Source organism: Papio anubis, chromosome 5, assembly GCF_008728515.1.
Source record: "Papio anubis isolate 15944 chromosome 5, Panubis1.0, whole genome shotgun sequence".
Taxonomy (NCBI): Eukaryota; Metazoa; Chordata; class Mammalia; order Primates; family Cercopithecidae; genus Papio; species Papio anubis.
This window is the reverse complement of record NC_044980.1, coordinates 145,469,485-145,541,573: the sequence shown is the minus strand read 5'-3', so window position 1 is coordinate 145,541,573 and position 72,089 is coordinate 145,469,485. Positions and strand designations below refer to the sequence as shown.

The 72,089-nt window shown below is 37.4% G+C and overlaps 1 long non-coding RNA gene across 1 annotated transcript; it reads right to left on the bottom strand.

The window, feature by feature from the left end:
* Positions 1-48,063: 48,063 nt before the first annotated feature.
* On the bottom strand, positions 48,064-58,042 carry LOC103885512. Its single transcript, XR_648631.4, has 3 exons — positions 57,013-58,042; positions 50,945-51,058; positions 48,064-49,065 (listed from the first exon to the last, which is right to left on the bottom strand). It is a non-coding gene; the product is annotated as an uncharacterized LOC103885512 (long non-coding RNA).
* Positions 58,043-72,089: the final 14,047 nt, after the last annotated feature.

Here is a 72,089-nt window from a genome sequence, read left to right as displayed (position 1 = left end):
CATTATTGTATCTATAGGGAAGGCAAGATGAACACTTGTTTCTTTTACTTTGTCAGTTTCTAAACTAGTAAATTTTGTTTCCTATCTTCTGCTGATCGATATGTTTTTCTCACATGGCATTATTTTATTATAAACTTATAAATGTATATATATTTCAAGCCGTTGCAATTATCCTTATTGAATAATGTCCCCTCATATTCTTAGTTGGACCTATTCAAGTTGGCCCCTAAGTCTTTTTCCCATGACACCCATGGGAACTGATAACTTCTTTGATTTCTGAAATGGCAATACATTTTAGAGTCCTCTTGTACATTTTCTATCCCAAATCTAGAATCTACCATTTTTCCAAAGAACCCTGGTTTATTTTAATTAGGTATTTGTATTTAGAGTCCAGAATGTAGACAATAGGGGTGCTCATTGCTACCAGGGTTTTTCAGTGGTTGAAGCTGGGAAATAACCAAAGAAAGAAAGAGGGAAAGAAGAAAAGAAAGAAAGAGAAACAAAACGTACTTCTTGAATATAAACTGTCATATCCAAGTCAAATTTAGGATTACATGACTTTAACTTCTTTGACTTTATATTTATGCTTCATTTCTCTTATGCTGAAATTCTTGATTCCTAATAATGCTATTTGCTCCAATCTATGTTTATAATTGTATCAGAAGTAATAGTGTTTTCATTAACAATAATATGACAATTGAAATCTGCTGAGACGTCTTTACACTTTCCTTTGTCCTTAGGATATATCCCCAGAAGGATGTACTGCCAAATTACTGTGCTTCAAAATCACTCAAAATAAGTCTTCTTTGTGTGGTTATGCCATCAGTTGGATATATGCTTGAATTCATTTATGTCTTTTTGTCCTTGATTTGGGGAATTTTTAAAAAAATTTTGTTTTATAATCTTATAAAACACATACATGATGTGTAAACAGGCCTGGTGTGACTAAGAATTGGCATCTTGTCCTGTTGCTTAGGATATGTCTGAATGCAGTGAGTACAGTGGGGCAGCAGATACATGGGATGGATAGGCCTGCACCCAGAGTCCCCTGTGTGCTGCCAGAGCAGGAGCCATACTTGTCCAGATGTGTATGATCTGTGACGTCAGAATCATTTCCTCTGAAGGGCAAAGTACTACCCATATTGATCAGGAGTCTTTCAATTATGTCAAGCAGAAACTTAATTTCCATGTTTAAAAAAAAAAAAGTAGAAAATGAAAGCAAAAACAAAAAACTAAGAAAAAGAAGCCAAAAGCAAAACTAGAACAAAAAGTAGTTCATTAAATTTTGAAACTTGCTTCTCTCACACTCCCATTTGTAGACTTAAATCATAAAGTCAAGGATCCCAGAATGGTGTCCTAGAAATTCTCTTCCTGTTATTGTTTTTCTGCACTCCCCACTCCATCCAGACTCACCCTCCACAAAAATTGTATTCCTCCTCTCCCCTAAATTAGACTCTTCTCATGCCACAGCAAAGAAAGAATAAGAGAAATTCTGAGTCAGACTTTTGTTCAAATTCTGGCTTTACCACTTAAGAGTTTATCTCTAGAAAATGTATATAACCTCTGTGCCTCAGTTTCCTTATCTGTAAAATTGAGATCATTTCTAAAAGCTGCTTTACAGGATTTATGTGGGGATTAAATGAGATAATGAACATAAAGCACTTAGTTATAGGGTATTCCGCATAGAATCCAATTAATATTGGTTTTTTCTATGAACATGGTTGTTTTTGTCTCTGTGTTAAAGGATTAAAATTGATGCAAACCAATTTTTTTGTTCATATTTTTTGTTATATTCTTCCTTGAGAATTGGAGAAACTTTGTGCCCTGTAATTTTTTGTCAGTTCTACTCGTCAACCAAGCCTTGGCTAAAGATAGCTCTCTAAACTTAGACTTCTTAAAAGAGAAAAAGGGAGAAGAGCTTTCTCTAATCTGAGCTAGTGTGGCTCTGTATTTTGAGCTGTCCATACAGGCCAAGAATCAGGACCGAGTGGTTTCTTCTTCCTGACTCGGGAAGGAGCTATGTGGATTTCAGGGGAAGTGAGATAATAACATGGAAAATGTGGTGAACTCCGAGCCCTTAACTTACATCCCAGCATTATCCACTCCATGTCCTGGGCGATGTTATGAAATTTACTTCCCTTTTCTGTGCCCAAGTCTATCTATTTGTAAAATTAGGTCATTCAAAGAGATCTGAAAGTCTTTCCAGCTTTGGAAGCATGTGGTTCTATATTAATTTAACTTCTCTTCTTGATATATTTCGTGTAATCAGTTCTGACACTTCTATGACCTATGTCTCCTGCCCGATGAAAAGCTATTCTTCCTTCCAATGAAATGACATAATCTGTGGAGTATGTAGATTTTTCTGCTTTCTTATAGGCTACCAAAAGCCTAATGTTAATTTTCAAAGAAAATAGTACCAACCCTCATTAGTTTGAGTTTTCCGATATGGTAATATTCTTCCCCATAGCCTAATTATATACATTCTATTCTTTTACATTGCTCTGAGTTCAGATAATATCACTTGTTTTAAATCACCCTAATATATTTGTTGTTATTACTATGACACACTTTATAAGTTATAAATATTATTTCTGTGTTTCAATTGCTTCATGACCATTTGGAGGAAAACGATCCCTCTCCTACCTATTTTGTTATGATAAGAGAGGGAGTAATAGATATAAAAATGTAAGAGATAATATAATTTTAGCTTAACTTTTAGTTATTAGTATCAAAAGAATGAAATATAACTCCAAGGGGATAATAATTATGAAATAGGTATCTAACACTGAGATAAAACGTTATCTAAAATCTATTATTTCAGCCTTGTCCATAGATTCTGATTTGGGGACTGTTTTGATCTGAATGGTAATCAACATGTTCTGCTCCTCAGAATAAGAAGTTGTTTCACTGTATCAAATACATTGCAGGATTCTATTCTTACGGCTTTTTGACAACAGGGATATGGGATTTTCCAGGTGACATGAAAAAATTCTAAATGATTTTTCAAATGTTCTTATGAGCCCTTGAATGGGCAAAGAAAGTGTTATCTAACAGCCCAGCCCTGGGTGAAACAGGAAAGTACATGAAGATTATTTAATAGTGTTATTTCCTCAGCTTGATTCTATTGATCAATTCTGTTAGTGATTTGGACAGAACATGCTGGACATGTTTTCAGATAATGCTAGACGCATTGTAGAAAAGTAGCTAAGACTATGGGCTTTGAGTAATATAGACCTGGGTTGTAGTTCCAGCTCCACTCACTAGCTATAGGACTTTTCCTTTCTTCCTGGCAAAATTGGGTCAAAGTTGGAAGGCTATGGGAAGATAGGCTTCCACTCATGACAAGGAGGTACTTTCTAGCAAAAAAGAAAAAAATATGTGTTCTTCAGCAGCATTAATGGTGTCTAGAACCAAGGAGAAAATTGTGAAAATCAAAAGCTATGTTTTTAAGTCTGATTGCTAAGCTCTAATTTGAATTTATCATTTACTGTTGTGATAATGGCAATAGACAGTAGTTGATAGATGGTAATAATGAGAGTGATGATCCTGCTCCACTCAGTGCCTAGTAGGTCACATGTGGAGACTGTGTTCCCTTCTGGTATACCACTTTGAGAGGGTTTCAGAAAAGTTTCTGGATTTTAAAGGAGACTTGAGACCAGGCAGGGGAGGCATTTGGAAGCCACATCCAGTGAAGATTGAATCAAGGAAATGGAGCTGTTTCATCAGATGAAAAGATTGCAGGAGTATTGAGAACATATCTTCAGTTATCTGTCAGGTACATGAGCAGTACAGCTTTTGTGAAGGTCCTGACAATATACTCAGAACCAGGGTTTAAAGCTCCAAAGAAGCTAGCTTCTGCCTAACATAAAAATAAACCACAGAGCCAGGACTTTGGCATTAAATTGGCTTGGGTTGGAGTTCTGGCTTGTCCACTTACTGTATTATCATTGCAAAATTAAATAATTCAAACTTAAAATAACTTAAAGCTGCTGGAACTTTAAATTATCCTGAGCCTTGAGAGGAATGTGGCTATGTGATCTGAGTCACCGAGCCTGCAGCTGCAACTTCTGCCTTTTTTGTTCCTGTAGATAATTAGGAAGACTAAATGCCAGAGATAAAACCCCCTCAGATCACCATCCCTCCTCACAGAGTAATAAAGTAAGCTTCCTTGGAATATAGCAATCTGTAACCAGTTAGTCGCTGTGGGTGTGTGCACTGGTCTTATATGGAAAATGTAATCCTGCTGGAATTTCACTGTCTCTGCCTATAAAATGGAAACTAACTTCCCAACTTTGGAAAAGTTGACCTGATTCAGGTGGAGTTGGTGCTTTCCTGGGTTACCAGTCTCAAGCTTTGTGCTCAGATAAACTCTATACTTAATCATATTTTCTGAATCTAATTATTTAAGACTGACTTCGTGTTCAAGTTACTTTACTGAACTGAGCCTCAGTGATACCATTTGTGAAGTACAGATAATATTAGATCCTCCTTTATAGGGCATTCATAAGGATTAAAGTGAGATAATTCATACAGATAACACAGTCTCTAGCATGTGCTCAATAACTACAAGTTATGGTTGTTATTCTTGTTAACATTAGTAATAGTTAAGACAGAATATAATGAAGTTGAGCTGTTAGAAAGGAAAATAATAAGGCAATCACTGAACATCATCAAAAGAGAGAGGACAAAGCTTTCGGAGGAGACTTTAACATAGTGGGGTAGTTGTTGGAATTCATGATCCTATGATTTGAGAAATGCCTTTCTAACACTTTCTAATGTATCTGTGCTACATTCCACTGGTGCCTCATATTTCCCTAGCCTCTTCTGTCCTGGGCAGCCCCCAGCCCCATGCTCCACTTATGCATCTGCTGGACCAGATTTAGCAGGCTTCCCACCATGTAATTATCAGCAACTGCTCAAGCAGTAACATGTCTAACTTTTTAATAAACTACTTCATGCTGTATTACCAATGACTAATTATAGAGCCTTTGATTATAATCTCCTCAGCATCATGGTCTCTGACACTTTTGTTTACAGTTGATTGGCCAGAGCTTATAATAGTAGCGGAAACTGAATACATGATAGATAGACGAATGGCTGCATAAAGAAGCAAACAAAATGATAGAATTTCATATGTGGAAGGATCTCAGCAATCACCATATTTAATATTCCATTCAATGCCTAAATATGTAATATCTCTGCTGTGTGGCTATTTAGCCTCTGCTTGATAACCTCCTACAGTTGGGAGATCATCGCCTCTTCAGGCATCCCATATTTTTCTTGGATAAGTCTACTGACGTGGACTTGCAAAGTTAAATCACTTGTGGGATTGAGTTGTATCTCTCACCTAATAAGTTAATGTATTGTCCCTTCTAGCAGTATTTGAGTTTTAACAGGTGACTTCTGGAAGTACATTCTTTAAATAAAAGTAATTATATTTTGAGGGCAGAATTTCAGGCATTAGGGCTGGCAGAGAGAAAATATGCTAATTTCATGCTTTGCAAATTCAAGATCCTATTGTTATGTAGTTGTGGGGGATACAGGATGACAGATGTTTACAGAATTTCCATGTTTCCCTAAGAACTAGATTTTGCACATCAGTAAGTATGCAGGAGACAAGGTGTAAACTCTGATACAACTAAATACATAGTAGTTACACTTCCTGAATATAAAGAAGGTCATACAAAACTACATTTCTTTTAGTTTTAAGAAATGCTATAGAAGTGAATTATTGTTTTTTAAAACTCAACAGCTCTTTTAAGTTAAATGTAGAGAACTGTGAAGTCAATTTATTTGAATTAAACATTAAAAAGGGTATTATTCTAAGCAGCAATTAAGACTTAAATGTCATAATTTGATTTCTCCCTGGAAAGCATTTGTTTGCCATCCTATGACTGAGCTGTTAAATTGGCCACATCTGGAGACAAACCAAAGACAATGCTATATCAAGCCTCACTTTCAGAGGGTACATCTGCTTCTTGAGAAAAATTTTAAAAAGACAACCAAAGAAATCAAAGAACCACAACAAATATGTGAGAGTGGGTGATAAACTCGTTACCATGGAGAGCTGTTGGATTAATTTCCGTCTCACCAGTGTGTCCCTGTCATATTATTAATATATAGGTAAAGAGTTACAAGGAGAGAAATACCATCTCAGGCCAAAGCTCCTAGCAGTTTCTGGACGTGTGATCAGCCTGTTGTGATCCTGTTCCTCTGACAGCTGTCACTGGCAATCATAAGGCTGAGCCCAGAAGCCATGTTTATATGATGGGATCCTTACTTGGTTGAAGTATTTGAAGTCAGTTTCTATAAATTTGAAGCAAAAGAACACTAACTTAAAAGGTCTAAATATTAATGCCATTATCTTGGTTTCTCAGCTGTTAATGATGAAATTTTCAGAAAATTCAGAACAAGGAGTCCTCCTTTAATAATTCTGCACTAGATGATGAAGAGGGCACAGAGAAAATGTTATAATATTGTTTTTATCTTCTTATTCTTTCATCACTGCTTTCTACCTCAATACTACATCCACACCAGGCTTTTCTAGGGAAAATGAAACTTCATGGCCATGTCTCTTTAAGATAAAAACAATTCTGGATGAACATTGTGCTTCTAGTGATCTCATTTCAGTCTTTACTAAAATGGTAATGTTCCTGTTAACAAATGGCTACCTCCATTTCTTTTAAATGGTAGTGCAATTCCTCTTTTAATTAGATGGCAGCTTCTCTTTAGCATAGGAGGAGTGAATTGTATTAATTTTATGTTATTAGTAAAATTAATAATTCATTGATTAATTCTCTATCTCTTTCTAGAATGAGAATAAAAGCAAGAATGAGATTCCCTGAGTCAGGAAAGTCTGAGAAGATTTAATTTATCATAAAGCTTCCTGGCAGGACCACAAGGTTACAGAAACAAAAATGAATAAATGAATTAGGGTGAAAGTGTGGATTTCATAAAGACTACCCACAATTACTTCATAATGGGCTATTCTTTCATTTGCTATATTCTCTGCTTTGCCAGACTCAAGTTGAGCTGAGGTTATATTTGTTACTAAAACTTTGTATAAAAGGTATTCACTTAGATTTCTCAAAACTCTTTTTCCCAAATACACACACACACACACACACACACACACACACACACAGAGACAGAGAGAGAGCGAGAGAGAGAGAGAGAGAGAGAGAGATGAATGATGTGTGACCATTCATATCTATTTACTTTCAGATTAAAATTTTGTACATCATTTTAAATGTGTAGTTGAGCTATTTTGGAAATTAAACTTTAGGACATTATGTTTTTCATTATAGTTAGAGCGTTTGAAAATGCCTTGGAATTAGAAAATGTCCTTCGCATTCTGCAAGTGGTAGATAACAATATCATTAAGCTAGAACCAGGACTTCAGGTTTCTGGTCTTACATGTAAGGATCTTAGAAGTCCCCACCACACCCTATCACCAAGCAAAAAGATAAACAGAGCTGGGCACAGTGGTGTGTGGCTATGGGTCCAGCTACTTGGGAAGCTGAGGCAGGGGAATCACTTGAGCCCAGGGGTTTAAGGCCAGTCTGAGCAACATAGTAAGACCCTGTCTTTAAACAGACACACAGACACACATACATACACACACACACACAAACTGGAGAGTCAATAACTCTTTTTAACTTCATAAGAAAGGTGAGGTCACAGGACAAACTTTTGCTCCCAGAATTGAAAAAGTCAAACAGGCAGATACGGAGAATGACAATTTAGAGCAGAAACTTCCATGACAACCAATGCCAGTGTAGATAAACCTACCCTGTAATTGACGAATTGCTGGAAATTAAGTGTGGACAAGTTTGAGATTTAAAAACTCCAGGGGACTCAGTCATGGGGAAGGGGACACTCTTGTTAGTTTTACCTCCAGGAGCTCTATCAGGTTCTCACAGTAAAAATGAAAGAAAAATCCCCTCCTATGTGGACAGGGGATAGGGTGGGGAGTAACCATTTAAAAATACACAAGTGTGTTCTCCTCTTCTTAACCAGACCTGCCCTCTGGAGAAAAAAATTTACCAGAGACTAAACTGCAGGGGTTTTATCAGAGCCTAAACTACCTGGGAAAAAGAAAATGCCCAACTCCAGCTCCCTTCAACCTTTCACATAGGGGAAGGGAAATGCACAACTTCAGCCCTCTAACTATTTTGTCCCACTTAAGAGGATAGGGGAAGGCTGAAAAACAATAGTGAAGCTCACAGCCCAGGAGCACAGGCTCACCAAAAGGGTGAGACCTGAATCACGGAACCACAGAACACTTCCACTTCCCTTACACATTATACCACACCACTAAAAAACCATATGCTGAAGTTTCTTTCATTGTGTTTAGATTTCAACAAAATCTTTACAGGGCCAAAAGCCAGTGTGAAGGGTCTGAACAAGTATCAGGACCAGAGTCTGAAATTATCAGAATGGGAATTTAAAACCACTATGATTAATATACTAAGGGCTTTAATGAAAAAAGTAGACAACATGCAAGAACAGATGGATATGCAAAAGAGATGAAAATACTAAGAAAAAATCAAAAATTATGTTAGGATCAAAAACACTGTAACGTAAACGAATAATCTATGATAGATTCATTAGTAGAATGGACATAGCTAAGGAGAGAATTTGCTGAACTTAATTACATGAAAGTAGAAACTTCTAAAACTGAAACACAAAGAGAAAAAAGACTGAAACAAACAAAACACCAGAATATCCAAGAACTGTGAGACAACTATAAAAGGCATAATTTATGAGTAATGGGAATATCAGAAGGAGAAAAAAAAGAGAGAAAGGATCAGAAACAATAGTTGAAAAAATAGTGACTGATAATTTTCCCCAAACTAATGTCAGACACTAAACCATGTATCCAGACACTAAACCATATATCCAGGAAGCACCAAGAACATAAAACAGGCTAAATACTCAAAAAAATGAAGCCTAACCATATTATACTCATACTTCAAAAAATCAAAGATAAAGGAAAAATATTGAAAGAAGTGAGAAGGGTAGAAAACACCTTACCTATAGAGGGCCATAGATAAGAATTACATCTCACTTTGCCTCAGAAACCATGCAAGTAAGAAGAGGGTGGAGTGAAATATTTAAAGCATTAAGGGGAAAACAAACCACCATCCTAGAATTCTGTACCCTACAAAATTATCCTTGACAAATAAAGGAAAAATACTTTTCCTGACAAGCAAAGATTGAGGAAATCTGTGCCAGTAGACTTGCCTTCAAGAAATGATAAAATATTCAAAGAGAAGAAAAATGATAGGGATAAGAAACTGTGATCCACATAAAGAAAGGAAGGTTATCAGAATGAGTAAGTGAACACAAAAAACTTTTAGTTTTCTTATTCTCACTTGATATAACAATTTCTTCAAAATAATGACAACAATCCATTTGATTATGTATGCTTATGCATGTGTATATGCTTATGTACTCCCATGTGTAAATAAAATGAATGGCAACAATGTTAAAAAGATGAAAATTGAGAATTATTAGGAATATTATAAGGTTCCTGCACTATTCATAAAGTGGTATAGTGTTAATTGAAAGTGGACTCGGGTTAGTTAAATGAATAGTGCAAACTCTGGGGCAACCACTAAAAGAGGTACAAAAACAAGTTTAAATGATATGCTAAAAAAGGGGAGAAAATGATATATAAAATGCTCAACTGAAACCACAGAAGGCAAGAAATGTGTAGAAGACAAAATTAGGAACAAGAATAAGGGCAAGAAATAGAAAACATTAACATATATGTTAGAGCCTAATTCAACTATATCAATTATCACTTTAAACATCATTTAAAAGGGGTTGTTAGAATAGATCAAAAAACAAGACCCCAACTATTTGTTCTCTACAAGAAACTTATCTTAAATGTAAGGACATATATAGATTAAATATACAGGGATGAAGGAAGACATATAATGCTAATACTAATAAAAAAAAAATGAGAGTAGCTACATCAATTTCAGACAGCCAAATTCAGTGCAAGAAAAGTTAGTAAGGCTAAAGGAGGAGATTATATAATGGTAAAGGGGTTAATGCTCTAATAAAACATACCAATCGTCAGTGTGTATGTGCCTACAATAAAGCATCAAAATGTGTGATGCAAAAGATTGATGTAACTGTGAGGAGATGTAAATGAATATACTATTAGAGTTGGGGATGTTTATTCAATCAGAAATGGACAGATCTAGCAGGGAGAAAGTATATAGCTGAATTCAACAGCACCATTTATCAACTAGATATAATTGACATCTATAGACTACTTCATCCAACAAAAGCTGATTATACATTCTTCTCAAACTCTTATATAACGTTCCCTAAGACACAAGACAAGCCACATTCTGGATCATAAAACACACTTAACAAATTTAAAATAATAATAGAAATCATATAATGTCTGTTCTCTGACTACAATTGAAGTAAACTAGAAATCACTAACTAAATTTTAGATAGAAAATTCCAAAATGCTTGAAGATTAAACATTACATTTGCACATAATACATGAGTTAAAGAAATCTTAAAAAATAAAAAATATATTGAATAAAATGGAAATAAAAATTTTCTGCCATTCTGTAGGTTGCCTGTTCACTCCAATGATAGTTTCTTTCACTGTGCGGAAGCTCTTTTAATTAGATCCCATTTGTCAAGTTTGGCTTTTGTTGAAGTTGCTTTTGGTGTTTTCGTCATGAAGTTTTTGTCCATCCCTATGTCCTGAATGGCATTGCATAGGTTATCTTCTAGGATTTTTATGGTTTTGGGTTTTAAATTTAAGTCTTTAATCCATCTTGAGTTAATTTTTGTATAAGGTGTAAGGAAGGGGTCCGGTTTCTGTTTTCTGCATATGGCTAGCCAGTTTTTCCAGCACTATTTATTGAATAGGAGATCCTTTCCCCATTGATTGTTTTTGTCAGGTTTGTCAAAGATCAGATGGTTGTAGATGTGTGGTGTTATTTCTGAGGTCTCTGTTCTGTTCCCTTGATCTATATGTCTGTTTGGGTACCAGTAGAATGCTCTTTTGTTTACCATAGCCGTGTAGTATACTTTGAAGTCAGGTAGCATGATGCTTCCAGCTTTATTCTTTTTACTTAGTATTGTCTTGTCTATAAGGGGTCGTCTTTGATTCCATATGAAACTTAAAGTAGCTTTTCTAACTCTGTGAAGTAGTTTGATTGGAATGGCATTGAATCTATAACTTTGGGCAGTATGTCCATTTTCATGATACTGATTTTTCCTATCCAAGAGAACGGAATGTTTTTTCATTTGTTTATGTCATCTCTTACTTCCTTGAGCAGTAGTTTGTAGTTCTCCTTGAAGTGGTCCTCACATCCCTTGTTAGTTGTATTTTTAGGTATTTTGTTCTGTTTGTAACAATTGTGAATAGGAGTTCATTCATGATTTGGCTCTCTGCTTATCTATTGTTGGTGTAAAGGAATGCTTGTGATCTTTGTACATTGATTTTGTATCCTGAGACTTTGTTTAAGTTGCTTATCTAGAACCAGAAATACCGTTTGACCCAGCAATCCTGTTACTAGGTATATGCCCAAAGGAATATACATCATTTTACCTTAAAGACACATGCACACGTATGTTTATTGCAGCACTATTTACACTAGCAAAGTCATGGAACCAACCCAAATGCCCATCAATGATAGACTGGATGAAGAAAATGTGATATATATACACTATGGAATACTACGCAGTCATAAGCAGAAATGAGCTCATGTCCTTTGCAGGGATATGGATGAAGCTAGAAGCCACCATCCTCAGCAAACTAACATAGGAACAAAACCTAAACCCTTCATGTTCTCACTCATAAGTGGGAGATGAACAATGAGAACACATGGACACAAAGAGGGGAACAACACACACCAGGGCTTGTTGCGGGGTGGGGTGAGAGGGGCAGGAACTTAAAAGATGGGTCAATAGGAGCCGCAAACCACAATGGCACAGGTATACCTACGTAACAAACCTGTACATTCTGCACCGGTATCCCAGAACTTAAAGTAAAATAAAAAAAGAAAGAAAAGAAAGATGTAACATAAATAATCCAAGGTTATGATTTAGAAAACTAGAAACAGAGGAAACTAAATCCAAAGTCAGCAGAAGAAAAGAAACAGTGAAAACTAGAACACAACTTAAAAATTGAAAGCAGGATATCAATAGAGAAAAATTAACAAAATCAAAAGTTCGTTCTTGAAAAGATAAAAACAAATGATATACTTCTAACTAGACCAACTAAGAAAAAGAGAAGCCATAAATTACCAACATCAGAAATAAAAGAGGGTATCATGGCTCATGCCAGTAATCCCAGCAGTTTGGGAGGCTGAGGTGGGAGGATTGCTTGAAGCCAGGAGTTCAAAACCAGCCTGGGCAACTTAGTGAGACTCTGTCTCTACAAAAATAAAAAAAATTAAGTGAAGCATGGTGGCATGCACCTGTAGTCCTGCTATTCAGGAATCTGAGGTAGGAGGATCACTTGAGCCTAGGAGTTTGAGGCTGCAGTAAGCTATGACTGTACCACTGCACTGCAGCCTGGGTAACAGCAAAATTCTAACCAAGAAAAAGCGAGATATCACTACTGAATCCATGGACATTAAGAGCATATGTAATAAAGGAATATTATGAAAAACTCTACACCCCAAAATTTGAAAACATAGATGAAATTGACAAGAAATTGACCAATTCCTTGAAAGCAACCTGCCAAAATTCACATAAGAAGAAATAGACAATCTGAACAGGCCTATACCTATTAAAGAAATGGAATCAATAATTAATAACCTTTTAAAACAGAAAGCACCAGGTCCAGAACAGTTTACTGGTGAATTCTATCAAGCATTTAAGAAAGAAATTATACCAATTTTCTACAATTTGTTCCATAAGTTAGAAGCAGAGGGAGTACTTTGTAACTTATCTTATGAGGCCAACATTACCCTGACACCAAAGTCAGACAAAGATATTACAAGAGAAGTATAGACCAATATCTTTCATGAACAGAGATTATAAAAAAAACCTTGACAAACTACTAGAAAATCAAATCCAGCAATGTATGAAAAAATTATGCACCATCATCAAGCAAGATTTATTTCAGATATGAAAGACTGGTTCAACATTGAAAATTAATGTAATCCACCATATCAACAGGCTGACAAAGAAAAATCACATGATTATATCAGTACATGCAGAGAAAGCATTTAACAAAATGCAATGGCTATTCATCATGAAAACTCTCAGCAAAATAGGAATAAAGAGTAATTTTATCCACTTGACAAAGAACATCTACAAAAAGCCTTCAGTTATCATAGTTAATGGTTAGAAATTTGAATTTTTCCTGCTAAGATTAAGAACAAAACTAGAATATCCTTTCTTACCACTGCTTTTCAAAAGCATATTGAATATCCTAGTTAATGCAATAAAACAAAAAAAAAATAAAACATATGCAGATCAAGAAGGAAAAAATAAAATTGTCTTTGTAAATGGCCTGACCATCTATATGAACAATCCAAAATACTCCTGAAACTAATAATTATAGCAAGTTTGTACAGGACATAAGTTAATACACAAAAATCAATCACTTTTTTATATAAAGTAAAAAAGTTGATCTTTAAAAATACATTGACATTTATATTGGCATCCTGAGAAATGAAATACTTAGGTGTAAATCTAACAAAATATGCACAAAAGTTATATAAGGAAAATTACAAGACTCTGATAAAAGATATCAAAGAACAAACTAAATGAAGAGATCTTCCTTATTCATGAATAGGAAGAGTCGATCTTATTAAGATGTCAATTCTTCCCAACTTCATCTACAAATTCAATGCAATCCCAATCAAAATCCCAAAAAATTGTTCTGTGGATATTGACAAGCTGATTCTAAAGTTTAGGAGAGAGACAAAAGACTCAGGATAATGAATTCAATGTTTAGAGAGAACAAAGTTGGAGGCCTGACACAACCTGACTTCATGACTTACTATAAAGCTACAGTAATCAAAACAGTATAGTATTGACAAAAGAATAAAGAGATCAATGGAACAGAATAGAGGTCCCAGAAATAAATCCACAAAAGTACAGTCAACTGATCTTTTACAAAGAAACAAAGGAAATACAATGGAACAAAGACAGTCTTTTCAACAAGTGGTGCTGAAATGACTAAACATCTACATACAAAAAAAAAAAAAAAGAATATAGACACATACCTTACACCTTTAACAAAAATTAATTTAAAGTGGATTATAGGCCTAAATGCAAAATGCAAAATCATAAAACTCCTGGAAGATCACATAGAAGAAAACCTACGTTACCTTGGTTATAACAGTAACTTTTTAGATACAATACCAAAGGCATGATTTACGAAAGAACTGATAAGTTGAACTTTGATAAAATTAAAAACATTTGCTCTGAGAAAATGTCAAGTGAATGAGAAGACAAGTCATAGACTGGGAGAAAATATTTGCAAAAGATATATCTAATAAGAGTATTATCCAAAATATTTTTTAAAAACACCTGAGGCTGGGCGCGGTGGCTCAAGCCTGTAATCCCAGCACTTTGGGAGGCCGAGACGGGCGGATCACGAGGTCAGGAGATCAAGACCATCCTGGCGAACACGGGAAACCCCGTCTCTACTAAAAAAAAAAAAAACAAACTAGCTGGGCGAGGTGGCGGGCGCCTGTAGTCCCAGCTACTCGGGAGGCTGAGGCAGGAGAATGGCGGGAACCCGGGAGGCGGAGCTTGCAGTGAGCTGAGATCCGGCCACTGCACTCCAGCCTGGGCGACTGAGCGAGACTCCGTCTCAAAAAAAAAAAAAAACACTTGAAAATTGGCAATTAAAAAAGGCAACTTGATGGGCAAAAGACCTGAACAGATATCTCACCAAAGATATTGAGGTGACAAGTAAGCATATGAAAAGGTATTCAACATCATATATCATTGGGAAATTGTAAATTAAAACAATGATGAGATACCACCATACAACTATTAGAATGGCTAAATCCAGAACACTGACAACATCACATGCCGCTGAGGATGTGGAGCAGCAGAACTTCTCATTCATTGCTGGTTGGAATGCAAAAAGGAACAGCAACTTTGAAAGAGAACCTGGCAGTTTTTCACAAAAGTGAACATCCCATACCATATGGTTCAGCAGTCATACTATCTGGTATTGACCCAAATTTTTTATTAATAATTACCAAAACTTGGAAGCAATCAATATGCCTTTCATAGCTGAATGGTTATACAAACTGTGGTATCCATACAATGTAATATTACACTGTTTTAAAAAAATAAGCTATATAAAGAACTGTAGGAAACTTAAATGCATGTTAGGTAATGAAAGAAGCCAATCAGAAAAGGTTACATACTGTATGATTTCAACTAAATAACAGTCTGGAAAAAAGGCATAACTGTGTACTTAATAAAGATATCAGTAGCTGTATCAGTTGTTAGAAAGAGGGATGAATAGGCAGAACACAGAGCATTTTTAGGGTGGTGAAGCTATTCTGTATGGTGCTCTGATGGTAAATATGTCATTGTACATTTGTCCAAACAATAGAATCTATAACACCAAGAGTGAACCCTAATGTAAACTACAGACTTTAGTTGACAGTGATGTGGCAATGTAGATTCATTGGTTTTAATGAATATACCACTCTGGTGCAGGATATTGATAATGGGAGAGTTTGTGCATATGACGGGACAGGGGTTTATGGAGACCCTACTTCCCATTCAACTTTGTTGCAAACCTGAAGCTGCTTTAACAAATAAAGCTTATTGACTAAAGAAAAACTGGAATTCCAACAGGTATAAAATTCAAGGTAGCAGCTGGCTTTTGTAGTTTTGGTATAATGCAAAGCAATGCTTTTGTTAATGTTATGCATAAATAAAATAAGACCACTTATATCTTTCAAGTTAATGTTATATTAATTTGAATTTCTGTAAATAGAGGCAAAATATCTTGCCCAAATCTTCCTTCACTTTCACTGAAGTCTTCTCAACTATTTCTGTAAATCCTTATGGAGCCTCAAGAGAAGTTGTACATCATAGTGGTTAAAAGCTTGGCCTTAGGGTTTCAGCTCTGCTATTTACCATGTGGCTTTGGACAAGCAATGAAACCTCGGAGAGTTCCTGTATCCTCTTCAGTAAAATAAAGGAAATCATAGGACTTACTCCTAAGCTTGCTGTAAACATTTAGGAGGTGATGCACATCAAATGTTTATGCAGTGCTTGGCACATATGAATATGTTCAACCCACAATAACTCTTATTCTAACCCTTAGTGTTCTCACTTAGCCTGTTGAAACAAACATTTCCTCCTGTCCTGCTCAGAATACCTAGCCCAAAGTCAGACTATCACGCATTATTGCTACAGGAAAGATTTTAACTGATGGTCACTCAAATTCATGGCGTATTTCCTCAACAACAAGTATCTTTCCTAATCTCTCTTGACCTCATTCTATGCGAGTTTCATTCCCACTATTTTACAAAAAAATTATCAAGTTCACCAGTGACTTCCACCACCATGTTGCTAAATTCAGTGGTTAATTCCTGGTCCTCATCTGATTTGACCTGTCAGTAGCATTGAACACAGTTGATCATATCTTCCCTTCTTTAAATTTGATTTACAGGGCATTAGGTATTCCTTCAATCTCACTGGCTTCCTCTACTTACTTGTTAGTTACCTTTGCTTGCTCCTTTCTCTTCTTTCTGATCGTGATGCTTTAGGGTTCAGTTTTTAATTCCATTACCGAATATAATGCTCCAGGCTTCCGTTCTTGCTTCCCTTCTCCCTTACCTTACTTTCTCTGTGACTACATTCAGTCCCATGGCTTCTCATACCATCTCTATGCTAGTAATCCCAAGTTTTTCCCCCCAGCACAGAATTCTTTTCTGAACTCCAGATTTGTATGTCCATCTGCCTTTAATCCAAAACCAAATTTCTGATCGTTCACATTTTTTCCCTATCTTTTTCACTTCAGTTAATGGGAGTCCATCCTGCCAAGTGTTCAGGACAAAAATCTTGGGGTAGTCTTTCCCCACTTTTCTTGTACTCTATTTTTCATCTATCAGGAAATCTCTCTTCAAAATGTATCCACAATGAGATCAGTTCTTACCATCTCACTGATACCACCCTGATGTGAGCCACTTGGATCTCTACAATAGCCTCCTGACTGGTCAACTTATTTCTATCTCTGGTCTACTTACAGTTCACTCAATGCAGGAGCCAGAGTGGGTCTTTTAAAATGTAATTCAGATCATGTTCCTCCTCTGCTCAAAACCCTCCAGTACCTCTAGTTTCCATGTCATTTGGAATAAAAAGCAAATTTCCTGTAAGGAACTATGAGTCACAGTATGATACCCCTACCTCCCAATTTCCTCCTCCATTGTTATCCCTTTCACCACTTTGTTCACTGTGCTTCAGCCCTCCTAGTCTTCTTGCTGTCTTTAAACATCCCAGTCATGCTCTTGCCTTGGGGCATTTCCCTGCAAGTTCTCCATCCTGTAATATTTTCCCACCAGATGTTAACATTGTTACATCTCTTATTTCCCGTAATAGTTTGCTTATGTCACAACCTCAACAATAACTACTCTGACCTCCTATTTATTCACAATACTATACTCTATGCATCATATTCTTTATTCTCTCTTCCTTTTGCTTTTATCCATGACATGTTTTTAACGTATTATGTACTTATTTATTAGATTTATTATTTGTCCCTCTCCCAAGCCATACATACACTGGAATGTAAATTCAATGAGGGCAGAGAGTTTTGTCCTTTTTGTTCACCAATTTATTGCGAGCATAAAAAACAGTGCTTGTCACATAATGCTAAAAACAATTAGCTGATTAAGTAATTGATCAAGAATCTACTACTGAATGTAAACTTAGTATGTTGAGCACTGATGAGTCATTGAAGATATTTTTTTCATATATTTTATGTGCACTCACTAAATAAACTTTTAATATGTAGTTAGTGTTAACAAAAGAGCACCTGTATTGAGCATTTATGTGCCAAAGAATTCATGAATGTATCAGGCCTCGTTCTGCAGGAGCTCAGGATCAGGGTGGAGGAGCATTGAGGAATAAGCAGGCACTTATTTCACAGTGGGCAGTGCTAGGAGGAAGGTTTAAGGAAAACACTTCATCTAAACAACACAGAAGGCGGATTGAGATGGATTCAAGCATAGGAAAGACAGCCATGAAAATTCAGTGTTGAGGCCTTGGAAGAAGTTCAGTGTGTTTGGAGCCTAGAGTTCAAATTCCAGAGCAGTGTGGGGAAGGTGGGAGCAGACAGGCAGAGGTCAGGATGACGAAGGTCTTATAAAGAACATTAAAGAGTTTGGACTTTAAAATATGTGCCTTCTGTGACAATTTGTTGCCCATGTGTTATCCACTTAAATGAATGCCACAGACTAATCCTTGCCACAATTGCAGTAATGTAGCACAACATTGCTGGTATTCTGCTAAAATGTGGTGGGAGGGAGTTACTGTCTCTTCCCTATCCCCCAACTTATCAAAGGCACATGTACAATCTGGTGTCAACATGTGTTATAATGATCCCCAAAGAGAGCCTCCTTGTGTTCCACATTTCAGAACAGTTTGCATTTGAGATTGTTTCCTTTTTTTCTTTTTGAAGACCCACCCCACCCCTGCCATTTTATGCTCATATTGTCCTGATACTCATGTTGTCTACAATCCAAATTGTCATTCATTACTCTCCCCCACAACTCCCTACCAGGCTTTGCTACACAAATTTTGCTGTTTCTATATATCTCTCATTTTCTAATTAGTCGTATTCCCTTTCTGTCCTTAAAGCAGCACTTTATTTTGAGTTTTGTTTTAAAAGCCATGGAAAACCAGTAGTTCTTCCATTTGTATATTTCTTACTCAGACCCGTAGCATTCTCTGTAATAAACATGAATGTAACTAGCAAACTTTAGACAGAGATGGAGCATAGTAAGTGGGGGAATGATAGATAAGGCATTTTACAGTTTATTGAAATGTAAGTGATAGCACCTTATTAAAAAAATTAAATTGCATTTTAATACATTGTCTTTTTTAGAAAGCTTTGCAAGAATTTTTATCTCAAAACAAAGAAAAGTCAATGGTTAAAACTGAAGAAATCCAAATAGTACAAGTTAGATAGATTGTTGGCTACTTGGGAAGATGGGGTAGGAAAACACTTTCTTGCAAGATAACACAGTTCTTGTGCTCACATGGAAGGCATGAGAAAAAAACAAGATGAGAGTTGCTTTTATGGTTCAGAGGACCAGAAACAAATAAGAGTTAACATTTGATCTTCTCAGCAAGATGAAGATGCGTGTTAAAGAGAAATACATTGTTTTCAAGCATGGCAGGGAGTTTTAAAGATGCCCAGAAATAGAACTGTTCTGATTAGCATTTCCAGAGAATTGAGCAAATTCAGATTCAGGAAACACTTATTATGGACAAACTGTGCACAAAGCGTAGCATGAAACACTTTCACAAATATTTTATTTTCGTAACAGCTCTGTAAGCTAGGCATTTGGTCAGCTAACCTTCCTACTTCTTTCCTTTCTGTCTTTCCAACATCTGTAGTTCACCTCTTAGGTACTAAGCCGTGATCACTGATGGAATCATAAAGCATCATGCCTGCCCTCAAGGGGCTCACAGTTTATTAAAAGGGACAGATTGTGGTGGTGGTATAGGAGCACTTCCTACATGCTTGGAATAACAAACTCGTATATTTGGGAAGCCTGTGGCAGATGAGGAGCCACATTTGGCCCATTCTTCCAGAATGTCTTCTGTTTCTATGGATTTTCCTACTTGCACTCATTTTAATTCTCATCCCGACGTTTTCCTAACAGCCTCCATGAAGCTCCTTTTAAAAATTCAAAATGCTCAGTTTTTTGTTTCTTCTCTACTCACGATTCCTAAAAGAATTGATGAGGGGTAGTGCTAAAGAGTATTGAGTGTTCGCAAAGAAATATCTGGGTTTCTCAAATCATGATGTGTTCTCACAGCTTTCTGAGCATTTTAGTGTTCAGAGCCAAGTATCCCAGAAGTTTGTATGCTCCTGACACTGTGGCTTTCCCCCCCCCCCCCCCCCCCCCCCCCCCCCCCCCCCACTGAGGCTGTCTGAAAAAACAGGGCTTATCCGGAAAATGCAAGCTTCCCTTATTACTTCAAGGCCAGAGATGTCTCTTTCCTCTGCAGTTTGCTATTACTTACCACTTATTAGTTCTTGTCATTATTTCCTATGTCTTATCACTTCTTATTAGTTGGCTCAGGTGATTGAGTCTTCTGAGCCATCATTTAACATTAATATCGACATAAACAGGTCATACTAAAACTAAGCCATATTTGTGAAAAGTCTCATACAGGCACATGCTTCCACAAAAAGCTACAGAGTTCCAACAGCAGCAGCAACCACAATAGTAATGACATCTACAACTCTCCACCCAAATCAGCCTCTTCTATTCCTGGGAGAAACATGAAAAATAAATAACTATTCTCAGGGTAAAAGAAAAGTTTGGGGAAAGAGAGAGAAGAGAAAAAAAGACAAGGGGAAAAACTAAGTGAATAGGAAAACAGGTCTTCAGCTCCTACGATGAGTCTGTGTTCTGGTCTGCCGGGTCTTGTGAGGCAGGAACTCCCTTTTACAGCTTTCCTGGATACTGATGAACATTTCCTAGGTCAGGAATAATGTGACCTGGACTGAGTCTGCTTTCTATTGCATGACGATCTCACTCCTGACACCATCAGTAAACTTCTTTCTCACTCAGCTAAACCTACCTCCCTGGCTTACAGGAGAAAAATCGTCTTTTAAGGTAGTGATACAATAATTAAGGCAGGAGGCAGAGAAATTCCAGGCAGACAAGGGCAGGTCCCTGGCAAAACCCCACCTTCAAGCCGAAAAGCCTGAAACTGCCACCCAAAGTAGAAACTTATATCCCTGTTTTCCTGCTCAAATGTTGCCTTTTCCTAACCCACCCATGGCCCTGCCCTGCCTCATTCTATACCTATAAAAACCCCAGACTCAGCCAGTAGATGAGACTACAGCTAGACATCGGAGAGAAGAGGTTTGACTTCAGAGGGACAGCTTGATGACATAACTTTGGAGAAGAATCTGGGCAGCGATGGCTGGACTTCAGGGGAAGATTACCTACCCGCCCCGTCTCCTTTTTAGTTCCTTTTCCCACTGAGAGCCACTTTAATCGGCAATAAAATCCTCCACATTTACCATCCTTCAATTCACTCACGTGACCTCATTTTTCCTGGATGCTGGACAACAGTCCGGGAGCCATGAGTGCAGATACCAAAGGCTGTCACATTGCCCCTTTGCCCTCGCTGACGGAGGGCAGCCACCTCACATAAAAAGGCAAAGGGCCCACTGAGCTGTTAACATGTAAGCTGTTTGCAGATGACAGAGCTAAAAGAGTACTGTAACACGCCCTCTGGGGCTTCAGGAGTCACAGGTACCCCTGCCTGAATGCTGCCATGGGGCCTGCAGGAAGCTCACTCCTGCTGACACTAAAGTATCCAGCGGGTTCCTGCACCCACTCACCTGCATGTTGCCTCCCACTAGTGGTGGAATTCAAGGTGTCAAGTGAGTGGAGTTCGATCCCGCCGGTGCCAAAGATGCTGGCTGGTTCCAGCATTTATTTGCTCCAGTTCTCATACTTGTTTGCTCTCACACTCCCTCCCATGAGGAGTTGAGAGTAGCAGGCTGAGTAAATGAGGCACCCTGTCATGAGTCCCACAAAGGGGTCAGGGAAATATCCTGCTTCAGTAGTAGCTGAGGCTAATATTTGACTCTGTTTAATTCTGTTTTTATCAGTTATCTTGAACCGCATATCCTAAAACAGCTGGGGTGATGATGAGTCCCATGCTTTCCATTCTCCTCTACGTTCTGTATTTATTCCTTAGCATAGACTGAGACATATGATTACCAAATGTTTATTTGTGATGCAGAAGCCCTGGGATCCCACCCCTCATTATTCATCTTCTACAGTGAAGTCACAACATCTAGATATTTATCACATGGGAAAACCTGATACTGCATTCTCATTTGTAAGGTTTGAATCTTCTACCACCTTCAGACCTCATTTCAGCAAACATATCTATAATATACATGATATAAAATCATAAATCCTGACATTGCAAGCCATAACATTTTAGAATTTGCCATCTTCCTAGAGATTTGATGGCTACCTTAAAGGTAAACTGATTTGGATATTCAGGGAGCCATACAGACTTACCTTATTTTATTCTTTATACTTGCTCAGAGTTGTTTCCCTGTACTTATACATAAGAATTACTGTATGAGGTTTGTTATATAAGATATGTACTCTGTTCTATGGGTGACTTAAATAATCTTCAAGAGATTTTTAAATGTAATTTTTTCATCCTGATTGAGATCCAAACCTTCTGTGAAATGCAGGTTCACTATAGAACCTACACATTTCCACCCCATGCCTTCACTCTGGCTACCATAGGTGAGGTATACCCTCCTTCCACTCAAATCAAATACTATTCAGTCTCTAAGCCCAAACTCAAAGCTCTCTTTGCCATGAAACATTTTGGTCCTCCTCATCCAAAGCATCATCTCTCTTCTGTTAGTCCCCCACCATCTGAGCTGGCATCTCTCTCATTCTATCTTGCCTCAACTGATAGCAGTTGTAGGCATGCCTGGATTTTCCACTGGACTAGAAAACTCCTTGAGAACTCTGGGAAATTGTGATCCTCTTTACTTTCCTTGGTATGACCAACACTGAGCTATGCTTTAATAACTATTTATTGAGTTAAAGAAATAAGCAGATATATACTTGGAAATACGAAAATACCCTAGACCTTCCAAGCTCAGTCTATTTCTATTTAAACAATCTGTGGGGATCAGTCCAGAGACTCCTGATTTGTTAATTTATTACGTAGGAAGATAGTTTTCTTAGTGGGATAGGCTTGAGGTTCTTTTTCTAAATAGTCTTTATGCAGCAATTGTCTGTGAAATTGACACCAGGCAATTATAAATATAATGGGGACAAACATGATAATGATAAAATCACTTTATAGACATCAGAGATCTGCATTCTAGTTTCAGCTCTAACAGTAATATGCTATGTGACCTGACTGAGTTCCTTCTAGTTTCTGAGTTGTAGCTGCCTTAGGTATAAAATGAAAAGAATATGCCCTTGTTTTTCTTATGTTTCCAATGAAGTACCTCCTAAATCAGTGACTCTCAATGCAGGTTTCACATTGGAATGACTAGAGAGTTTTAATTTAAATAAAATAAAAAGAAAAACCAGATGCTCAGGTTCTTAGTCTTAAGAGATTTTGATTCCAACATGTTTGAAGTAGGGGCTGGGATTCATGTGCAGAAGAACACCATAATTTAAACAGCACCCCAGGTTATTATAATGTGCATCCAAATGTCCTATTTGAAGAGAGAGTGAATATATACTCTCGTAAGATATGGGGGCACAGTTGGAAGTAGTCCAGTATTTAAAAAACTCAATTTCTTTGGAGTGTCACAATATATCTTTAAAGTAGTCTCAAATTTTATTTTATTGAAAAATATATCTGTTATTGTTTTATCCCTATTTTTCCAATTATTGTATAGAATTGCTTTTCTAGAATGATGTGCACTGTTTTCTTGTAGCATTATATTCTCTGGTGCACCACTGGAGATATACATTCCAGACTAAGAAACATGGGGCTGGAAAATCCCTGATATCATTTCCAAACCAAACACCTATTCAGCAATGTTTGGAACTAGATACATATTGCCCAACTTTAAATGTGTGGTTTCCACTCTGGATCTCGCATACAAAAATGACACTTGCATTGCTAATGCCTACACAGTGAAATGAGGCGTTGAGAATTTTTTTAAATTAGTGTCTAATTAACTCTGAGCTACTGGCAGATAAAATAATGTTGATTTTATTACATTGGGTATCATACTTTAAAAAGCTAACTCTATAGAAGTAGGAAATTTTATGAAAGCATTGGCAGCTGTGATGGAATTCAAAAGTATGTTCACAATCTCTTCCCAACTCCCACCAGCCCTCTCTTGAAGAATGGTCTGCCTTTCCAGACTGATTCTCAAAGTTTTGTTAATATAGAAGCAAGTGAATAGGCTAAGAAAAAATAAATCCAAAAAGGAGTAAGTGGAGAGGAAAGGTTTAATAAAATATGTTAGGTTCAGTGACATGAGGTACAGAATAAAAGAACAAAATCCACACAGGCTCTGAAAGCATTGAGTGAAATAGTGCATAGAAGAGACTTAGGTAGGAGAGAAAGTTGCATGAGAGAGGTCATATGAATTGGCTCTTCTTTAACATCTCTTAAGAAACACAAACACTGCAATACTTAAAAGTTAATTTGGACTTTTTGGATTGTGTCTCCTTGAAAGTTACTTGGGAGCATAGACTAAACCATGTGAGCAATGCATTTGTAAAGATCTCCCAGCTTTTCAACCTTCAGTGTATCAAACTGAAAGTAATGTAATTCAAAGCCAGTGGCTACAGATTCTGTAGGTGCATGGAGAGCCACATGAGTAACTGTAGGGAGTACATAACTCTGAAAACAGATTCTGGGTCTGTAGCCGAGTGTGGCTGCTAGGGTTAGGGGCCCTGGATCAACAGTGAGATCAGCAGCTTGCATTAGGCAAATAGAGGAGCTAGAGGAAAAATTCAGGCAATGCAGGAGGATCGCTTAAACCCAGAAGTTCAAGACCACCCTGGGAAACCTATCAATACCCCATCTCTACAAAAAAATAATAAAAATTAACCGGATATGGTGGTGCCTGTAGTCTCAGCTACTTGGGAGGTTGAGGTGGGAAGATTGCTTGAGGCTGCAGCAAGCTGTGATTGTGCTGCTGCACTCCAGCCTGCATGAAAAAGTGAGACCCTGTCATAAAAAAGAAAAATTAGGGGTCTTCTACAACAATAGAAATGATGCAATCTAAAGATTAAAAAAATGGGCCAGATAAAATAATGAACAGAGCCTCGGGGACATATGGAAGTATAAGACAAGATCTAACTTTGATATCACGAAGTCCTGAAATGAGAGGAAGAAGAGAGCATAGCTGATAAAGTACTTGAAATATCTCAAATTTGGCAAAAGGTTTAAGCATACAGATTCAAGGAACCATGTGAATCCCAAACAGAAGAAAACCAAAGAAATTCACACCAGTAAATGCCACAGTCAAACTTCTGAAATTGAAAGACAAAATAATTATGAAAGCAGGGACAGATAAATGACAGTTTACTTGCAGAGGAGAAATAATCCAAATGACAACAGATTTCTCACCAGAAATTGTAGAGGCTAGAAAAAATGGCACAACATTGTCAGGTACTGAAAGAAATGTCAACCCCAAATTCCATCTCCAACAAAAATATTCTTCAGGAAAAAAGGAAATAAGGACAGTTTTGGAAGAAATAAAAGGAATATAATTTGTTGCCATCAAACTTACTCTAAAAGAATGGCCAAATTAAGGTCTGTAAACAGAAAGGAAATGATAGTAGAAGGATTCTTGGAACATTAAAAATGAAGGAGGAGCAAAGTAAGTAAAATACATGGGTAAATATGATAGACTTTTCTTCTCTTGAGCTTTCTGCATTATTATATTTCACAGTAATAGCAAAAATTGTAACACTGGTGTAGTCCCAAATGTCTATAAAGAAAATATTTAAGACGATTACATTACAAATTTCTGTCAACTGAATTGTGTCCCATCTCCTAAAAATTATCTGTTGAAGCATTAATCCCTGATGTGATGGTGTCTGGAAATGGAGTCTTTTGGAGATAATTAGGTTTAGATTAGGCCATGAGGGTGAGGCCCTCATAATAGAATTAACCATTATTTGATGAGACTCTAGGGAGCTTCCTCTTTTTCAGCCATGTGAGGACACAGGGAGAAAGCAAACATCTTCAAGATGGGGGGAGAAGCCTGGACCATGCTTTTACCCTTATGCTAGAAACTTCCAGCACTCAGAACTGTGAGAAATAAATTAAATTAATAAATTTAATACTATTATTGAACCACCCAGCCTTTGGTATTTTTTAATGGCAGCCTGAGCTAAGACACAAAGAAAGAGCGGTAAAAGGACATAAAAGAAGGCAGGATTTATGCACTTGAATGAGTAAAATGATGACACCAATAGCCTGCGTTAAGTTATGTATATGTAATATAATACCTAATGATATGGTTTGGATTTGTGTCCCCGCCCAAATCTCATATCAAATTGTAATCTCCCATGTTGGAGGAAGGGCCTGGTGGGAGGTGATTGGATCATGGGGGCAGATTTCTCCCTCCCTGTTTTCATGACAGTGAGTTCTCCTGAGACCTAGTTGTTTAAAAGCGTGTAGCACCTACCCCTTCACCCTCTTCCCCCTGCTTCCGCCATGTAAGACATGCCTGCTTCACCTTCACCTTCTGCCATGATTCAAAGTTTTCAGAGGCCTCCCCAGCCATGCTTCCTGCACAGCCTGCAGAACTATGAGCTGATTAAAGCCTCTTTTCTGTATTTATTTATTTATTTATTTATTTATTTATTTATTTATTTTTATTTTTATTTATTTTTTTTTTTTTGAGACGGAGTCTCACTCTGTTGCCCAGGCTGGAGTGCAGTGGCACTATCTCAGCTCACTGCAAGCTCCGCCTCCCGGGTTCATGCCATTCACCTGCCTCAGTCTCCGGAGTAGCTGGGACTACAGGCGCCTGCCACTGCGCCCAACTAATTTTTTAGTATTTTTAGCAGAGGCAGGGTTTCACCATATTAGCCAGGACGGTTTCTATCTCCTGACCTCGTGATCTGCCTGCCCTGGGTCTCTCAAAGTGCTGGGATTACAGGCGTGAGCCACCGCACCTGGCCTAAACCTCTTTTCTTTATAAATTACCCACCTAGTTCTTTATAACAATGTGATAACAAACTAATACATGTAGAGAAACCACTAAAAAAGCTATTCGAAGAAATATACTCAAACTGGAGAAGCTGGAATTCTAAAAAATGTGTAACACCCATGAAGGCAGAAAGAAAAAACAGAAACAATCCAGAAATGAACTACAAATAAAAAAAAAATTAAATGGCAGACATAAACGCTATTACATAAATAATTACATTAAGTAAAAGTGCTCTAGCTATACTAGTGAAAAGACAGAGATTGACAGAGTAGATTGAAAAACATGACACATCAAAATATTGTCTATGAGAAAGGTATTGCAAATACAGTCATCCCTCAGTATCCACAGGAAATTTGTTCCAAAATCCCTGTGCCTGCCAAAATCCATAGATATTCAAGTTCCTTATATAAAATAGGTACAGTATTTGCATATAACCTATGTACATCATCTTGTGTACTTTATATTATTTATAGATTGCTTATAATGCTAATACAATGTCAGTTCTCTGTAAATGTATTGTTTTTATCTTTGTTATTTTATTGTATTTTAATTTTTTTCAAATATTTTTGATCTGCAATTGGTTGAATATGTGGATCAGGAACTCATGGATATAGAGGACCAACTATGTTGATATAGGTAGATTGATGGTAGAGGGTGGAAAAAATACTTATAAAGTAATCAGTAGCAGAATTGACTATATTAATATCAGATAATATATATTTAACCACAGAAAAAATTACCAGAGACAGAAAGGAACATTATATACTGATGACATTGTTAATGTACCAAGAAGACCTAGGATTCCAAATGTATATGCACCAAACAACAAAACTGTAAAATATGTGAAAGAAAAACATCTGAAATGAGAAATAGACAAATCTACAAATATAATTAAAAATTTTAATGCCCCTCTCTCAACAATTGATAGAACAACTAAACAGAAAATCAGTAAGGATACAGAAAAATCCAACAGTACTATCAATCAACAAGATGTAACAAAATTTTATAGAATAATTCATCAAATGACAGCAGAATACACATTCTTTTCAAGTGCCCAAAGAAGATATACCAAGATAGACCATCTACTGGGTCATAAAACAAACCTTGGCAAATGTACATGATTTGAAATTATCACAATAGAATCAAACTAAAATTTATTAGCAGATAATATTGTCAAACACTTGAAAACTAAACTACATATGTCTAGATAACTCATGAATCAAAGAGGTCTTAAGGAGACCAAAAAAAAAAAACTGAAATAAAAATATTATATATCAATATTTGTGAGATATAACTAACACAGGCCTGAGAGGGACATTTATAGCACTAAATACATACATTAGAAGAAAGAAAAAGTCTCACATCAATAATCTAAGCTTTTATTTCGGGAATCTAGAAAAGGTAGAGCAAAAAAAAGCCAAAGGAAGCAGCAAGATGGAAATAATAAAGAGCATGAATGAATGAAATAGAAATAAAGTACCTACCTCAGAATCACCATTCAAAAATGATAATTATCATCACCTATCTAAAGGCTTTTAAACTCTTTTGATCTCAACTTTCATTAGAAAAAAATTCAGAACATATCCAAATGAATGTATATTTATTGTTCATAAATAATATACAGATATTAGTATACAAATATGTTCTATGCCTGCTAAGCTTAAATAAAATTTTAAATATGAATAGATAAAATTAGTATGGATATAATATTCTTTTTCAATGGTGTCTTGAGCACCTAAATTTAGAGACTGATGGTTGAACATCATCATCATCTAGGAGCTACTCATTCTTTAAAGCTCAAATGAAGTATCATAATCAAGGAAGACTCTTCTAATCACATCAGTCCCCAGGGAAAACATCCCTCTGCTGAACTCAGTAGTAATTTTGACTGTCTTTTAGTTTGTACATACACCGTCTTAATTATCATGATAACAATATGCCTAATATGGTTCCTGATATAAATGTGATTATCAAAAGCATATATAACAACCTGAAGATTTGAATACTTGACAGAGAACTATGGGAAGAAAAATGTCAAACATTCTCACAAAGATAAAATATTTTAAAAACTAGGGATTGAGGGAGCAGAAACTGGGTGGTTATTTTTTTCTCAGAGGTTGAAATAAGGGTCATAACCTGGCATTCTGTAGGCCAAATCCAGTCTACATGTGTGCTGTATTTGCCCAGAACAGTGGGCTATGTTTTATGTTAATGCCGTTAGACTGGGCATGTACCTTCTCTTTTGGCTACGGTTCCATTATTCATATGTTCGATAATACCTGGGTATATCAAACACTATTACTTTCTAATCACCCTATTCCTTGATATTATTTGACCTTGACAACTCCCTGACAGTCCTCATATTTTCTATACCAACACACTAAAGTACAAAGATAAGTAAACTAAAAATCAGAAGTTTTGGGTTTTTGGCTTGTGTGCCATTTGCTAGCTGTGTCACCTTGAGTGAGTTGTGTTCATTCTCTCAGACACCATTCCCTCAACTACAGAATGGTGATGGTGACTCCTGCCCAGTGTGTCTCATGGGGCAAATGAGAATGGTTAAAAACTATACAACTGCTGGACATATATGAGAGAGTTGTTATCAGATGACCTCTTAGTCCCTTTCCTGTAGTAAAATATTTTGTTCCTATGATTCTAGAACAACCACTGATAATTGCAACTTCATTTTCTAACAAAGCTGTCAGCTCCATAGCTACAAATATAAATGGATATGCTACTTAGTGTTATGATGATAAAAACATTAGAAATCCTTGACTGGTTTTCTGATATAATACATGAAATAAATGCATTGTGTGTTGTATGTTGGCATCGCAGGAAACTGGGAGAGTTTGATGAGCAACTGCCTGCAAGATTAACTGTAAAATGGCTTGGATATGAGCACTGTCATCAGGATTGAAAACCGTCAAAGAATGTAATGGGAAAACTAACAAAGGGTAGCGGCGAGTGGCATCACAGGCTCAAGCAGGTCAAGTTGTCTACAGGGGGCTCTCTGGGATCAGAGTTCAGCCCAGTCTCATTACTATCTTCATTAACTACTCTGGAAAGGGCTGCAGGTCTCTTTAGAGCAATTTGCAGAAGATGTTTACTAGTGACAGGCTGAAAAGAGAGGCAAAGTCATACCAAGGAATCAGACATATAACAATGGAATCTTAGGCAAACATCAAAATCAGATCATTCCGGACACAAAAACATTTGAGTTCCTGACCTCTGAAAATGCTTTCCTCCTCTTCTCTTGTCTACTGAACAAAAGCCATGTTCTGAATTCTTCTCGTCCTCTCTCTGAGGGCTTCTTATATCCCTTCAAATAGAACTGTCTCTCTGTCTTCAGAAATTCTATAGTTTTGTCCTATTTTATATTACTCATTGAGCTTCTACAAATAAAACTAAATCTCACTTCTTCCTAAATAGTAATTTTCCTGAGGCAGAGAATCACGTTTTACTTCTTCTTAAACCTGATGGTATTCAGCACAACGGCACATTCACCTTACTTTAGATTTTGGATCTGACTCTCTCTACCCCATCTCCACTGTCCCATTTCAGACACTTTCTGTCTTTCTCTGAAGACATGGCATCAGCCTCTGTATTATTCATCCTCACTCTGATCTCATCGATGCCCCTTCACTATGCCCTACAATTATTTTCCATGCTGCCACAGCACAAGAGTCTTCCTTATATGTTCAGCTGGTCATGCCATTCCTCTTCTCTGAAATTTTTGGTGGTTCTACCTGGCTACTGATTTATGTATATACACCTTATTCTGGTTTCTGAGATCCTATTTGATCTGTTTCTATCCTGTTTTCCTATCTTATCTCCCATTGTTTCCCCTCACCAAATGGCTCCTGGTAATTTTCTCCTCACCAAAACCACCCCACATGGGCTTTCCTCTTTCCTGTGATGGTACCCTTGCCTCTTCTCCAATTCTACCTGCATTCCTCAATTTCCTCACCTGATGTATGCACCTCACTATGCCGGATGCCTTTTAACTTTAGTTCCTAGTAAGATAACTACACAAACCTGGACTTCATCCTGACACTTCCCTGTCTCCCACCCTACCCTTCCAAATCCAACCCAACAACTAATATCACGACTAAGTGCTACTGATTTTAACCTCTAATCATGTATTGAATCAGTCAATTTATCTATGTCTACTTTTAACACCACTGCAATCTGTTGTCTTGACTATCCACCAAATGCCTAGTTGGTCTCTGTCTACCTTCGTTCTTGTTCTGCAGTGCAATCTAATCAAGTCATTCCTATGCTCAAAATTGTTTCTGAATAATCTAAAGACAAAGACCGAAATATATATTATAGCCTGCCAGACTCCTGCAAAGTTAGCCAAAATGCAAGGTTGGCTACTATCTTTACAGTTTTGTTCCACACCAGGTTATCCATATAGCACGACATTTCTTGGTGCCCTAACAACTCTGATCTTCTTTCAGATCCTCAAATATGTCATGTTTCCTGGTTCCTCAGAACATCTAAACACATTGTGTACTCTGTCTAGAATGTCCCTTTCTTTTCATCTTCTTAACCCTAGTCATATCTCCGAAGTCTTAGTTCAAATAGTTTTTCCGGAAGAACTCTACTTAATGCTCCAGAGGTCCTCTGCTATATATTCTTATAGCACCCTGTGCCTCTTCATTTCATTGTGAATCTTTCACTGTGTAATTTGATCTTTTTATAGATTATTTAAATAATGTCTTCCTACTGTAGCTGTATCGTTCTATGAAGGCAATAACTTCTGGGTTTTGTGCACTAATCTCTTATAGTGGATTCAAATTTTGACATAGGAATTTGTTGTATGACCAAGCCAATTACTTCAAATCTCTTTTTACCCATCTGTAAATGTGTGTTATTGCACAGTTTAAATGAAAAATGTTAGTAAAGCCCACAGAATGATATTTAGTACACAATAAATGCATATTAATGATACTATTTTCATACTAATATTTGACAATACTGCCATCCAGCTTCTTGGGTGTATGCCATATCTTCCTTTTTAACCTCTACTTTGATGTGCCCCCCTGTGATACTTTGAGTATAGAAAGCCACCAACAAATGAATATTTATTATTAACATCTTTACAAGTAGGTCAATTACAGCCTTTGTCATCTCTGCCACCATGCCCCGTCTCTTTCTCCACCTCATTTGCTACAAGGAATTCCCAAACATGTAGAAAATACAGTTTTATGAGTAATTCTAGTGCTAAAGAAAGGGAGGGCTTCATGGTAGGAATGAAAAAAGTATTTAAGAACAGCCATGAGTCAACAAGACCACCACATGATTTAAGCCTGCCTGATCAGAGCCCTGCACTCATGTGAGAACGATGGGAAGTCTAAGGATGATCATGAGATGCAGTGCAGGCCAATGAGAAATGAAACTTTTCCTTGAGATTGCTGGGAAAGCACTCTTGTTTTCCCCCATGAGATGTGCAACCAGAAGTTTACAAGGGCTGGAGTTTGTACAGAATTAAAAATAAATAAATAAATAAAAAGATCTGGTTGCTGGTGACATTGATTTGCCTGAAATAAGCCACACTTGAAGCCAGGTATCCCTCAAGACTGTTTGGCTACATAAGACAACAAATTTACTTTTAAAATATGAGCTACTTAAAATTAGGTTTCCTGTCAATTGCAATCAAAATAATCCTGAGAGATTTGTGGCTTCAAAAAAGCAGTTGAATTTAGCTAAATTTTAAAGAGTGTAAGGCCTATAAAGGAAGAAGAAAATTCTAGGCAAAGAGAGTAACAAGACTAACACATGAAGTCCTGAAGCAACAGTGTGTTCAGTGAACTGCAAATAGAAGATGATTCTTGTCTTCAATGTAAAAGAAAAAAGACTGATCAGTCTCTGAGCACATCTATTTCCTGAGAGCTAGAATTCCCCATAGTGGGCTTGCCCATAGTGGACTCAGCAAATGTTAAATTAATAAGCAGTGAAGTCATGGAAATGTGAAGGGAAACACAGAAATGCCCAGAGGAAGGAGAAATCCTCAGGGGGGAGAACAGAGGAAAACTACCTAATTTCCTCTCTCACTTCATTAGATAAGTGGTGAGAAAGGCTGGCTTTGAAAACTAACTACTGGCTACTGTACAAATATTAGTGTCATAAAGCATGCAAATTAAAATGCTGCTGCAGACAGATACAATTTCATTAGCTATCCAGTGTTTATTCTGAGACTAATAATGATTCGAGCACAAAGAATGATAATTAATTGGTACCACTGATCCTGTCACACCACCTATTCCTCACGTGACCAGGAGCCCTGCTGGGATGACAGTGTTCCAGAAAGACAGACATTGCGGCTGCCTGGAGACCACCATCGCTTGGAGACCACCATTATCAGTAGCAGACCTAGGCATGTGGCACTTGGCTGATGAATTGCTGTTCTCTCCGCCCAGGGTATTCTTCCTCTCTTCACCACATTTACTCATATCTTCCTCAAGGTCTTCAGCTTAAACATCACTTCTTCAGTGAAGCCTTCTCTGATAAGATTGAGTCTTACGTGCTCTCATAGTTACTCAGATTTCTCATTATTTAAACTAAACCTAGTTGCAATATTTTTTTTAAATCTGGATATAAAGTGGATGAATTTTGGCTTTCCTCCTGGACTACAGCCTCTTTGAGGATGGGGACTGTAGCATGCCTAATTCTCATTCTGGTATCCCTCTCGTTACTGCCTGGCACAGATCTGCACAAAAGGTGGGTGCTCAGAGTTTGTTGAATGAACAGTATTGACTTCCTTGTAAACTGCATTGACTTCCTTTTAAATTTCATCTCTCTCTCTCTCCATCTCATCCATCTGGCTCATCTTATTCTCTTGCTTTTTCCTAGGTTTGAAATTATTCCTAGGTTTGAAATAATAGAAGATAGAGTTCTAGGGAAAGCAAAAAGAATAAAGCTTGCCTACTGAAAAAAGAAGTCAAATTTACGAAAATAGATAAATGAAGAAAGTAATTTCAAAGAGTGATGTATGCTGTGAGGAAAATCAGACTGATGAGATGGAAAGTTATGAGGGGGCTACTTCAGAGAGTATGGTCAGAGAAAGCCTCAACAAGGAGGTTACTTCTGATGAGGAAAAGTCAGCACCAATGAAGAGACTGGCAGGGTGTAATTCAAGCAATCTTGATCATTTACCCCTGTGCCTTATGGGACAGACAACTAAAAACCAGGAAAGAACATGCTTCTCACTAAGTGGCAGGACCCCTACATTCTACCCTGGTTCTGGATTTGACTCAAGTACTTAGCCTCTTGGCTTCTCAGTTTTCTCATCTGTGAAATGAAGTAATATTGTATTGTATAAAAAGCAGAAAATTTCTTTGACATCTCTTCTGGTTTTAAAATTGATATGTTTATGAAAAAGTCTGCCCTATCTGGGTGTTTTGGGAAAAACAGGTTATTTTCTTTTTCTTTTTTTTTTTTTTTTTTTTGAGACGGAGTCTCGCTCTGTCGCCCAGGCTGGAGTGCGGTGGCGCCATCTCCGCTCACTGCAAGCTCTGCCTCCCGGGTTCACGCCATTCTCCTGCCTCAGCCTCCCGAATATCTGGGACTACAGGCACCGCCACCACGCCCGACTAATTTTTCGTGTTTTCGGTAGAGACGGGGTTTCACCGTGGTAGCCAGGATGGTCTCAATCTCCTGACCTCGTGATCAGCCCACTTCGGCCTCCCAAAGTGCTGGGATTACAAGCGTGAGCCACCGCGCCCGGCCAGCACAGGTATTTTCAACTCATTTGATCCAGAGTCTTTTTAAGATTTAGCCCCAATTTTCCTGTTAAATTTCCTTTTTGGTCATTCCTCCATTTCCCTCAATACGTCCTATGCATCAAACATAAGTATCCAGTGTTCCCTATACATACCTTTGGCTTCCCTACATTTCTTGCATTTGCTTTCTGAATAGAATGCTCTTTCTCTCATGTCTAGAAATCTAAGTGCTCCCCAACCTAGAGACCAAGCAACACTTTTGCTGCATTACCATGAAGTCGTCCTAGATGCTAATAGTAAATGTCTCACTTTCTAGACTTGCTTTGATACTTTTGTCTTTGTTCTGGCACTGCCACCATGTCCACCCTAAGGAAAAGTTATCTGTGACCAAATTTTCTCTTCTGGTTGACTCTAAGCCCCTTAAAATCAGCTGCTGCCCTCCCTACTGCCTTATATGTAAGAGGCACTACATCACACTATACAAATGGAGGTGTTTATTAAAAGACTTTTTGGCAAAGAGCATATTAACAAGTGCTGGCCAATGAATTTCTTCTTGAGTGGCAGCTATTATTGACCTCAAAGAGTTATCTTTAATGAGCAATGCCTTCCCTGGATGTGGGAGTAGAGTACAGCAGTACACATGCCTTGAATTCACCATACCTGGTTTAGGTTACGGAGGTTTGCCCAGATGACAGACAGGAAACAGATATCTAGGATCTTGAATAGGAGGCAGAGTCTACTCTGCTTAGTACCTGGATAAGGAGCGACCTCCTAGGAATATTAGTTGCTTTAGACTTTTGCATGCCAAGCAGAGTTCCCTCTTCATAGTTTTAACCTCCCACCAAGATATTGGTTATATTGTTGATTGTCACAGTCATCAGCTAGTCCTTGTAAGTATCATTCAGTTCAAATTAACATATTTTGAGCACTCTCTGTGCAGGACACTGTGAGATCTCCTGAGGATAATGGTGCAATGTTCTTTCAGACTGCCATTTCTGATCATGCCTGTGCCTATGATGACAATTGTACTATTGTGCTAGGAATTTATCAAAGAATAGTCTTAAAAGTAGGCAAATTGGGTGGTGGTTATACAAAAAATAATAATAATAATAATCCCATCTGTCAATTGTGACTCATTCCTGAAAATTCAGCCAGTGAAGGTTGACTTGCGCTTTTGCCTTCCTATAAAAAGAGATGCCCTCAAGTTGAAATAACAATGTCAGCATATGCGCAGCACCCTGTCCTTTATAAAACCCCTTGATTTCCATTATTTCATTTATTCTCATAATCAACACACTACGAGGCAGAACACACAGGGAGTCTAATCATGTTCTGAAGAGGGGAACTGATGTCCAATCATTCACTCAAAATTACTCTCCAAGGAAGTATCAAGTTGGAATTAGAGCCCAGGTCTTCTCTCTATTTCTGGTGATATTTCCTTTTATATGAAATGGCGTCAACATTTATCTCACTTTAGGGAGTTGTCCTCACTTTAGGGAGTTGCTTAGATCAATTCTGTTAACTATCTTTTTATAAAGGAGTATTGAGGGCCTTAGAGAAGTGGGGAAGGTAGGTGATAGCAAAGAGAGAGACACTAAAGAGGATAAGAGGAAGAATACAGAAAAGAAAAATTGCATGTAAGTGTTGTTGCCAGCCAAAGGGGCCATTTAACAGCATCTCATAATCGATAGCATAGGAACTGTGCTGTAGTTTCCTTCAAACATACCAACAGTCCATTGTTTCATGTGGAATTCATTTACTTCCCTCTAGAAACACACCCCTGCCACCTCCATGGTAATGGATTTTTAAATTTTTATTTTGAAATAATCATTGATTACCTACTATTTACCCCAGTGGTAACTGGGTAATCTTGTGAAACTATAATACTTGATCACAGTCTGGATATTGACATTGATACAGTCAAGATACAGCACATTACCATCATCTAAAGGATTATTTTGCCCTTTTATAACCTGTTTCCCAATTGCTTCCCATCTCCTACCTTTTCCTTAACCCCCAAATACTAATAATCTGTGCTCCATTTCAATAATTTTGTCGTAAGAATGTGATACAAATTGAACCATATATTATGCAACCTTTTAGGACTTTTTCGATCAGAAGAAAAAATCTCTAAAAATTCATCTATGTTGTCACATGAATCAATAGATCAATAAGTCCCTTTTGATTGATTTATTTTAGCTTGGTAACATTCCACAGGATGGATATGCCACAGTTTGGATAACCATTTGCCTCTTGAAAGGCATCTGATTTGTTTCCAGTTCTAGATAATTATGATAAAGCTACTGTAAACATTTTTGTACAAATTTTTATGTGAACATGCATTTTAACTTCTCTGGGATAATGTCCAGGATGCATTGCTGGATTATATGGTAGTTATATGTTTTTTCTTTTAAGAAACTGGCACACTGTTTTCTTGAGGGCTGTACACTTTTATGTTCCATTAGTAAGGTGACAAAGTGGTGAAGTTTTCCCAGATTCTCACAAGCATTTGGTAGTTTATTTTTTATTTTAGTCATCCTCCTAGGTCTGTAATGACATCTCACTGTGGTTTTATTTTGCCTTTCTCTCTTGGCTAATGATATTGAACAGTTTTCTCACATGTTTGTCATCTGTTATTATTCTCTTCTGTGAAATGTCTATTCCTGATTTTTGTGCATTTTCTAATTTAATTGTTTGATGTTTTAGTGTTACAGTTTGAGTTCTTTACATGTTATAGATATTAGTCATTTGCCAGATATGGTTTTGTAAATGTTTTCTCCCACTCTGTAGTTTGTCTTTTCATCTCTTAACAGTCATTCACAAAGCAAAAGATGTTAATATTAATGAAGTTCAGTTCCTCGATTTTTCCTTTTATGAATGATGCTTTTGGTGTCAAATCTAAAAGCTCTTTGCCTAGCACTAGATCCTGAAGATTTTGTTTTTCCTTCTGAAAGTTGTATAGCTTCATTTTTATGTTTAAGTCTGTTATCAATTTTGAGTTCATTATTATAAGGTGCGAGGTTTAGATTATGATAGCGTTTTTCTTTTTTACCTGGGCTATGGATGTCCAATTTTTCCTTCACCATTTGTTAAAAAGGCTCTTTTACCTCTACCAAATTGCGTCTGTACTTTTGTCAAAAATTCGGCATATTTGTGTGCATCTTATTCTGAATTATCCATTCATATCGATGTATATATCTGTATTTCCACCAATACTTACAGCCTTGACTTCTGAAGTTATATATTAAATCTTTAGGTCAAATAAACTGATCGTTTCTACTTTTTCTTCTCAAAATGCTACTATCCATTTGAGTTCCTTTGCATTTTCATATATGTTTTTGTTTAATGTTGCATATATCTATAAAAACCCTTACTGGGGTTTTGATAGGAATTACATCAAACCTCTATTTCAATTTACCTACAATTGACATCTTTTCTATTGAGTCTTCTAATCCATTAACTCAGTATGTTTATTTAGGTATATTTTGATTTCTTTCATTAGTGATTTTTGTTTTCAGCATACAAGTCCTATACGTGTTTTGTTAGGTTTACATCTAAGTATTTTATTTTTTTTCTTTTGAGCTATTATACATCATTTTATTTTTAATTTTGATATCGTATGCCCATTGCTGAGATATAGATATTCAGTTAATTTTTGTATGTTTATCCTGTATATTATGGCCTTGCTGAACCAACTTTTGTATTCTAGGTGTTTTCTTTTTTGTGTGTATGTGTGGATTCTTGGAATATTCTTTGTAGTAGTCTTGTGGTCTCCAAATGTGGTTTTATTTTTTCCTTTCTGAACTGTATGCCCTTTATTTTCTTTACTTGTCTATCACACTGGCCAGAAATTCCAGCACTGTGCTAAATTGAATGTTAAGAGCAGATAACTTTGTCTTATACCCAAATCTTAGAGGAAAAGTATTCAGTATTTTACCACTAAGTTTAATGTTAGCTGTGGTCTGTGTGTGGGGGTGTGTGGGTGTGTGTAGATGCTCTTTATCAAGTTGAGGAAATTTCCTTCTATTCCTACACTTCTGAGAGTTTCTGTAGCTGTCAATGGGTCCTGCATAAATTGCTATGTTATCTTTTTTTACTTTGAGACAGAGTCTCACTGTCATCCAGGCTGGAGTGCAGTGCCGCGATCTCAGCTCACTGCAATCTTTGCCTCCTGGGTTCAAACAATCCTCCCACCTCAGCCTCCCAAGTAGCTGAGATTACAGGCATGTGCCACCATGCCTGGCTAATTTTTTTTGTATTTTTAGTAGAGATGGGGTTTCACCATGTTGTCCACGCTGGTCTCGAACTCCTGACCTCAAGTGACCCACCTGCCTCAACCTCTTAAAGTGCTGAGATTATAGGCGTGAGCCACTGTGCCCAGCCTATGTTATCTATTTTCATCTCTAACCTAGGACTATGTTGGATTATATTGGCATATTTTTGCATATTGAACCAGACTTGTATCCAAGAAATAAATTCCACTTGGTCATGATTTATAATTATTTCCATGTATTGCTAAATTATTTATTTTGGGGGGGTCTCACTCTCTCACCCAGGTTGGTGTGCAGTGGTGTGATCATGGATCACTGCAACCTCTGCCTCCCAGGCTCAAGCAATCCTCTTAACTTCAGCCTCTTGAGTAGCTGTGACCATAGGTACATGCCACCATGCCCAGCTAATTTTTTGTATTTTTAGTAGAGACGGGGTTTCATCACGTTGCCCAGGCTGGTCTCGAACTCCTAAGCTCAAGTGATCCACCCAACTCGGCCTCCCAAAGTACTGGGATTACAGGCGTGAGCCACCGGCCTGTCCCATTGCTAAATTCTTTTGCTAATATTTTGTTAAAGATTTTTGTGTACGTGTCACAATGGGTATCAGTCTGTAGTTTTCTTTTTTGTACTTTCTGTGATTTAGTATCAGCAATCAGAGGGATCCTAGCTTTATAAAAGAATTGGAAAGTGTTTCCTCCTCCTCCTCTTCTTTGCTCTAGAAGGGATTGTGTGGAATTGTTGTTATTTCTTTTTAATCATTTGGTTAAATTCTTCAGCAAAACCATCTGGGGTTGGAGATTCCTTTATGGGGAGTTTCTAAATTATGAATTTAGTTTCCTTAATAGTTATTGGGCTATCAAATTCTCTGTTTTACATTGAATGTGTTGTGATAGCTTCAAGGAATTGATCCATTTCATCTAAGCTGTCAAATGTGTAAGTGTAGAGTTGTTCATAGTATCCCCTTATTCTCCTTTTTATGTTTACAGTCTCTGTAATGGCATCCCCTGTGACATTCCTGATATACCACCTGGAGGGAGAGAGGGTATGGAGGGAGAGAAGGTGTGCCTCCTTACTGGGTTTGGGTGGAAGTCCAGCTTCCCCCATACGATTTACACTGATACTGACGGGGATTGGAGCTTGTTACCGCCCAGCAGGGATAAAAGTTTCAGTTCCTCACTTGGCCAGACAGCACCCTGGCGGGGTTGGGGGAGGCTGGCACTCCTTGTTACAACATGGTGAGAGTGGAAGTGAGGAGTCAGAGTGGCTGCAGGAGTGCCATTATTGGCTAAACATTTTCTGGTTTTGCCTGAACGCTCTGCTTTGACTGGAGAAAGTCTTTTGATGTTGCTTGGCTTGTTCGTGCCTATTGGTATTTCCAGTTAGCTGGCTTTACCAGCACTTAGTCTGGGGTGTATGATGCAAAAAAGAAAACCCAGGAAACTCAGCCATGTCATCATTCAGGGCACAGTTCCCTCTCCAGTCTGCCACCTTCTGCCCAGTTTTCAGAGTCGTCTTAGTTTGTCTGACAATGTTCAGCATTTTTATTTGTGCTTAACAGGAGAAATAGGGATAGCTGTTATCTATTCTGTTTTCTCCGTAGCGTGCTGCTTTACTTTAATAACAGACATGTGCCTAGAAGCATGTCTGATGTCTGAATAGTTTTTATTTAAAGACATTTTAATCCATGTATAAAACCGTAGGATTTAGAAAAATGAACAAAAGACCAGAGAAGATAAAGAAGATTGAGTTTCCAAGGAGTGGCAAGTCATCTGATATAGCTCTGATATAATGGGTGCATGGCAGGGCCTAAAGAGAAGGAGTTGGAGATAAGGACCTTGAGCAGTTTGAATTTCTTCTGTGCTAACAGGAAACCATTGAAGGCTATTGTGCAGACCGGAGCGTGGCTTGAGGGCATTTTCAAGGTCGCCCTCCTGTAACATGCCCTCTGAGATGACAAGAGCTTGAGCTAGTGACATACATAGGTATTGAAACATTTAACATGACAATTATAATATAGTTGAACATGGTCAAAAATGAGGTTTTCCCAGACGGATATGTGTACTGAATCAAAAGTGCCTACAATGATTTATACAAAAGCTAGTAACACCATCCAGCTGTTTACTATGCATACCTGTAATCTGTACAGTTATTTCATAATGATAAATTATGCAATTAGACTTCCATCACTATAGATATAAACACTACAGAAAAACTGATTACGGTTTTGTATTCCCTTGGTGCATTAATAGAATCAATTATGCTGTGTTTTCAATATGACAAACTGCTGGAGAGATTGTGCATGATTTTTTCCCTCATTTTTTGTATTGTTAATTTGCCTAGTAATTATCTCTTCAGGCAAGACTTGAGGTTACTGAGACAAATCATTTGGGAAAACTGGAGACCAGGGATGAGAAGTCCTTTTGAGGGTTCATCTTCACTCTGATGTCTTGTAGATTGTGTCTTCTCAGTCCTCACCTGTGGGCTTTGAGCAAGCATGTAGGATCATTTTGCTTTGGAGAATAGACCACGGGTAGAGGGGGAAAAAAAAATGAGATTTTTTTCCTAATTTTTAAACATTATTATAACTATTTAATTTTTACAATGGAATTATTTCTAAGTGAAATCTCATTTGCACCTCAATGCGTTAAAGAGCTAGACAGGGAGGTGCTCTGGCTGAAATAGGAGAGTTTGCCAGGATTTCCCTGCCTGCCTTCAGGAGCCATTCTATTAAGCGAACCCCAGAGACAAATCTGCAGAAATAATAGGCCTGGTTTGAAACATCGCAATTCTGCCTGTCTTGGTTGTATTCTTTGATGTTTACAGATGAGAAAATCCATTTAGTCATTTACTCCACAAATACTTATCAAGTACCAACACTGCCAAGCACTGTGCTGGGAACTGAGACTATAACACTAAACAAGATAGAGGGTAAGAGACTCACAGAGACTATTGACTCCTAGTCTTTGGACCCCTCTCTAGAAAGCATGCTCCTCTTTGGTAACCATAATGCACATATTGGGTTTCTCTGCCTCTTCAGTGTTTGCCTTTCTCCTCCCCTACTCAGGTGGACAGTGACCTCATGCTCTCTCTAATAAGTCCTCCAAAGAAAAAATATCTATCTAAAAATAGCTATCTACTATACTCCTTCTAAGAATAATTAATTGTCCCACAATACTGTTGAAAGTAGGAAGGGACTTTTAGGAAACCAGGAGTCGAGTAATATTTTTTTAAAACTGTGGTTGTGTTTTGTTTGTTTGTTTGTTTGTTTGCAAACTGTAGTGGCATGCGTATCCTTTCTGAGCCCAGTAGCTGGTTGGTGAAAAGTTTCTGCTACTTCTAGCCTTATTTCAGATGTTGTTTTCCTTTGTAGAGAGATACACTTCTCTAATCCACAAACTCCATCTCTGGTCTCATTTATCTAATTTAAAGAAGCAATAGAAGTTGGATTTCCAGATTTAGCAAATTAAAACATGGAACACCCAGTTAATTTGAATTACAGGTCAATAACAAATACTTTTAAGTATTAATATATCCTAAATAATATATGGCACATTTTTATACTAAAAATTATTAAATTACTATTTTTAATATAAACATGACACTAAGTATCGCATAGATCATATGCATTCTAAAATATTATTAACCATTTATCTGAAATTCAGACTTAACTGTCATATTTTGTCTGGTAACACTAGGTAGACCACAGTGATTACAATTACTAGCTAAGTAGTAAGTCAGACTGGAGTTCTGTCAATTTCTAACTTGCCAATTTACTTATAAACCTCAATTTTCACATCTTTAAAATAGAGATAGACAAGACAACCTATTTTCTGTACTTGTTGAGAGTATTACATGCATGAATGCTTTTAGAGTGCTCTGCAACTGCATTTTTTTTTTTACAGTAAGCTTTTAATTGATGGTGGCTGTTTGTCTTCTTTTGAACTCCAGAAAACATCTGTGTGTGTGTGTGTGTGTGTGTGTGTGTGTATACATATATAGACACACATATAGAGAGCGAGCAAGTGTGTGTGTGTGTGTGTGTGTGTGTGTGTTCTGTCCCACTGAAACATTCTGCTGTAAGTGAAAAGAGGAAAAATGGATGCATTGCTCATGGTATTTCAGGATTGTTGAGGCAGAAAAACAGAGCTATGGAAATGCAAGCTGTTATTATACCGTTAGGTTTCATGGCCTGTTGGAAAAAAAATTTGGGCTTAATTCAAGAGTTATTTGCATTGCTCATAGGATAGCACAGATATATTTTCAGTCTGTCAAGCTCATTTTCAAGCACTATGGGTGCCGCATAGTTTAAATGAATTTTGCCAGCCATATTCCCATACTGAGAAATCCAAGGCATATGTTCCCGATTCATTTCCACTGAACCAATCAAATTGTTCTTTTCTTTCTTTTTTTCCCTAAACTCATAGATATTTGCAATGTGTCAGGAGATATTTTATTTCGATGTTCTAGAATTCGTTGTTATTAGCAAAGATACTGGTGATTATGAATTTATGTGCATACCTGTCTCTCCTTCACCACCTTTTTATCTATAGTATAATCACTGCTCAAGTAGGATGTGGAATTGTATATTGGCAGCCTCTGAGCCAGAATACTTCCATATGAAACACTCGAATGGATATTAACAGCATCAGTCTTTTAAACAAATCAGAATTTCAAAGAGCATTGATAACCAAGTTTACACCTGAAACTGCTATAAGTAACATCCAACAAGTTCAGCCTTTTAATAGCAAACACTGGTTAATATAGCTAAGATAGCTGGCATTTTTGGAATTTATTTTTATGCCTACAGTAAAAAGATACAATTCATTCTAAGGATCAGAGTGCTAAGGACCACCCCGATTTTCCCTTTGCCTGATTATGGATTTTAAGTAACCGCAAACATCAAAAAGAAATAGAATTTCATTTCTACCAATACAGTAGAGTTAAATCGTGGTATAAAAGCCGCTAAAGAATGACTCCAACAAATGCTATGAAAATATATTTGAATAGCTTGATAACGACCAGGGAGACCATTATAAGAATTGCTGTTGATTTTTCAAAAATATTTTAATAATAACGCACTAAATAGAATTTTTAATGTAATTCACCCAAATGAATATTGCCAAAATGTGATATAAAGTTGATTTTAACACTGCAAACTTTTGGATAGACCATTTCAGCTACACATTTAATCTCAACAGTTTTCTATATGTGTGTGTGTATATATATAATTTTATAATCTGTATTCACAAATTAATGACAAAAATTAAGCATTTTTGGTTGAGTGCAAGAGTACTGTCCATTCATGAGTAAATGATCATTCGGTGGATGGCAAGGACTCAAACAATGAGGTTACAGGATTGATGCCATACCTAATTTACTTTAGGGATGTGGTGGCAGGACACTCAGGCAGATAAGGCTTGAAGGGGTAGGCTGTTTTTTAATAACCAATCTTTTCTTTCTTGAGCCCTCAAGAGTTGCTATTTGTCACTTTGCTTGAGTGATCAATCTAATTTGTATTTTAACTGTTTACACACATTTCATATCTATCTACTAGACTGTGAGCTGATGGAGGGCAGTCTCTCCACAGGATCTGATTCAACTTTGTTCCCTTTTTAATGCCCTGTATGGTGTCTTTACCATGTTGAGTTATCAGCAAATATTACCTTTAACCCATGTTTAAGGATGGGGAATTATCTGTGGACATGGATAAAAAGTAGACGTGCCTAGTTATGTGCAATCAGTTTATAGTCAGGCCTGACAGGTTCACCTGCAGCTGGAGCTAATAAATCTATTAAGATTTTTAATATGGCAACTTTGCAGGCTGCAAAAGTCATCAGACACACTGAGCCAATCTTTAATCAACTCATCATCTAGCAAAAAGAGCACAGGGTTTGGAAATGGAAGACTTGAGTATTTGTCTCATTTCCATCATGTACTATGAAGAGTGCATTTGTGAGGAGTTAAGGAAATTTCTTCAACTTTTAGAATTTGCCCCCTTTGTGGAAGGCAGCACTCACTCACTCTGTTTTTCCTTAGAGTTTTTGTGATGATACAAATGAGATGAGGTACTTCTCAGAATCTGTCCTGTACAGCAATTCTCACAAATGGGCAAAGATACATTGATAGAAAAGTTTACATTAACACTATTTGTAGTGGTAAAAAGTTAGAGTCAGGCTAAGTGTTCATTAACTGAAAAACGGTTGAACACTAGCCCATTCATAAGATTAAATACTACGCAACTGTTAATGATGCAGATCTACATACTAATAAAATCCCCATGATACATTTTGAGTGGAAAGAATTGAAAATCTGGCATACCTATGGTTTCATTTTTAATAAAAGAAAATAGAAGTAAAAGGTATGTGGGCAGATGAATTGTTAGATTGAAAGCTTTAGGACGCCATGAGGTAGGGTTGGCTTTGAAGAGGAGAAGTAATAAAATTGATAAGAAGGAGAATAGCAAATATATATTGAGTTCTTAATATGTGTCAGGCACTATTCTAAAGGCTTTATATTCATTAACTTGATTGACATCACAACTTTGTTATGAGGGCACTATTTTTATTCCCACTTTACAGATGAAAAAACTGAGGGACAGAGGTGACATAATAAGTCTGAGGTCATAACAGAAAATGATGTAAAAGATGAAAACAGGACTTAAATCCACGTAGTCTGACCAGACATTCTGCCCTCAGGCACTACATCATCCTGGGGATGATACCAAAATGTACTTCAGGGATATTTTCTTTCAATGTCATATGTTTCTTCATGGTCGGAATATCTTCACCAAACACACATTACTTTACAACTCTAATACAATGCATTTGCAAAATGAGATCATACACATAAAAGCATTTTGTTTTATAGCTTGTCATTTGCTGTACTTATATTAAATGCTAAAGCACTAGGAGATGCTCTTTATATTTAAAAAAACACAAAATTGTTTCATACATCAACATCTGTTTACTCAATCTTTGCTAGGGTAAGGGAAGTTGAAAATAAGACAGTCACATCTCCAGCATTTACTTACATTTTCTCCATAATGTGACTCGTGATTGCTTTGCAGATGGGGTCTGATTATCAAATTGTGCATCCTCCTAAACCCACTCATATCAATAGCAAGCACGTCAGACAATAACTAGTGAGTGGTGTCAGCGCCTCATCGTCAGAGATACTGCCGACAAGAAGCATTTGGGCCAAGAATAAGAATTACAAGTGTGTACATTTCTAGCTTTGCAATCAACATGGAAATTAGTCAGCTTATAGCTGCTGAGTGGTCTTATAGAGAGGGCTCCAGCTGCAGATGAAATGCCAAAGCGAGGATTATAAACAGAGCAGAGGCATTCATCGTTCCTTTTCAGCTGTTTGCAGCCTGAGAGCCTTGGCAGTGGGGTGGGGTTGGCAGGAGTTATTGAATTATTTCCAAAGCTGGAGGGGATCTTCAAGACCTTATTGACCTATTGTGAGGGACCTGAGGTTCAGAAAGGGACAGATGGGCGGTTATACAGCAAGGTAAAGGAGGAGTGAGGTGTCATGTGAGCCCAGCGTAGGGCTGCAGCCCTTGGCACTTTTTGTGTCATTGAATTCACAGATTTATTCATTCACTCATGCAAAAAGTGTATTTGTTTGGGCATTTACTTATTCAACAAATAACTAGTGAACATTGATAGTCTAATCTTCTCACTGCAGCCAGAGTAATCTTTTTAAAATGGAAACTTGATCATATTCCTTTTCTCCCTAAAAGACTCCAGTAGCCTCATATTGCTCACAGAATAAAATTCCAATGTGTTACCAAGACCCATGAGGCCAAGTGAGATTTGGCCCCTGACTGCTTCTTTCAGTTCACCTTGTATCACTTTCATCTCCCATCATCTCTATCACTACCTTCTAGCCACACATCTGGCTTTCTGTCCTGAAGTCAAGCTCATCCCTACCTTGCCTTAGGCATTTGTATCACAGTTCCCTTTGCCCAGAATGCTCTTGCAGGGCTCTCTCATGGCTGGCTTACTTTCACAGCTCAGCCTTTTTACAAAAGCCACCTTGTCAGAGGGACCTGCTTTTACTATGCTATCAAATTATACCCATCCTAGGTGGTTCTTCTACCACCTGTATTTTCCTGCTAGGACTTACTCCAGTCTACATGTATACTACCTGCCATTTGTTGGTTGCTGTCTTACCCATGAGTGTGTTCCCTTTGTGCCTGACTCAGCCATGCTCAGCAAATGTTTGTAGAGTGAGTGAGTGATCCTGCTAGGTGAGATGCTCTATCCTAGGCATTGGGGTTACAATGGTGAGTGTAACAGATGCCTGGCCCTGTGGCATTTATAGTCTAGGAAGAGTAATACAGAAAAATGTATACATCAAAACATCATTTGTTTATTCATATTTCAACCTTACTAGACCCACAGCTCCTTTTTAATAACAAATATTTCATGATGTTTTTCATATCCTGATATGAAGCTTATAAGTAATATAACCAACTTTGATGCGTACTTTGATAAAATCAACGTATTCATCAATGTTAGAAACAAGAGCTCGAAGTTGCAAGGAAAACAGGCACTCAAACAAAGGATTTCTGAGCAAGGCAAATTTACTTCTGCAGAAGGGTGCCACTTGCACTTTTGGCCTCTGCGAGAGCACACCAAACAAAGGACAGAGGGCGTTTTTATTCCTCATGCAGTCCCTATCCCCGAGTCCTTCCCGTATTAGCTAGGTTTGGACTGCACAATCTAGGCAGACCCTGATTGGCTGACTTATACATTTCCAATTAGGGTAAACGTTCCATCTGCAAGGGAGGCAGTGGGGAGGAGTGGTCCCTCTGCTACAGCACAAGGCATGTTCGGACATGTGTGAGCAAGTCAGGGTGCACAACAAGAGTGGGAGGGCTGCTTGCAGGTTAGAAACAAGAAAGTACAAGGAGGTGAGGCCTCTGAACCAAGGACAAGGACATTACTCAATTAAACCCTTTGAAGAGGAATTCACCATCTCTGGCAATTAATAAAATCATACTTTTTATAAAATCAAAATATAAAAAATAATACAAAAATATTGATTTATAATACAATTATATTATTTGATACCTTGATATAATATTCTACAACACATCTACTTTATCTTTTTTTTTTTTTTTTTTTTTTTTTGTGAGAGATGGGATCTCACTTTATTGACCAGACTGATCTCAAACTCCTGGGCTCAAGCAATCCTCCTGCCTTGGCCTCCCAAAGTGCTGAGATTACAGGCATGAGCCACCCTGCCCAACCACATCTACTTATAATGAACATGTTTAGATTTGAGAGAAATATGACAATAAGACAATATGTATCTGAATATAATCAATACTTTTTGTTGTAATTGTTTCAAAATGGAGGCTTAACATACACATTTAAATTCATAATGACTGTCACAGCTACAAGTGCCTACTGATATTGATGTATCATATAGCAAGACAAACAGTAAGAATGTCAATACCAATGACTGAATGATGACTGACTGCTTTATTGAAATAGTGAATAAGTCTTGATAAAGTTATGAAAAAAGTATGATCTTCCCTTGATTTACTTTATAGTTACATTCCTAGAAAATTTAGCAGAAAATCATGCAAAAACACCATTTGTTTACATGTAAAATTTACTTAGGTTCTAGGCTCAGATTATCGTAAACTATATTTTCCACCTCCTGAGGGCCTGGCAAGGTATTCAGAAAGTTTGGGGGATATAGGACAATTTTTCTTAGTATAGGTCTGATGAATTGCAAGATTTCTAACATCTCTGATCTCACTCAGTAAAAGCTAGTAGCATCGAACAGTTGTAATAACAAAAAGTTCCCCCTTGGGATGAAGCTATCCTTGTTGAGAATCACTGACCAAATTAAACAAATTTATATACTGATGGCCTGCCAGGTTCTAATCCTGTTTTTAAAAGAAAATGAAGGCCTTATTTCTGAGAGGATGAGTTAACAATGTTGACAGTGATGCCAGAGCATTTGGGAAACACTCAGGAGTGTAGATGGGTTGCAGAATGAACCTTAGTGTGACCCTTTGACAAACTTCCCATTCTGGCTTCCTTCCACTGTTCAGCAGAACCTGTGTGGGGTGTACATGGCAGATTCAGAACTCAGCTCCTTGGGATTAGTCCATTTGAAGAAGTGTCCTTCTCTACTGGAAAGTCTTCTGAAAATTAAAATGCAAGGTACTTAAAAGATACTAACATCACACAAACATTAGAAATGCATAGTAGACTAAGAAACACATACAAAAGATTATTTGAAAATTAAATATTTTTGTTAAGCTTCATAAAATATTTCCCAAGCTTGAATAGATATGTAGGAGGGAGAAAATGAAGTTGCAGAAAATTTAAATCCACAAAATAATTCAGCCTACAATTTCGAATCTATTTCAATTAATGAACAAATATTTATTAAATTCCATGTGTGTTTCTCTATACTACTCATTCTTTGTATTTTAATCTTGTTTTTCCCTTCACTAAATCATAAACTCTTCTGTGAAGAAACCAAACTTTCCCATTCTTCTGTAGCTTATATTGTACCCAGCATGACTCTTGACCCAGAGTAGAGATACATTATTTGCTTAGTCCAGTTGTTCTCAGAATACATCAGAATCACTGGAAGACAGAGTTTGATTCAGTAAATATAGTGGGGCCTGGGAATTTGCATTTCCGACAAGTTCCCAGGTTATGTTGCTGCTGATGATTCAGGGGCTACATTTTGAGAATCAATGACTTAAAGCATAACATTGTGGTAAAGAACTCCGGCTCTAAAACAAGATGGGCATAGGGTTGAATTCCAGCAGCACTACATATTAACTGTATCTCCTTGGGCCATTTACCTAATTTCAAAGCCTCAGTAACTCCTCATTAAATTAATGGGAATGATAATACTTATTTCATCAGTTTTGTGAGCACTATGTAAGTAACACACATTATGTGCTCAGCAGACATCAGTTACTTTTATGGAGCTTTCTCTACCCAGAAAGGGCTCTGGGTTACTTGGAGAAGATATTATTGCATGGTGTATATGATGAATAAGTATTATAATGGAGGAATTCTAGAAAACACTTCAACTTTGGGTTTAATGATTTTCCCATGGGTCTACCTGAATTAGGGAGGTCATTCAGAGGATTGTAATGTATGGTAGGTTGTAGAGGGGGGAAGTGAAGTACCCATTTAGTTGGTAATTATAATATTGCTGAAGGATTGCCTGTATTTATATGAAAACAACTCAATTTGCCTACAGCATAAAGTTGCTGTCTGGGAAGAAATGTAGTATTCAAACAGCCTGTAATCAAAAGAGCTACTCCACACCTGGGAAAAGCATCTTGGTAATTTTGTGAGTAGGACAAGAGCGGAAATCAACAAATGCTTTTCTTTACAGCAGCAACAATGATAGTAATTTTAAACAGCTACTTGTTTTTTCATTTTTTCTTCATTGTGATGATTCCTTTGTTTGTCACTGAGCATAGGAAGTTGCAAGGTTTGAGAATATAGCTTGTGTCCTCATGAGATAAAGGAATCAGGCCCTTTCAGAGAAAGGCTTGTATGCTCTGAATATGATACTCACAGTAAATTACCAGTTAGCCCTAGAATGAGCCATCCGGATTACAGTCTCATGTGGCTGGGGAAGAATTTAGGGTGGTCAAGTCTCCCCTGCCCTCTTCTGCTGTTTGAATGCCTTCTAATGATTTCCTTCCAAGCTGTCCAATGTATTCTTTAATGCTGCTACTGTCATGTGACTCATCTCCAAAAGAAGTTTAATCTGACCTTGACTGGATTTTACTGTAAGAAATTTCTTTACATTGAGCTGAAAACGGAATAATCTCTTCAGATATATAAAAGCAGCTACTGCGGCCTACCTGATTCTTTTCTTCTCTTGACAAATGTTTTCATGACATTGAAGACAATTACTTTAGTAGTTTAGATATAGGGTAACTTTGGGTTTTAGTTCTAGAATATATCATTTATATTTTTTTTTAGTTGACATCCAAAGAAGTTAAGAGCTCAGGCAAACATCACCTAGATGTGACTAATATTTACCTCCCTCTTATTGTCTTCATTTTTTCTCTGTCCTTTCCATTTAGGTTTCTGGTAGGCTCTGGAATGGAGGCTGTAGCATTCTTGGAGGCATCCGTATTGGATAGATTTATTCACCTATTCATTTATCAAAGGAATAATTATTCCTGAACATATTTCGTGTACATAGATTATGTTGAGGGCTCTGGGTCTATAAAGATAATAACAAAACTCAGGAGGCAATTTGCTTTTATTTGTATATTAACTTGATATCACTAAAAGTGTCTCTCTTGAGCTTCTTCATTGTTCAGTGGGAATGACTGATTATTAACAGCTGTCATGAGTACTGTAGAAAAGGACTTCTATCCTCATTTCGGTGTTCAGCGTATATGTGTGTGGACCCTATTCTAGGCCCTTGAGGAGTCCATAAATATGTTACAGGTAGTTAGATGGCATGAGCGGGGCAGGAGAGGGCCCAACCCACTGGGAATATCAGGTGATGGTTCAATAATTATCACACTACATCTCTAAAGCCAGGGAGAAGACATTTCCTGATGATCCATAGCTATTAACATTAAAGCATGAATTGAATATGGATGCCAGGGAGAAAATGCACTTCTGGGCATGTGCACTTCCTGGGCATGTGCATTAAGAGACAAGATGATGAAGTATGACCTTCCGAGTGCACTCCACTAGGAAAAAGGAAGAAAGCCTCAGACGGGCATGCGTACAACTTCCTAAACACACTGCCCCTGCTCAATTCTTAAGGGTAAGGAGGGCACTGAGCATGTGGGAAGCCCATCCTAAAGGAAGAATCATGGAAAACAGGTGAGCTTAGAAAGCCCTAGGATCCAGGTTAAATGCTCGTTTTTCTCTCTTTGACCTTCAGGAGCCCTCTTGGATCTCTTCCAGGTGAACCTTCTTTTCTTTCATGTTCTAAAGCCATTTTAAATAAACTTCCACTCCTGCTCTGAAACTTGCCTCAGTCTCTTTTTCTGTTTTATGCCCCTCAAATTCTTTTTTTCTGGGGAGGCAGGGACTAAAGTTGCTGCAGAGGCCTACAGATATGCCACTGGTAACTTGGGGTAACTCAGATCCCTTCCACCAGTAACGAATATATACCAAATAATACTAGACAGGGGAAGTGCTGTGGAGGAGAGAAGAAGGAGGTCACCATGGCCTGAGAATCCTTTATGAAAGAAATATACCTCGAATTTGCATGGGTAGATGCAAAAAAGGATGACATTTCATGCAAAAAGAGGAGCAAAAACAAAGGTATAGAGAAAGGAAAAACCTATGTTCTATTTGGCGACAAGGAAGAAATTAATAGACAATTTTTCTAGAAGAAATGGTCAAGGAGAGGCTTAATGAATAGGAATGATATCAAACTAGAGTCAGGATGTCCAGAGAAGCTTTTGTGTAGTTCTAGTAACTGTAAAAACTAGCAATAAGATATAACAGGTTCTTCTCATTTTGCCACTAACTTTTGGCAAGAGAGACAAAGGCCTTGTTTATATCAGATGTGGCTAAATTCCAAGCCAATATATGCAAGTTCACATTGTAAGTATAGAAAGCAATTTACACAAAATAACATGAATCTAATGCCATGGCTGTTTTCAGAGCATCACTCTAAGAGTATCTGCTAAAATAACAGTGCACATAAATGAAAATATGCTAGAATGTTAAAAAGTCTGTCATGTAATGTTGAGCTTTTACTGCAAGACAGCAAGTCTGAAGTGTCCCTGGGGCATGTATTCTCAATTGGGGCAATATTGACACCAAGGAGGCAAAAATTAATTCTTGGTGGTGAGAAGGGGATCCTACTGTTTATGTGTAACGTACAGCTGTACATACCATATATAAATAGATACACAATATATCTATGATATTAATATTTCATAGGGAAACAATTGGGGGAAAAAGTCTAAAGCGTTCCTTAGGAGGGGATAATGAGGAAGAAAAGATTGAAAAACAAGGCCCTAGAGAAAAGCCAGGTGGTGTAATCCATATTAGGCATATGTCAGCACTGGGTGCATTCTTGGAGCTCCTAAGAATAAGCCAACCTGGATGTTTGCTGTGGCTACTCTTTGTTGTGAGGGCATCATATTCCTCTGTTTTTATAGCTGACCTCTTCTGGTTGACATACTACTTTTTTAGGTTTCTTAACTCTAGTGTCATATCTGGTTTGTTGATAAGAAGTCAAGATGACTTTACATCCTTTTGCTCTAATCTGTTTTTTATTGTTTAGCTTTCAGCAGACAGTGTTGCTTACATCTGGGTTGTAAGACCTCTTCACGATATTCCTCTAGGAATCTCACTACAATGACATAACTTCTGAGCCTTCTCGGGAAGCATGGTTGGAGGGCCATTACGTTCTCAATGTGTGAATTGTGCACCACAAACAGATTATAGGCCTCCACTCATAACCACTGAGTCATTTGTGATGGTAGGCCTGGGGAATCTGTATTTTTAATCAGCATTTTAAGTGATTCTCATGGCTGCTCAAGTTCTGTTTTAAAAGGAGTGCTCTGAGGCAGCTCTTGAAGCAAGATTTTCCTATTGCAGGAAGAATGATGGGACCTTCTTAGGTCATGATTGAACCAGTGGACCCTAGTCTCTATAGAAACTGTATTTTTGTATTTAATGTGAATTCTTCAGTATGTCAATATTTATCCTCAAGAATTACTGGCAAAGTTATAGGGCAAAAGATTTGTTGTCATAAAATCTATCACCACATTTCATTCCAAAATATATAAATGTCTCTAAGCAAATGTATCCTTCAACTAGATGGAGAAGTCCTTTTAACACTGTAACTTTGAAAAATTATGTTGGAATGATAGAAAAACTTCTGGGCCAGGCGTCTGAAATTTAAACACCAGCTCTGTAACTAGCCTGACTCTGCCCTTAAGCAACTAGTTGAGCAGCTTTGGGCTATAGTCACCAAATCGGTTAAAGCAGGATAAAAACTTCCCTAATTATTTGGCAGGATATTTGGATATTCAAAGTAAGGAACTGTCACTAAGGTATCATGAGAAAGTAAAAGGAATTTACAAGAATATAACATACAATTATTATTAAAAACTGACTCCCAGATGTAACCATGCTTGTGATAGGTAAAATAATTTTTCCCATGTTGTTCTACGCTAATGGTGATGGGTCTGAAAAATTTTGAGTTGAAGATGATTTAAAGAGGAAGAGATTAGACATTGTAAGTAATCACTGAAAGTGAATGTATGAGCATGAATGTAAAATGATACCCCTAGAATTTCCCAGGAACCAAGAGTGAAATTTAAGCAACAGAAAATATCAGTAGAAAGAATCATCTCACAGAACACAAATTTATGTCAAGAAGGAAATAGAAGTATGTTGCTCCTTCTCAAAAGGAAGGACTTTACAAAAACATTAATAACATGTCTATCATGCAGCCTTCTTTACCAAAGGGGGAAATTATTTCTTTATAGATCTTCTTTTGAAGTCGCAAAAATGGGTGCTAGCAGTTTCAAGCAATATGTTTTGCTAACTTACCAATCCTATTAAAACTAGCAAAACTACTTGTTGATATATTGAGCAAAAGTTCTTGGTAGGGGTCTTATGGTTGCCACTGGGTCGTGTGCCCATCTCCAAGACAGTTGTCATGACTGGAGAATGTGGTGCTCCAGTCTGGTAGGCAAGGTCATTGTTAATCATGGTTTTGGGAGTGGGGTTAATTCCACCTGTACTATATGATCTGTGAGTGCTAGAGAGTGACTACTAAAAGGAAAAGCAGGGGTTTGCTAACGGAAGAAAGGGGACTGGTTAATGAGATAGCACAGACATGGGATTCTACTTCAACCATTTATCCTTGCTGGAAGTAATACCTTATCCTATAAAAATTTCTGTAGAACTTGACAGCTTTTTTCCAACTCCCTTCCTATTAAAAATTACTATTATTAATATCTGTATACACATCTCATGTCCCTACTAACCTTAAGATCCTCAAGACTAAGTGGAAGCTCCTACTCATCATTCTATTTACTACCCTGCCTTGCAGGATGTTTTGTTTATTTTCTACCCACTGTGGAAATAAAAACAGGGCATTTAACCTTCCTGGACCTGATTTTTAAAAAGGACATATTGTAATAGGGCATTTTTAAGCCCCCTCTAGTGTCAAAATCATTCAGTTCTACTACAGAATCAAATAGTTGTTGAGTGGATGACTGACTGCAATAAGGAGGAAATGCAAAAACTGTTGTACTTTGGATTTGCTTGGATATGCTTCAGGAATGTCAATTACAGACTAAGTCAAACACCCAAATCCAGTAGCTCAGAATGTTCAATTTAAATATGATCTGATAGAGTATTTTTTCCTCACTCTGGTTTTCTACACATGGAATGCATAGTATTTGAAATTGTTTTCCAGTTTGCTGCTTTCATGTGGGAGGATGCGAAGAGGCTGTGTTTCATGGAAAGAAAGTGAATCAGAGCTTATTTTGTTAGTTCATATGAAATGAAAAGCCTTAATGTAAATGAGTTATTAAACCCAGAGAACCTGAGTAAAAATAAAAATGAGATATATAAATGATTGGAAACAAATAATAACTACTGGCCTTAATTGAGTACTTACCAGATGTTAGGCACTATACTATGTGAGTATATGCTTCAGCTTATTTAATTTTATAGTGATCCTATGAACTAGGTCTGTTATTCCCATTGGACAAAATTGAAAACAAGAATGAATTATGAATTTTCAAATTTTCAAAGAGATTAAATGGTTTGCCCAGAGGAGACACAGAAGCAGAGCAAGTGGTTCTGGTAGGACCCAAACACTCACACTACTATATTGTGTTCAGAGATACACTACATCAATGTGTGTTATTTCTTCCCACAGATTCCCATACACAGGTGTTTTGCTCAGATTTGAAAAAATTATCTTTCTGTCACTTACATATTTTTCTAGAGATGAAGGATCAGATTATTTACATAATTCATGTGGCTTGTCAAGGAGTACACAATGACCACAGTAGTCAGTGAGCCTGTGTTTACATGACTAGGTGATTTTAAAGAATCCTAAAATCTCATGGTTGCAAGAAATTCTATCAGCCATTTGGTACCAGCACTCCCACAAACTGATGCTTGGTTTTGCTGTGATTTTGAATGCAACACTGATATGGTTTGGCTGTGTCCCCACCCAAATCTCATCTTGAACTGTAGTTCCCATAATCCCCATGTGTCCTGAGAGGGACCTGGTGGGAGGTAATTGAATCATGGGAGCAGTTACCTCCAGGCTGTTTTCGTGATAGAGACTGAGTTCTCATGAGATCTGATGGTTTCATAAGGGGCTTTCCCCCAACTTTTGTCTACATTTCTCCTTGCTGCCACCATGTGAAGAAAGACATGTTTGCTTTCCCCTCTACCATGCCTGTAAGTTTCCTGAGGCCTCCCTAGCCATGCTAAACTGTGAATCAATTAAACCTCTTTCCTTTAAAAATTACCCAGTTTGGGCTATGTCTTTATTAGCAGCATGAGAACAGACTAATACAGACATTATAGAAGTTAAAAACAGTACATGACACAACCTAATGCTGACATTTTAAAGGCAATGGGATTATCTGCCCAGAGTGATCAGCATATGCTTTGGTTGGATCTGTGTGCTGCCAAGGAAAAAGTATCCATTTGGGAATGATAGGCCATCTGGATTTGCAATGGCTCTTTCACAGTAGAAGGCCAGGGCAGGACTCCACCCTAGAACCTGGTATCATCCATCTCTGTATTCAAGTGTTTACACCAATTACTGTAAAAACAAACCAGGCAATTAGCTACATGTATGTGAGTATGTGTGTGTATGGGTAAACATTGAAATAAGGTGATCATAATCAGGCCACAGTAGCCAAATCATAGGAAGACTCAGATGCACATAGGAATGAAGGAACAGCGCTCAAGACAGTACACATTTTGCTAAATAGTGAATTAAATATAGTGGATCACTTAAAATGTTTTTAAAATCAATATTGGTATAGTATTCTTAAACAAATCTGTAGATTTCTTTGTGATGATAGCAAATTGCATGGAACATGGCATGAATAGTTAGCATCTAACCTGAAAGCAGAGCTTACCTCTGTGTTTCCTATCCTGGGGTGTTTTCACCTGTGTCTCTCTGACCAGATTTCTTGAACCCACAGTAGTCTCCCAACATTTTCTACTTTCACACCTGCATACACGCAAGGTGAAGAGAGAAAGTCAAATGATAATCGCTTTTTATTATGGCCCTGGTGGCTAGATGTTGCAGCCAAGGTGCCTCTGTGCATTTCTGGACATCTGAGATGTGTTATATCTGACTTCTCAGCTTCCCAGTTAGCTATTTTCTGTGCCCCTTGTGCAATTATATATTTGTTTCTTCAAATCAGAGAAAACAGAAGGAACTCCTTGACCTTTTTCTACTTATCATTCCACAGAGAGTAATAGAAAATATAAACATAATGGAATGAAGCATCTCATTATGTAGATTCCCCTTACGTTTGCCCCAAACTCATTGATGCTGGGTCTTATGAAAGATGACAGGAGTGAAAACTGAAGAGTCAGTTACTGTTTGACAAAGTCATCATCCTCAGCAGGCTTGGTCAGATCAGCTGTCACATCATTAGCCAAGAATTGGACAGTCTTCATGAATGCTTTTTAATTCATTAGCACTAAGTGGCATGATTGATTTACAAGTATGAATGATTTGCCACTTTTATCAAAGGGTCACGGGAGAGCGGCATCTGTTGAGGATATTTAAGTTCTACAGATCCTAGTGGCCAATTTATTTATGAACATCTAACTCTAACTTGTTATCTTGTTTCCTTTAAAGCACTATTATTTTAGTAATAGCTTTTCAAGGAAAGCAAATTTACTTAAAAAGGGGGTGGTATATTTAATATTTAGAAAATATATGTTCTGTATTACCTATATATTGTGTGAAACACACGTGGTAATTTGTATCATATAACTATTATTACCTTGTTACCCAGTATATTATTTTGTCATACAATTTTTCTGGATAGTTTGTTATCTACAGATACATAAATAGTAAGATCTTAGTTTTAAAAATAATGTGTTATAAAGCAAGTCTGCCGGGCACAGTGGCTCATGCCTGCAATCTTAGCACTTTGGGACGTTGAGGTGGGCAGATCCCCTGAGGTCAGGAGTTCAAGACCAGCCTGGCCAACATGGTGAAACCCCATTGCTGCTAAAAATACAAAAAATTAGCCGGGTGTGATGGCATGTGTCTGTAGTTCCAGCTACTCAGGAAGCTGAGGCAGGAGAATCCCTTGAACCAGGGAGGCAGAGGTTGCAGTGAGCCGAGATTGCGTGATTGCACTCCAGCCTGGGAGACAAGAGTGAAACTGCATCTCAAAATATATGTGTATATATAAAGCAAGTCTAGATCATTATATTTGTGTGTATACGTGCATATCCATACATATGATACTTCTGCTTCTTGTCTGCTCTACTAAGTTGTCATCTGTTTACTGTGCTAACAGGAAGCTGCCCTCTAAAGATGCTCCTAAACTGACAGACAATAGCCTTTCAGCATCCCAGATCCAGCCCAGGTGGCCTAGGCTTAACTTCAGTGAGACATAATGGTATGACTTTATCATTGCAATGAAGAGAAATTATGTCCACATAATGATACCATACTCACTCTCAAAAACAAATGAGCTATTCCTTACCAGATGAATCTGCATTTCTGTAAAAGGAGAGAACAAAGATGTAAAGTTTGATAATGTCTTTCAAAAATATCCAGGAAAGAAGGTGCTGTACCACATGAAGTTTATCTAGTAAGCATATCAAAGTATTTGCTCACTTATTCATTCACTTGACAAATATTGATAGAGCATATATTTTGTGCCATGCACGCTATGCTGAGCTCCTGTGATATGACAGTGAACAAGATATCTTTACCCAGCTGCCAACTTAATGCAAACAATTAGCAAATTCACCACTAAATCATCAATTAGGCTGCGACAAGTGCAAAGAGGAAAATAAGTAGGAGTAAAGGAGGTATATTTAAACTGGGACTAAAGCCAGTCATGAATAGACCCAGGGGGAAAATATTCTAGAAATGGTGGTGGGGGAAGTGGGCCGTTTAAAGACACTGAATAAAAATCTGATAATAAATATGTCAGGCGGACAGAGCAGGATAAAGAGCGTCAGGACCTAAACTGGGAGAGGCAGGTAAGCTCAGGTCACACAGGGCCTTGTTAACCACAATATAAAGTTTTTATAGTAATTGAAGTTCAAAGAACTTTTCCTGTGCAATTCATATGCCAGTTCTTTTGTTTTTTTCTTCTCTTATTTCACTGGTTCTTCTAGTATCATGTAAAAGTGAAGTAGCAGTAGAGTTCATCTTTTATTAGCTTTCAAGGGATGTTTCTAAAATGTCATTAAATAAATTTTTTCCAGTTTTTTCATTGATATTCCTTGACAGGTAAAGAAAATTAATTTCTATTTTTAAATGTTAATAATTTTCTTCATAAATAGTTTTGGACTATATTGAATGCTTATTCTCATCTATTGAAATGATTAGATGTTTTTCTAATGTTTAAATGATACATCTTATCTATTGATGTGGTATATTTAATAATAAACTTTGATTTTAAACAATCTGTCCACTCTTGAGAAAATTCCTACTTTTTCATGACATGTGTATTTTAACATGCTGCTAAATTATGTCTAACTATCATTTTATTTATCTTTTGCAACCTCTGTTTTTAAGAGGTATTGGTCTGTAATTGTCTTACACTGTCCTTTTTGTTTTGGAATCGAGATTCTTAAAGTCATGGAGTCTCATAAAATGAGTTGAGTAGCTTGCCTTCTTTTTCTGTTTTCTGAAACAATTATAAAATTTGACAACCTAACTCTATGGGTTTGTAATCTGCTATAGAGGGACCCTTTTATAAATATATCTGTTTATTGCTTATTTGTTCATATAGGTTTGGTTATTCATCGTTTTCTTAAAAATTATCAGTTTTTTCAAAATTACTGACATAAAATTATTTTTAAAGTCGGTATGGACATTAAAAGTGGTATACTTATTTGTTCTTCAAGAGTTTGTTGTTTAATCTTCATATATTTACATAGTTTCCAAAGTTCCTCCTGTTATTGATTTCTAGTATTATTCTATTTCCATTTCCAACTGGAAAGATACTTGATATTATTTCAATTTTTAAAAATTGATAAGATTTGTTTTGTGGCCTCACATGTGATCTATCCTGGAGAATATTTCACGTGCTGATGAGAAGAATGTGTATTCTGCAGCTTTGTGGTGGCATGTTCTGCGAATAACTGCTAGGTCCATTGGATCTGAAGTAAAATTTAGATCTGTTTCTTTATTTTCTGTCAGAGTGATCTGTCCAGGGCTAAAAGTGAAGTGTTCAAGAGCCCTACTAATATTTTGTTTCAGTCAGTCTCTCTCTTTAAATCTAATAATATTTGATCTATTTATCTGGGATCTCTGGTGTTAAATGCACATGTATTTACAGTGTTGTACCCCACTTGCTGAATTGACCCCTTTGTCATTATGCAATGACCATTTGTGTCTCTTTTTTACAGTTGTTGATTTGAAGTCTATTTTATATAAGTGTAGCTACTTTGCTTCCTTTTCGGTTCCATTTGCATGGAATATCATTTTCCATTTCTATACTTTCTGTTTATGTGTGTCTCCTTACAGGTAAAGTGAGTCACTGGTAGGCAGCATATAGTTGGATGTTTGTTTGTTTGTTTCGTTCAGCCAATCTGTATCTTTTAATTTAATCCATTTACATTCAAGGTTATTATTGATAGGTTAGTACTTACTCTTGCCATACTGTTAATTATTGTCTGGTTATTTTGAAGATCTTTTGTTCCTGGCTTCCTCTTGTGCTGTTTAGCTTTGCAGTTCGGTGATTTTCTGTATTGATACACTTCGATTTAGTTCTCTTTCTCATGTGTGTCTACTTTAATTTTTTTCTCTTCTTGTTATAACAGGAATTACAAAAAATGTCTTTTAGTTATAGAAGACAATTTTGAGCTTCCCGCAACTTAACTTTGGTCACATAGTCACATAGACTCTTTTTTTTTTTTTTTTTTTTGAGATAGAGTCTCCCTCTGTCACCCAGGCTGGAGTGCAATGGCGCGATCTCGGCTCACTGCAAGTTCCGCCTTCCTGGTTCACGCCATTCTCCTGCCTCAGCCTCCCGAGTAGCTGGGACTACAGGCATCTGCCACCACGCCTGGCTAATTTTTTGTATTTTTTAGTAGAGACGGGGTTTCACCATGTTACCCAGGATGGTCTCGATCTCCTGACCTTGTGATCTGCCCACCTTGGACTCCCAAAGTGCTGGGATTACAGGTGTGAGCCACCACGCCTGGCCAGTCACATAGACTTTTATACCCTACCTCCACAATTTGTAATTTTGTGGCCTTAATTTATATCTTTTTATATCATGTCCTCCTTAACAACTTATTGTAGCTATGGTTATTACTATTTTCACTCTTAACCTTTGTACTGAGATTTGAAAGACTATACACCATCACTGCATTAACTAACTGTTCTAACTTTGATTACAAGTTTACTTCTGCCACTGTTTTATACTTCCATATGATTTTTTTATTGTATTTATTTATTTATTTTTGAGACAGAGTTTCATTCTGTCTCCCAGGCTGGAGTGCAGTGGCACCATCTCAGCTCACTGCACCTCCACCTCACGGGTTCAAGCAGTTCTCCTGCCTCAGCCTCCTGAGTAGCTGGGATTACAGGCACATGCCACCACACCCGGCTAATTTTTGTAGTTTTACTAGAGACGGGGTTTCACCATGTTGGTCAGGCTGGTCTTGAATTCCTGACCTGCCCACCTCGGCCTCCCAAAGTGCTAGGATTACAGGTGTGAGCCACCGTGCCTGGCCTATATGATTTTTAAAATTTTTTATTTTTTAATTTATTGGGTATATAGAAGGTGTATGTATTTATGGGGCACATGAGATGTTTTGATATAGGCATTCAGTGTCTAATATTCACATCAGGGTAAGTGGGGTATCCATCACCTCAAGCTTTTACCATTTCTTTGTGTTACAAACATTCCAATTATACTCTTCTAGTTAATTTAAACGTACAATAAATCATTGTTTGAAGTCATCGAGTTTTGCTATCAAATACTAGATATTATTAATTCCCATGAACTATATTTTGTACCTATTAACCATCCCCATTACTCCCCCTAACCCCCTACCACTACCCTTCCCAGCTTTTGGTAATTCTACTCTCTATCTCCATAAGTTCAGTTGTTTCCATTTTTAGCTTCCATAAATGAGTGAGAACATGCGAGTGTATCTTCCTGTGCCTATCTTGTTTCACTTAACCTAATGTCCTCCAGTTCCATCAGTGTTGTTGTAAATAACAGAATCCCGTTCATTTTTAGGCTGAATAGTACTCCATTGTATATATGTACCACCTTATTAATCTATTAATGGACACTTAGATTGTTTCCAAATCTTGCCTATTGTCAATAGTGCTACAGTAAACATAGGGGTGCAGATATCTTTTTGATATACTATTTTTCTTTCTTTTGGGTATATAGCTAGCAATGGGATTGCTGGATCCTGTGGTAGTTCTAGTTTCAGTTTTGTGTGGAATCTTCAAACTGTTCTCCATAGTGGTTGTACTTATTTACATTCCCACCAACAGTGTATGAGGGTTCCCTTTTCTCCATATCCTCTCCAGCATTTGTCATTCACTGTCTTTTAGATAAAAGCCATTTTAATGTGGGTGAGATGATATCTCACTGGAGTTTTGGTTTGCATTTCTCTGATGATCAATGATATTGAGTGCCTTTTCATATACTTGTTTGCCATTTGTATATCTGTTTATGATAAATGTCTGTTCAGACCTTATGTCCATTTCTGATTATTAGATTTTTTCCTATTGAGTTTGAGTTCTTTATATCTTCTAGTTATTAATCTCTTGTCAGATAGATAGTTTGAAAATATTTTTTCCCATTCTGTGGGTTGTCTCTTTATTGATTGTGTCCTTTACTGTGCAGAAGCTTTTTAATTTGATGTGATTCTGTTTGTCCATTTTTGCTTTAGTTGCCTGTGCTTGTGAAGGTCTTCGCCCAAACCTATGTCTTAGAGAGTTTCCCCAATGTTTTTCTGTAGTAGTTTTAGGTCTTAGATTTAAGGCTGTAATCCCTTGTGATTTGATTTTGGATATGGAAGAGATAGGAGTCTAGTTTCATTCTTCTGCATATGGATATCCAGTTTTCCCAGCACCATTTATTAAACAGAAGTCCTTTCTCCAATGTGTGTTCTTGTCCCCGTTGTAAACAATGCATTCATTTTAAATGGATGAATTTGTTTCTGAGTTATCCATTCTGTTACAGTGGTCTGTGTGTCTGTTGTGACACCAGTTTCATGCTATTTGGGTCACTGTAGCTCTGTAGTGTAATTTGACGTCAGGTAATGTGATTCTCCCAATTTTGTTATTTTGTTCAGGATGGCTTTGGCTACTCAGAGTCTTTTGTGGGTCCATACACATTGTAGGATTATCTTCTATTCCTGTGAAGAATGTTGTTAGTATTTTGATAGGGAGGGATTGCAATGAATCTAAAAATTGTTTGGGGTAATGTGGACAGCATTGATTCTTCCAATTCACGAACATGGAATGTCTTTCAATTTTTTAGTGTCTTCAATTTCTTTTGTCAGGCATTTTATAGTCTCCATTGTAGAGATTTTCACTTCTTTGGTTAGGTTAGTTCCTAGGTATTTTATTTTATTTGTGGTTGTTTTAAGTGGGATTACTTTTTAGTTCTTTTTCAGATTGTTCACTGTTGGCCTATAGAAATGCTACTGATTTTTGCGTGTTGATTTTGTATCCTGAAACTTTGCTGAATTTATCAGTTCTAATAGTATTTTTAGTGGAGTATTTAGATTTTTCCAAACATAAGATCATATCATCTGCAAGCAAGGATAATTTTACTTGTTCATTTCCAATTTGGATTCCCTTTATATCTTTCTCTAATCTGATTGCTCTGGCTATGACTTCCAGTACTGTGTTGAATAACTGGTAAAAGTGAGCATCTCTGTCTTATTCCAGATTTTAGGAGAAAGGCTTCAGTTTTTCCCCATTCAGCATAATATTACCTGTTAGTCTATCCATATATATATAATATGTTGCTATATAATATATACGACATGTTGAGGTATATTTATTGTGTTGAGGTATGTTGCTTCTATACCCAGTTTACTGAGAGTTTGTATCATGTAGAGATGTTAACTTTTATGTTTTTACAAAAAAACATAAACCATAAAACCAACTAGTTTTCTACCATCACTTGAAATGATTTTATGGTTTTTGTCCTTTATTCTGTTGATATGATGTATCACATTGATTGATTTGCATACAAGTCACCCTTGTATCCCTGGGATAAGTCCCACTTGGTCATGATGAATTATCTTATATTGTGTTGTTCAATTCCATTTGCTAGTATTTTGTTGAGGATTTTTGCATCAGTGTTCATCAGAGACACTGACCTTTGTTTTCTATTTTTGATATGTCATTTTATTTTTTTGATATAATGGTAATATTGGCCTTATGTAATTAGTTTGGAAGTATTTCCTCTTCCTCTATTTGTTGAAATTGTTAATAGGATTGACATTACTTTTTCTTTGTTGATTTGCATATGTTGAACTAGCCTTGCATCCCAGGGATGAAGCAGACTTGATCATGGTGGATAAAGTTTTGATGTGCTGCTGGATTCGGTTTGCCATTATTTTATTGAGGATTTTCGCATCGATGTTCATCAGGGATATTGGTCTAAAATTCTCTTTTTTTGTTGTATCTCTTCCAGGCTTTGGTATCAGGATGATGTTGACCTCATAAAATGAATTAGGGAGGATTCCCTCTTTTTCTATTGATTGGAATAGTTTCAGAAGGAATGGTACCAGCTCCTCTTTGTACCTCTGGTAGAATTCGGCTGTGAATCCGTCTGGTCCTGGACTTTTTTTGGTTGGTAAGCTATTAATTATTGTCTTAATTTCAGAGCTTGTCATTGGTCTATTCACAGATTCAACTCCTTCCTCATTGAGTCTTGGGAGGGTGTATGTGTCCAGGAATTTATTAATTTCTTCTAGATTTTCTAGTTTATTTGCATAGAGGTGTTTATAGTATTCTCTGATAGTAGTTTGTATTTCTGTGGGATCAGTAGTGATATCTCCTTTATCAATGCTTATTGTGTCCATCTGATTCTTCTTTCTTTTCTTCTGTCTTGCTAGCAGTCTGTCAATTTTGTTGATCTTTTCAGAAAAACAGCTCCCAGCTTCATTGATTTTTTGAAGGGTTTTTTGTGTCTCTGTCTCTTTCAGTTCTGCTCTGATCTTAGTTGTTTCTTGCCTTCTGCTAGCTTTTCAATTTGTTTGCTCTTGTTTCTCTAGTTTTTTTAATTGTTATGTTAGGGTGTCGATTTTAGATCTTTTCTGCTTTCTCTTGTGGGCATTTAGTGCTATAAATTTCCCACTACACACTGCCTTAAATGTGTCCCAGAGATTCTGGTACATTGTGTCTCTGTTCTTATTGGTTTCAAAAAAAGTATTTATTTCTGCCTTCATTTCATTATTTACCCAGTAGTCATTTAGGAGCAAGTTGTTCAGTTTCCATGTGGTTAGGTGGTTTTGAGTCAGTTTCTTAATCCTGACTTCTAATTTGATTGCACTGTGGTCTGAGAGACAGTTTGTTGTGATTTCTGTTCTTTTACATTTGCTGAGGAGTACTTTACTTCCAATTATGTGGTCAATTTTAGAATAAGTGCTATGTAGTGCTGAGAAGAATGTATATTCTGTTGCTTTGGGGTGGAGAGTTTTGTAGATGTCTATCGGGTCTGCTTGTTGCAGAGCTGAGTTCAAGTCCTAGATATCCTTGTTAACCTTTTGTTTCGTTGATTTGTCTAATATTGACAGTGGGGTGTTAAAGTCTCCCATTATTATTGTGTGGGAGTCTAAGTCTCTTGGTAGGTCTCTAAGGACTTCCTTTATGAATCTGGGTGCTCCTGTATTGGGTGCATATATATTTAGGATAGTTAGCTCTTCTCGTTGAATTGATCCCTTTACCATTATATAATGGCCTTCTTTGTCTCTTTTGAACTTTGTTGGTTTAAAGTCTGTTTTATCAGAGACTAGGATTGCAACCCCTGATTTTTTTCTTTTTTGCTTTCCATTTGCTTGGTAGATCTTCCTCCATCCCTTTATTTTGAGCCTATGTGTGTTTGCACATGAGATGGGTCTCCTGAATACAGCACACTCATGGTTCTTGACTCTTTATCCATGACTTGCCAGTCTGTGTCTTTTAATTGGGGCATTTAGCCCATTTACGTTTAAGGTTAATATTGTTATGTGTGAATTTGATCATATCATTATGGTGTTCACTGGTTATTTTACCCATTGATTGACACAATTTCTTCATAGCATTGATGGTCTTTACAACTTCGCATGTGTTTGCAGTGGCTGGTACCAGTTGTTTCTTTCCATGTTTAGTGCTACCTTCAGGAGCTCTTGTAAGGCAGGGCTGGTGGTGACAAAATCTCTTAGCATTTGCTTGTCCATTAAGGACTGTATTTCTCCTTCACTTATGAAGGTTAGTTTGGCTGGATATGAAATTCTGGGTTGAATATTATTCCCTTTAAGAATGTTAAATATTGGCTCCCATTCTCTTCTGCCTTGTAGGGTTTCTGCCAAGAGATCTGCTGTTGGTCTAATGGGCTTCCCTTTGTGGGTAACCTGACCTTTCTCTCTGGCTGCCCTTAACATTTTTCCTTCACTTCAACCTTGGTGAATCTGACAATTATGTGTCTTGGGGTGCTCTTCTTGAGAGGTATCTTTGTGGTGTTCTCTGTATTTCCTGAATTTGAATGTTGGCCTGGATTGCTAGGTTGGGGAAGTTCTCCTGGATAATATCCTTAAGAGTCTTTTCCAACTTGATTCCATTCTACCCATCACTTTCAGGTTCACCAATCAAACATAGATTTGGTCTTTTCACATAGTCCCATATTTATTGGAAGCTTTGTTTGTTTCTTTCTACTCTTTTTTCTCTATCCTTGTCTTCTTGCTTTATTTCATTAATTTGATCTTCAATCACTGATATCCTTTCTTCCACTTGATCGAATCGGCTGTTAAAGCTTGTGCTTGCATCACGAAGTTCTTGTGCTATGGTTTTCAGCTCCATCAGTTCATTTAAGGTCTTCTCTACACTGTTTATTCTAGGTAGCCATTCATGTAATCTTTTTTCAAGGTTTTTAGTTTTCTTGCAGTGGGTTCAAACATCCTCCTTTAGCTCAGAGAAATTTGTTATTACTGACCTTCTGAAGCTTACTTTTGTCAACTCATCAAAGTCATTCTCCATCCAACTTTGTTCCGTTGCTGGAGAGGAGCTGCGATCCTTTGGAGGAGAAGAGGCGCTCTGATTTTTAGACTTTTCAGCTTTTCTGCTCTGGCTTCTCCCCATCTTTGTGGTTTTATCTACCTTTGGTCTTTGACGCTGGTGACCTACAGATGGAGTTTTGGTGTAGATGACCTTTGTGTTGATGTTGATGCTATTCCTTTCTGCTTGTTAGTTTTCCTTCTAACAGGTCCCTCAGCTGCAGGTCTGTTGGAGTTTGCTGGAGGTCCATTCCAGACCCTGTTTGCCTGGGTATCACCAGCAGAGACTGCAGAACAGCAAATATTGCTGCCTGATCCTTCCTCTGGAAGCTTTGTCCCAGAAGGGCAGCCACCTATATGAGGTTTCTGTGAGCCCCTACTGGGAGCTGTCTCCCAGTTAGGCTACACGGGGGTCAGGGACCCACTTGAGGAGGCAATCTGTCTGTTCTCAGAGCTCAAACACCATGCTGGGAGAACCACTGCTCTCTTCAGAGCTGTCAGACAGGGGAGTTTAAGTTTGCAGAAGTTGTCTGCTGCGTTTTGTTCAGCTATGCCCTGCCCACAGCAGTGGAGTCTAGAGGCAGTAGGCTTTGTTGAGCTGTGGTGGGCTCCACCCAGTTCAAGCTTCCGGGCCACTTTGTTTACCTACTCAAGCCTCAGCAACAGCAGACGCCCCTCCCCGAGCCAGGCTGCCACCTAGCAGTTCAATCTTAGACTGCTGTGCTAGCAGTGAGCAAGGCTCCCTGGGCATGGGACCTGCCAAACCAGGTGCAGGAGAGAATCTCCTTGTCTGCCAGCTTCTGAGACCTAGGGGAATGTGCAGTATTTGGGTGGGAGTGCCCCGTTTTTCCAGGTAGTCTGTCATGGCTTCCCTTGGCTAGGAAAGGGAAATCCCCCAACCCCTTGCACTTCCCAGGTAAGGCGATGCCCCACCCTGCTTCAGTTCACCCTCCATGGGCTGCACCTACTGTTCAACCAGTCCCAGTGAGATGAACCAGGTACCTCAGTTGGAAATGCAGAAATCACCCATCTTCTGTGTGGATCATGCTGGGAACTGCAGACTGGAACTGTTCCTATTTGGCCATCTTGAACACTTCAAGAATTTTTTTTTAATTCTCCTTTTAGTTTCTTCATTGAACTACTTATAATTTAAAAGCATATTGTTTAATTTCCATTTGTGTGCATAGTTTCCAAGGTTTATCTTGTTTTTGATTTCTGGTTTTATTACATTATATCAGAGAAGACACTTGATATTATTTAAATTTCTTTTTTTTCTTTTTTTTGAAAAATTTAAGACTGGTTTTGTGGCCTAAAATATGTTCTAGCCATCCTAATGTCCCATGTGCTGAGAAGAATGGGTATTCTGCAGCCCTTGGATGAAAAGTTCTGTAAATATCTATTTGGTCCACTTGGTCTATATGCAGATTAAGTCCAATTTTTGTGTGTTAATTATCTGTCTGGATCATCTGTCCAATGCTCAAAGTGGGGTGTTGAAGTCTCCAACTATTATTGTATTGGAGGGTCTATCTCTTTCTTTAGCTCTAATAATAATTGCTTTATATACCTCAGTACTTCAGTGTTGAATGCATATGTATTTATAATTGTTATAATCTCTTGCTGAATTGAGTCCTTTATCAATATGTAAAGACCTTCTTTGCCTCTTTTTCTGGTTTTTGTCTTGAAATCTCTTTTACTTTATATAAAAATATAGCTACTCCTGCTCCTTTCTGGTTTCCATTTTCATGAAATATCTTTTTTCATTCCTTTATTTTCAGTCTATGTGTGTCTTTATAGGGGAAGTGTGTTTCTGGTAGCATATAATTGGGACTTGGTTTTTAATTCATTCTGCCACTTTATCTTTTGAATAGAGAGTTGAGTCCATTTACATTCTGTGTTATTATTGATGAGTAAGGATTTACTACTGCCATTTTTTTTCCTGGTTGTTTTGTGGTCTTCCTTCCTTGCCTCCTTCCAGCCTTCTCTTCCTTTCTTCCTATCTCCCTTTCAGTGAAGGTGATTGGTAGTATGTTTTAACTTCCTAATTTTGTACATCTGTTGTATGTTTCTTGATTTGAGGTTACAGTGAGGCTTGCAAATATCATTTTATAACCCATTATTTTCAACTGATGACAACACTGATTGCAGAAACAAACTAATAAACAGAGAAAAAAAACTAATGAAAACTATATTTTAACTTCACCCCACCCCACTGTTTTTTACCTTTTGTTATTTCTATGTATATCTTATTATGCTGTTTATGTCTTGAAAAGTTGCGGGAGGTATTATTTTTGATAGGTTCATCTTTTAGTCTTTGTGTTCCTGATATATTTTACACACCACAATGATAGTGTTATAATATTTCATATTTTTTTGTGTACTCAGTATCAGTGAGTTTTGTACCCTCAAATGGTTTCTTAACATCCTGTTATTTCAGATTGAAGAATTCCCTTTAGTATTTGTTATAGGACAGGTCTGGTGTTAATGACTGGGGTATCCCTGTGGCCAATACCACTAGGGGTGTGCTGGGTCAGATCTGAAGTCAGCACAGTATTGGGTCTTGCCCAAGGCCTGGGGCAAGTAATGCCTGGTTACCACTGATGTTTATTGAAGGCCCAAGGGCTCTTGAGTCAGCTTGTGGTGAATCTTGCTAGGCCTAAGTCTCTGCCTTTAGGATAATGCGTTCCTTTCTGCCCCAAGGAATGTCTGGAAATGCCGTCTAGGAGCTAAGGCCTGGAACCAGAGTGCTTAAGAATATGCTTGGTGCTTTATTTTACTGTAGTTGAGCTGGTACCCAAGTTGTAAGACAAAGTCTCTTCCTCAAGTAGAAGGAGTCTCTCCCCATGGTCATCATGGTGCTTGCAATGTGCTAGTTCATACCTGAACCCAGTTTGGTAGTAGGCTTCACCCAAGGCCTGTGGCAAGTACTGCCTAGCTACTGTGAATGTTTATTCAAGGCCCAAGGGTTCTTTAGTCAGTAGGTGATGAGTTCTGCCAGGACTGGGTCTTTCCCTTCAAAGCAGTGGGTTTCTTTTTGGCCCCAGAGTTTCTCTAGAAATATTGATCAGGAGCTACAACCAAGAATGGGGGCTTCAGGACTCTGCTTGGTGCTTTTTATAACTGCGGCTGATCTGGTATCTAAGTTGCAAGACAAAGTCATGTTTGTTCTTCCCTCTCCTTTCCTCAGGTGAAAGGAGTCTTTCCCAGAGCTGTGAGCTGCATTGCCTGTGGTTTGGGAGGGGTGATATAAGCACTTCCTTGGCCACCACAGTTGGTGTCTCACTAGATCATGTGTACCCCAAGTCCACTGGCTCCAAGCCCAACACAGGACCAGGGCTTTCCCAGGAATTGCATCCCTGTGGCCTAGATTGCCTTTCAAATTTATTTAGAACCCCAGAGCACTTTAGTTCACTATGGTGGGGCTAAGTCTGGAACTCAGTCTCCAACTGTTGGGATGGACGATTCCTTTCTGACTAGGGCTGGTCTAAATGTTTCTTCCTTGGTGCCAATTGAATTCTTCCCTGTTTTCCTTTCCATTGTGATAAGACAGCACAGAGTTCCAATGCAAAGTCCCACAGTGAGTGCACTCTCCCTCCCAAGCATACACTTTCTCTCTCTGTACCACGTGGTTACTGCTGGGAAATGGGGAAAACTTGGTTTTGGCAATTCAAAACTGTCTTTCCTACCCTCTTCAGTGCCTCTTTCCTTGATAGGATGTAAAAACCAGGTGCTTTTGATGAAGAGAGGAAAAAATGGAGAGTTAATCAATGGGCATAAAATTTCAGTCAAGCAAGGTGAATAAGCATTAGATCTGTAACTACAGTCAACAAGAATGTATTACATACTTAAAAATTTAAGAGGGCAATCTCATGTTAGTTGTTCTTACCATAATAAAAAAAAAAAAAAAAAAACTATAGAACACTGTCTGCAAATAAATGATTCCATAATATGTCTGTCTTGCATAATATGGTAGTAAGCATTCCTTTAACTTTTAAATAATGCTCACTTAAAACTTTGCAAACAAAGCACATTTATGCTACTCAATGTTTATAACATTGAACTTTTAATGTCAAATTTGTAAAACCCACTGAGGACAATGAAAACAAGGCAAATATTATTTTATCACTACTACTAACAAACCAAAAATGCAGATGCAAAGATGATTGTATGGTAGCTTTTATTTCTTGCTGCTCAGAGGACATTCAAAATTTAAATTCATCTCAGTAAGAAGAAAAAGGGAATACAATGGACTTCCTTTAAAAATTAAATCTTGTATTCTTAAAATAATATCTTGTGGTAGTACTTTATTTCTCAAATTTGAGGTAAATATGTAGATTGGCAGACATGTTGGATATGTCTATTTTGTTGTTAAGATTCTCATAGCCTTGCTAATTTTTTGTCTGCTTCAGCTATCTCATTCGTTCTCACAGAGGTGTTTCACATGTTCCAGTATAATTGTAGACTTGTCAATTTCTTTTTATGCTTGTCAGTATTACTTTACATACTTTAATCCACAATGATGTGAACATCCAGTTCATAGGTTTGATATGTTCTTGGTGAATTATCTTTTTTATTACAATGTAGTGTTTCTCTTTTATGAGTTTTGCCTTGTAAGCTATTTCCATTTTTAATATTGCTATGAGGCTCATTTTTATTTCAAGTTCATTTTAGGAGTGTTTCTTATATGCAGGTTATCACTATGTTTTACTGTTTTTATTCAACCTGATAATATTTATCCTTTAATCAGGAGTTCAACTTGATTACATTCATT